A 72,089-nucleotide genomic window follows, 5' to 3' on the forward strand; every position below is an offset into this window, starting at 1 on the left:
GCGAGCTGGATGCTCCTGCATCAGGCTCCCGGGGAAAAAAGAGATCATGGCTCCGGCCCATGAGCTTCTCGACCGAAGTTCCTGTTTGAGCGATCTGCCTGGCATCAAGCCACGAACTGTCCTCGATTGGACGGTTTTTCCACTTGACCAGGTAGTGCATGTAGTCCTTCCGTCGAGTTCGTCTAACCACCTGAGTTTCGAGGATGCTTTCGATCTCGGGCGGTTGAACGTAAGGCATCTGTCTCTTCCAAGCTTCTCCATCTTCCTGGGTACTCCGTGTAGACTGTCTGGGTGCATCTTCCTCCTTTTCCTTTGGGTCAGCCATGTACGGGAACAGATCTGCTACGTTAAAGATAGGTGAGATGCCTATGCCGGGTGGCAATTGTATCTCGTAGGCATTAGCTGAAAACTTCCGCAGAACTTTGCAAGGCCCTATCTTTTTATACTTCAGTTTATTGTACGTACCCCTAGGGAAACGTTCCTTGCGTAAGTGTGCGAGGACTTCGTCCCCCACTTCAAACTGCACTTCCTTCCTCTTTAGATCTGCGTGTTGTTTGTACTTTAAGCTGTTGTCCTGTAACTTTATTTTCACCTGTTCGTGCAAGTCTCTCATCGCATTAGCGAAATCTTCTCCGTCCGCACTTCGTCGTTCCTGCAGTCCAAGATCCCGGAGTTCATGCACTCCACGAGGATGCATGCCATACAGAATCTGGAAGGGGCTGAAACCTGTGTTGCGGTTAGGCGAGTCATTGTAAGCGAACTCTGCCTGTGCTAGCACCCGGTCCCACATCCGTGAATTCTCTCCGACTAGGCTACGTAACAGGTTTCCCAGACTTCTGTTTACAACTTCAGTCTGCCCGTCGGTTTGCGGGTGATATGCAGAACTGTAGCTCAATTGTGTGTCCATCTTCTTCCATAAGGTACGCCAAAAGTGTCCCGTGAATTTCACGTCTCTGTCCGAAAGGATGGATTTGGGCAGTCCATGTAACCTGATAATCTCGTTGAAAAACAAGTGGGCCACGTGGGTGGCGTCACTGGTTTTCCGGCAAGGTATAAAATGTGCCATTTTTTAGAATCTGTCCACCACTACCATTACTGAGTCATATCCTCGCTGTGTCTTCGGCAGACCTAAGACAAAATCCAAACTAACAGAATCCCACGGCCTGCTTGGGACGGGTAACGGTGCATACAGTCCTGTGTTCTGGCTGTGTCCCTTTGCCAATTGGCACACCTTGCATTTGGTCACAAAACGTTGTACATCTCGTCGCATTTTTGGCCAAAAATAAAAGTGATTAAGCTGCTCGAGGGTCTTATCCATGCCGAAGTGTCCGGCCAATCCTCCACTATGTTTCTCGCGAATAATATTCTCCCTCATCGAACAGTCAGGTATGCACAGTTGTCCTCCTTTAAACAACAACTTTTCCTGTAAATTGTAGTCCAACCAAGGACTGTTGCTCCTCACCAAAGGGTTCTGGCACGCCTCATAGGCTTCTCTGAAATCTGTGTCTGTTTGGTATAGATCCCGTAGGTGATCAAAACCCAGCACCTGTATAGTGCTTTCCTGCAGAAGTAAAGCCTTCCTACTCAATGCGTCTGCCACCTTATTTGCCTGCCCACTAATGTGCTTCAGTACGAAGTTAAAACTCTGCAAATACTCTACCCATTTGGCATGTTTGTGGTTGAGTTTGTGCTACTGCATTACATATTGTAGTGCAGAATTATCCGAAAATAGCACGAATTCGTTCCCCAATAAATAATGCCTCCAGTGTTTTAATGCCTGTACAACAGCATAAAACTCTTTATCATATGATGAGTATTTCTGCCTACTCTCGTTTAGTTTCTCACTGAAGAATGCCACCGGCTTGTCCTCCTGACTGAGTACAGCCCCAATTGCTGTCCCACTGGCGTCACAACGTACCTGAAACAATTTCTGGAAGTCTGGTAGCCTCAGGATTGGCCTCTCAACAATCTTCTTCTTCAACAACTGGAAACTTTTCTCGGCTGCTTCTGTCCACCGAAAAGGCTGGCTGGCCTTTTTGATGGTATCTAACATGGGTGCACAAATTTCGCTGAAATTCTTAATGAACTTCCTATAAAAACTTGCCAATCCGTGAAAACTACGTACTTCAAATAGATTTTTCGGAGACGGCCAATTTACTATTGCCGCTATCTTCTCCGGATCCATCTTCAGTTCATTTTCTGCTACCACAAACCCCAAGTAAATTAATTCCTTCTGCAGAAAAGTACATTTCTTCAAGTTTATCAGCAGTTTGTTCTGCTGTAATTTCTCTAGTACCTTACGCACATGTCGAAGGTGTTCTTCTTTCGTTCTGCTGAAAATAAGAATGTCATCCAAATAAACTATCACAAACTTCCCAATATACTCCTTCAGCATCTCGTTCATGAGCCTCATAAATGTACTGGGCGCATTGCTCAGCCCAAACGGCATGACCAGCCACTCGTACAGCCCTTCATTTGTCTTAAAGGCCGTCTTCCACTCGTCCCCCTCTCGTATCCGAATCTGATGGTATCCGCTTTTCAAATCTATTTTTGAGAAATAAGCTGCCCCGCTTAAACAGTCCATCATATCATCCATTCGCGGTAACGGAAATCTGTACCGGATGGTAATTTTATTAATGGCCCTTGAGTCGGTGCACATCCGCCATTCCCCTCCTTTTTTGGGAGCGAGGACTGTTGGTACAGCACAAGGGCTTAAGCTCTCCCTTATCAAACCCTTGTCCAACAGATCCTGCACCTGTTTTCTGATTTCTTCATTATCCTTAGGGCTCATTCGGTATGCTGCTTTATTCGGCAAACTAGCTCCGGGTATGAAATCGATGTGGTGACTAATGCTCCGCTTGGGGGGAAACTTGTCTGGCAAGTCATCTACAACTATGTCTGCAAACTCTTCTAACATTTGTTGAATCTCTATGGGTAAGTCTGATATTTCTGTGTGCAACAGAACTGTCCTGGCTTTCTTGACCACTGCATAACCTACCTCACTGTCTTTTACCTGTTTTAAAAACTATTTTCCACCCACCAGCAATGCTCTGGTTTCACCTGTTTCAACTGCTCCTTTCTCTTCTCTGATAGGTACAAGCGTGTGCTTGATTCCGTCCTTCTCGAATTTATAACAATTCATCACTCCATCATGTGTTACCTTCCTATCGTATTGCCATGGTCTGCCTAATAAGATGTGACACACATCCATTGGCATGATGTCGCAGACAATTTTGTCCTTATATCTGCCTATCTGAAGTTCGACCTCGCTTTGTTCATCCACCAGCAATTGGTGGCCCTTTTGCAGCCACGAAACTCTATACGGATTGGGATGCTTTAAGCGTTTCAAGCCCAATTTTTCCACCATTTCCGTGGACACCAAATTATCGGTACTCCCGCTGTCAATTATTAATTTGCAACACTTACCTCGTGATTTGCAAATTGTCCTGAACAGAGCTTTCCGCTGTGTCTGTTCAGTGTCCTCATTGACTGGTTTCAATAGCACTTTATGCAGCACCAAAGCTTCTCCTGTCTCTGGAGCATTCTCCGCCTCCTGAGGGAGTGCTGCTGTTTCTTCCGGCTGTGCCACATACGCACCCCGCTGTCCAGCTGGATCTGCTTCTGGACACTCAAACGAGCAGTGGCCCCACTTATGACATCTATAACATTGATAACCAGCCCCTCTTCCTCGGCCATTCCCTCTGCCGCGCTGGGACGATCTGCCGCCCCTCGTACTGTCTCCTCTATCTGTTGTTCCTGATGTCTTCGAACTGCTGTTAGCAGTCCGGCCCCTGCCATAGGACTGGCCTTTCCCTCTGTTGGCCCCTCGTCCTCTCCGGGCATTCTGCCTTCTGGTAATTTTTTCCTCCGCTTTTATTGCGCTTTGATATGCCTCCTCGGTATTATTTGGGGATAAAATACTTATTTCATCTAGGATTTCCATCCTCAGCCCATTAACATACCTGGTTGTCCTTTCTGCTGTATCTTCGGTATATCCGGCTCGCAAATTCACTCTGTAGAACTCCTCCGTGTACTCCTTTACGGTCAATCCTTTCTGTCTCAAATTCTGTACCTGCCTGTGTAATGCAATCTGATAGTCCCTTGGTAGAAATCTGCCCTTCAGCTTGGCCACCATTCTTGACCAAGTTTTAATCGGCGTCTTATTCAATCTCTTCCTCTCATTCTGGACACTGTCCCACCATAGAGCTGCATGTCCCTTCAGTTTCGTCGCCGCGAATTTGACTCTACGGTCTTCGCCAACTTCTTCGCACTCAAAGTACTTGTCCATCTCGCTAATCCAATCCAACAAAATATCGATAGACAGGCTACCATCGTATGTCGGAAGTTCTGGCTTAGGTTTACTGCTTGCTAGTAAAACAGACCTCAGCAGTTTCACCTCTGCAGATTCTCCCTCTGGTCCATCTGCTGCTACTTCCGCTTCCTCTTCGCTGACATCGCCCATTTCTGGATCTCTCCTCCTACCTGCCTCTACTGCCTCCAAACGGGCAGCAAGGATTCTAATTTCCTCTCGCAACCCTTCATCTGCCAATCTGCGAGCACCTCGGCCTCGTCCTCGTCGCCCTACCTCCATATTCTCAATCAACCTAATGCTCTGATACCACTCTGGTGCAACCCAGCCACACTGGCCCGCTGGTCCACGTGATCGCACGGTATGACGTGCTCTATTACTAAATGGCTTCATCTACGTGGAGATTGTCCGTGGATATTTCGCTGTTGGTTGCAGTTGCGAGTTATTGTTGCATTAAATGTTCACCCTACGTCTCGGGCTTGGTTCCCGCCTCACTCTTAATCCTTATCGCTTGGTCTTTTCACTATTCTGGATGGTTCTGCCATTGAAAGGTTCAGTGAGGGTTTCTGTCAAGCAGTCACTATTCTGTTAGCTATGGTGTCTTCCGGTGTGTATGAACATTCCCTTCTCCCTTCAGCTCGGTTGTGGACTCATGGACGTTCCTGCCCGGTGTGTCAGTGTTACTCCGGCTCTGACGTGCTTATGTGACTTCGTTTTCTCTGGTAAGTTCCTGGCTACTATGATTTCAACTGTAACTGTATTGTTGAAAATTTACTTGCCCGTCAAGGAATGGCTTCAGGCTATTGCTCTATTGTTCTAGTATAACCCACTTGCATCTTTCACTGTTTGTCAATCTCTGTTTCACGAATTCACTGACTGTTATGGACTCAGGGAAAACTCCGGTGGTCGCTCGACGGCTCGAACAGGTAACAACACCCTTCCATGCTTCAATTTATCCTCCCACTGGAAACGTTACTTATCAACATTGCTCCTTTGGTCTGCAGTTTTACAAATCCATATGTGATGATTCTACTTCTCGAATTCGGCTCTGTCTGCTCAGGTAAGCTACAGTAGTTCTTTTCTCAGATTGTTTGGTATGATTGCCCCCGGCTTATTTCCTGTAACTCGCTTTGTATATTAACCTTCGGGTTTGTTTTCTCTACAGGTCTATGGTTTTGACTTGAGCGCGCGGGCTTCCGTCTCCTATTCCACAGGAAGAACCTTTCGGTAGGCCCTGAATCTTCCAGCTTTCGAGATACGAAAAGTCCTGTAGGATAGTGGCCTCGGCTTGTCGTAGTTTGTCTGTAATTATTGCTGTACTGTAGTTTGTCTCTGTTGGTAGCTGTACTGTGTTGTTTTCAACGCCGTCGGTAGAAAGAATGTTTGTGGTTATATATATAAACCCTCGTCGAGGGTTTCAACCCTAATGCCAGTCACAGTTATGTATTTGGTTTGGTTGTTCTATGGAGATGAGAACCAGCAATGTATGTGTTTCATTTGACAATATAAATGATAATAGTTTTCTTTTCAATGGATGATATTTGATTCACGATAATACAAAAAAATGCGTAACGGAAGTACCTCTGTGTTTGGTCATCTCCTGTGTAATGTTGTCTCTGTTATGTGGTCGTTTTGTCCTATTCTCAGGTCATCCTTTCCTTTCTGTAATTCCCTTTTCCGTAGGCGAATGTCCGTTCAGGTTGGACACCAACTGTGTGCCAAATAACAACAGGATCACGTTGTCCGTGATCTTCCCCTGTTTATCGTTTATCAAACTGTTGCATAAACATTAATTTAGTTACAGTAATGAACAATGAATAATACTTTTGGATGGACAATGGCAGAAAATCCTGTCTCTGTAATGTTATTTTTATTTCTTCAATTCGGATTCGTGGAACCCTCCCTTCGTATTACATCTATGTTTTTATATCCTTCTGTTATAGTTGATTTGCAGTTAATTAAAACTGCCACAGTTTTTAGTTAAATGAACTTATTATGGTTAATAACTACTACCTGTTTGATTCTACAGAACTTAACTAAGCAGTTTGTCATCTCTCCCCTAAATTAACGAAGCATTTCCTATTTACTGTTCAGTCCACAGTAATTCTAAATGTCTAACTAATTGCAACCTAACATGCCGACTCTCACAATAAACAAAAGTAATTAAAATAAACTACCTGATGACTCTAGAGAAAAAAAACAATCCTGATGATCAACAACTTTCAAGCCTAGCTGAGACTTCACCCTGTCATGGCGAGCTGGATGCTCCTGCATCAGGAAGCTATTCGTACTCCTCATAATCCTAATGAATTCCTAACAATAACATCAAAGGAGGTCGAATTAGTTCAGATCCTCAGTTTCAGCAAAATCCCAAAATAGCAAAGTTTGTTCACAAAATCTAGAATTTCGGCTAAAATGGTTGGGTTTGACCAGTGTTAATCGACCACCTAGAATCTTCAAATCTGAGAGTGGATAGGTATTCCACCATCCTTGTACATTTAGGATCAAACCCCAAGTCCTCGAATTTTCCAATATGTCCTGCAACATGTCAAACCATGGAGCCATTACAAGAAGTTACAACAACTTGTAATTTTCTAGAAACTTCCAATTTCAACACAAAAATTCCTAAGATTAATTTCAAGTTAAAAAAAAATGGAAATAACATTATATCAATCAGTTTCTAAGGAATGTGGAGGAAATTTAAAGGCTAAATAAAGAAAAATGATGAATACAAGAGGGTTTTTACATAAAATAATCAGTCATAAATTGGTACCAACAAAAGGCATCAACCCTCCAAGATGTATAATCAATGAAACACCAGACCGTTCAAATCCATGGGCTTATTTTGATGGGGCCTCTATAAACAATAGCACTAGGAGTGGTGGGGGTTTTGTACTTCACTGAGTAGACAATAATTCTCTACATGTTAAAATGGGTTTCGACCTGAGCAATAAAAACCAAGTAGAATTTATAGCTTGGAAATTCCTTCTGTCATTCGTAGTAGAAAAATGGTGGACATAAATTCAAGTATGTGGCAACTTAATTCTAGTCATCAATTAGGTCAAAAAAACCCATGCATGTAGAAATACCTTTCTAGTTCCCATTATGGAGGACTTGGGGAGGATCACGGAAGCTTTCACATATTTCTCCTATGTTCATATCTATCATGAACAAAATAAGACCGCTAATAGACTTTCTAAATCAGTCCTAGAGATGGACAAGGGGTTTTGGTATATACACTCTCTACAAGATGACTCTTCTTATGCATTCTTCACAAGTCATTCATGGACTACCAAGCTCCTGCTCCAAACACTTAAAACAATGCTGCTATTTATTTACAATTGTCTTTTTATTGTTGTCTATTATGGTTGCATGTCTTTACTTGGCTTACAGGATTGCTCCCCTTCTAAAGGAAGGCCGAAACTCTATATACACTTATTTTACACACTAAAACACATGGTTTTATTTATGATTTTACTGAGAAAATCTATGGACGCATTAAACGCTACATTGACAGTTTTCTTGGCACTTTAAAACTTTGTTCTTTGAGTACTAATATTACAGTTTTAGCTCGCTATGTTTTTTGGACAATTTAAGTGGACATAAGTGGACTTGTCATCAAAAGGAATATATTTTTTGGCAAATGCATCTTTATGGTGTATGTACAAAATGTAATTTTGGATCATAATCTCATGAATGAAAATTATGGATTTTTTCTAGTGGAAAAAAATAAAAAATTTCACTATTAGGGGCTAAATAATATTGAAACTCATTTAGAAATATTTAGAAAGCCAATTTAAATTTATTCTTAAATTAAAATAAAAATTTTGTTGCAACATTTCTTTGATGTTTTTAAATAACTCTTACCTATAGCAAAATATGTCATTTTTATCACCAAAATTGTAATGTTGAAGTTTCTAAGTTTCTAAGTGTTTTATACCTATTTAATTCAAAATTGTTTATTTATAAATATAATAAATCGTTATTTCAAAATATGTTAAAACAATAAATATTTAAAAGAAATGACACTAGGCCTACCTTGCCTAACTAGAACAAACTCTTAGACAAGTATAAAAATATAAATCCATCCATAATTCAAATTTTTAAATTATTAAAACATCAAAATAAATTTTGAATGGAAAATGTCTTATTATAAAAAAGATCTGAATTAAGATAAATATTTGTTTCTTTATTTATTATTTTTTTGGAACTATTCATAATGTAAATATATGTATTGATCTGATTTGATGTTTCTTCAAATTATACATAGAAGATTTTGAAATATGATTTCATAAGCTTCATAAAAATTGTAAAATTTTGAATAAAAATTTTACATAAAAAGATTTTATCGTTCTTAATACATATAAATTAAGAATTGAAATATATCCACTTTCTATTATTCCATAGGAGAGAAATATATAATATTATTCTTATTATTTTAAACATTATAAAAAATTCAAATAAAAAAATTTATAATATCAAAGTCATGTTAAAAACCTTCAGTTATAAATAAATTTAAAAACCTTAAATTATAAATAAATTTTTAACAACTATAGTGAAAAAAAACCTTAGACATATAATACATAACGATAAATATCGGGAATTAACTAAAAGCCTCACATAGAGAGCGTTAAGGTGTTGTTTCAATTCGGGAATTAACTAAAAGCCACACATAAAGAGCTTTAAGGTGTTGCTTCAATTCAAAATTCCATAAGATTTTAAACATTATGAAAGCTAGGTTAAGGTGGAAATCGAGTTAGGTGGTTAACCTAAAAATGAGATATTTGATATATTAATTATGGTTTACAATGAAAATATTAGAAAATAAAGTAACATATGTATTAATGGGTGTGTTTATAAAATTCAAAAGAAACATTTTCCTAAATGAAATATCAAGCATGAGTAGTATCCAATATGTTGATAGTTATAATGACAAATATAAGAACTACTTTGACAATTCGATGTAGTCCTATTCCTTTTTTTAAATTGACCATGATGCAGATAGAGCTATAAACAAAAAATGCACATAGAAATGGAGGAGATGAAGATTGATGATGTGTTTGTGTTCGTAAATAAGATAAGAATGAATTATCAAAGTATTGTTATATAAATAATTTGATTATGTTAAATTTCTTAAAAAGATAAGAATTATTAAAGTATTGTTACACATTAAGTAAGAGTAAATAATTTCATTATCATAAATCTCTTAAAAATAAAGTTTTTTTTTTTCATATTTTTAATGTATATTTATATTATCATAACACTTTTCAAAATAACTTTTTTTCATATTTTTTAATTTATATTTATATTATTTATAAATAATTTTAATTAATGTCACATACCTATTAGCAAAATATATATCATAAATAAAATAAAATAAATTATTGGGAATAAACAATACATGTATATGTATTAATAATGTTGACATACCTTGACAAAGTTCTCTACATTAGTTTTAAAACTCATTATTTATCTATATATAATTGTTGGTTAATTCAATGAGTTAGATTAATGATTTAATACAACTATCTCGCCTTATGACGTTGGTTCGAGGGACGGTGGTCTCATATATTAAAGCCCCACAGAGTTTACTTTTCGGGTGTCTGATTACCTTTGCATTCAATTTTATGGGTGACGTGACTGCCCAAGCCCGACAGTGGAATGAACCTGGAATCCTCCATTGTTCTCCAATTGACCCTCCTAGCCTCAATACTCATTCTTCATCTATGGTTGTTATTACTTCTTACCATCAGATGGAGGAGATTGCTTGTGTTTCCCAATGCCTCTGTTGTAGTCTATCTCCTCGGCATACATTGCTCCATGTTATTGCTTCTCCTTCGCATGTGAGAATGGTTATGCTGCTCTGTCTTTTTCCTCTGACATGGCTGTTCTGTGTATAGTTAGTTGGTTTACCTCTCAAGTTGATGCTTTTGTTTATCGTTGGGCCTGCCCTCTGCAGGTTTGTGGATTTCTACTCGATGCGTAGCCACACGGAGACAACCTTAGACCCGATTTGCATCTCAGGTAAGGGTTTCTTCTTAAGCTTAGGGTTTAATTTTTTATTTTAGTTTAAATTTCTTTCTTAAGAGTCGATGATAATTTTATGGTCCTTTGATCTTGCGAGGCAGAAAGTGTTGGTAGGGAAGAGGGGCAAAGGTTGGAGTTCGGGTTTCAAAAGTGGGTTACACATCTCGAAGGAAATTATCAAGTCTCTCTACTAGGAATTGTGCTTTAGTCGAAGGCGTTTCACCTATTTTGGTAGCTTCTATAGGGTTGCATGATAGCCATAACTTATTTAAGGTGATTCTTGTCTCCGAAGCGTTTTTTAATGTAATTATTCTAGGTTTTTATTACAAACTCGGTTTTACCCTAAAACCCTCGTTGGCTTAGCTCGGCCTATGCTAGTTACTAGGTAAGCAGTAGGCCCTTGCAGTGCAAGTTCAAGTTTTGTTTGATATCTCATCCTACCACTGGACTATGATTAAATGGAGACAGGTCTTTCCGTCTCGGATTTTAATATATTAATTATTTACTATCTCGGACATGTCATTCTCATCTTGTTCATATTATTTACTTTTGATTCAAACTTGTTTTGGGTTTGATTATCCTTTGCGTAATGATATGGTTAAGGAATTTTGCACCCTAATTGTTTTCATGGGTATTGTTCTTCGAACTCATTTATCTTCTCTGTAATAGTCTGTTTACGAAATCTCAAAGTCCAGTTGCTAGTTAATGGACGAGTGCGGCAAGTTCTTTCTCAGTAGAATAGCAACATATTCTTACCTATTTTTAATGGAAAATAACCCTTTATCGATTGTTTCATGTATATTAGAATGACTGCCATTTTTTAACTCTTCTCTGGTTGGAAACTATATCTAAATTCTATATTATTTGTTGGAATTCGTTAAGAGTTATTTCATAATAAATTCGGTTATGCCAACGGCATCTCTCAATTTTCTGGGTTTGGCATTTGTAACAAAACCATGCTTCTATTGTAATATTTTACATCTCTCGATATTCTGGGTTTGGCATTTGTAACAAAACCCTGTTACTATTGTAATATGTTTGTTGTGGTAAAGATAATCGAGGGAATCCTATCTTTTCCTATGGAAGGAATTTCAGGGTTAATGTAACTTTATTCAGTATATATTGTTGTTTATTGTTCCTTAGATGGCTAACATGATTTTAATTATGACAGTTACATATTTCCTCTCTTGAACATACAATAAGTAAATTGTTTTGTTATCAATTCTATGCTTTCTTTTACTGCACAGAATAACATGAGTTTTCTCACTTCTGTCTAAAGTAAATTGTTCCTTTTTTAAAGACCTTAAAACCTGAAAATTAACAATTATTGTACCTATACAATACAAGATTTTACTTATATGAATTATTGTCAAATTCCAGACAAGGGTCTGCTACCAGACTTTGGCTTTTGTTGCTCTTTTCCTCCCAACCATGAGACCGCCTTGATGAGTTGTCTCCCCCGGAGTTGTTCCTCACACACAAGAACTTTCTTTCTAAGACTTATAATCTCTCTTAGAAGAGCTATCTGGTCCTAACCAGACATAGCTCTAGAGAACTGCCTGACCCTTCACCACAGGGTTCTCTTTTTTTAATCTTTTCTCTTTTTCTTGATCTAAGATACCCCTATCCTCTTGATATTTCTTGAATAAATCTTCAAGAAATTAGTTAGGGACAGGTAACTGTCAATCCTAACTACTTAACATGTGAAAAAAATATTTACATATAATTGTTATTCCATTCCTACATAACTTAATTCAATAAATAGTTTTATAACTTAAAAATAATAATCAGTTTGTTTAGTTCTGCAGTAAATTAAATATTTACATTTGTTGGGGATATCACATCTCCCCCCCTAATATTAAACATCGTCTCGATATTTCTTTTCTGAAAATAGATTTGGAAAGGTCTCCCTCATAACCTGTTTATCTTCCCAGGTAGTCTCCTCCAACCCATAGTGCTACCAAAGCACTTTAACTTGGGTGATAACTCGTTTCCGCAACATTATTTCTCTCTAATCGAGTATACCTAGGGGTTTGACCAAGAACTCGCCTTCCGGTTCGACCTATACACAAGAAAGACAAAATTAGTCAGTCCTCTTCATTATTAATCAACCTGTTATAATATGTCTTATTCTTAAGTATTTTTTCTAAATTACCTATATGTCCTGCCAATTGATTATATGGTTAGGATCATATATGTATTTCTTAAGTATAGAAATGTGAAAGACATTATGCACACAAATATGGTTGGGTAGGGCAAGCTGGTAAGCCACTGGCCCAATTTGAGCCAAAGTTTGGAAAAGACTGTAGAATCGGGGTGCTAACTTAGCACATCCGGTCCATTGCAATGTACTCTTCTTGGTTCGTACTCATACATAAACATGAACTCCCGCCTAAAATTCCTGGAAACCTCTCTTTCAATCAGCAAAATTCTTTTGTTGGTCCCAGGTGGTTTTTAAATTGGAACATACCTTTTTAACCATATCGTCCATTTATTTTAACATGTTCGGTCCTAGAATCAATTTGTCTTCCATGCCACCCCAACTCAAGGGTTTCCTACACTTACGTCTATATAATACTTCAAATGGACTCATCTGTAAAGATGTATGGTAGCCATTATTGTAAGAAAACTCTACCAAATGTAGGTAGTCCTCCCATTAGATTGTTGCTCCTTTACGTAAGTCCACAACATATCTTCTACTACTTTATTTACTCACTTGGTATGTCCACCTGTTTGAGGGTGATAAATAGTGTTGAAGTGTAACTGTATGCCTAAACTTCAAATAAATATTTCTAGAATGTTGCGGTAAATTTCACATCATGGTCATAAATTATCATATTGGGTATTACATGTAATCTAAAAATGTTTTGCATAAATATGTTAGCAATTTGCATGGCCTTGTAGGTTGACTGTACTGGTATGAAATGATCAAATTTGCTCAATTTGTCTACTACCACCATTATTGAGTTGTTCTGCTCTTTTTACTTGTGAATTTCGTTAATAAAATCGATGGAAATGGTTTACCATTTCCATTCTGGAATAGGCAATGGGTGGAGTAATCTCACCCGCTAAATATTGCTACCTCCTTCTTCATAGTGGGCCAAAGAAATTCCTTTCTAAGTGTATTAATTAACCTCTAATACCTGGGATGGCTTGCACACATAATCTTATGATATTCATCAATTTTTTTATATTTTTTTGATTAGGCACATATATTCTCCTTCTATAAATTCGTAAATCTTATAGATTTACCTTATATCCCAGTTTTTGTTCAGGGTTGTTCAAAATTTTAGCTTGTTGCCATAAATATTTATATTTTGCATCCTGCATTGCTTCCTCTCTAATTTTCTCATAAAAAGTAGTTCATGACTCACTAAAAGTGACCTCATATAAACAGTTTACCTTTCGACTTAAGGCATCCATGACTCGGTTCTCCTTTCCTTTCAAGTGCTTGATTTCAAAATAAAATTCACTTAGGAGGTCAACCCAATGAGCCTGCTTAGCATTCAAGGTGGGCTATTTGAAATAGTTAGTTAAAATATGAAGATCAGTCATTAACAGAAATTTCTTACCCATCAAGTAATGTTGCCACATCTTTAAGGCATGAATGACTGTTGTCAACTCTAAGTCATAGGCTGAATATTTTTGCTCGTGCTCCTTAAGCTTCCTAGATTCATAGGAAACAACCTTGCCTTCCTGCATTAATACACCACCTACACCTTCCTTGCTGGCATTTGTACAAACCACATAATCTTTATTTGGATCAGCAATGCTCAAAATGGGTGTGGTGGTAAGTAAATGTTTAAGCTGATCAAAACTTCTTTGACAATCCATGGTCCACCTAAAGGTTTTCCCTTTCTTTTGCAAAGAGGTAATGGGGTATGCCACCCTAGAAAAACCTTCAACAAATCACCTATAGTATCTGGCTAGACCCATGAATGATCTTATATCAGCCACGTCCTTTGGTACCGACCACTCCATGATAGTTTTTATTTTCTCTGGGTCCATAGCAATTCCATCCTTGGTAATGACATGTCCTAAGTACTGGATTTGTTCTTTAAAGAAATCACATTTACTGTACTTAGTGTACAATTGATGTTCAACAATGTAAAATTTGAAATGGGAACTATAAACTTAAAATGGGAACTCTGGCCCAAAAAGCCCGAAAAAACATGAAAAACAGTGCTAAAAATGAAAAGTGTGTACACTAGAACGATGGTTTTTTCTTTGAGGATCAATTTTGTACATGTTTTAAAAATGGCAGTGAAAACGATTTTTTTTGTGGAAAAATTGTGCAAAAAACACCCTGAAAATGAAAGGTATTGATACTGGAATGATGGCTTTTTTCTTAGTGTCAATTTTCAACATTTTTAAAAAATGCCAGTAAAACCGAATTTAAAATTTAAAATTTAAAATTTCAATTTAATATCTTTTTTAAGATTGTTAAGAAAAAATAAAAAAATAAATAAAAATTATTCTAAAAACAAAAAAACAAAAAAATGACTCACACTACCCTATAAAAATATAAATATAATTTTGATTCAAACTAAAAAATTATTATTATTATTATTATAATATAACGCTCATAACATATTTCATGAAAAATACTTAAAAATATTAACATTATGTGTATATTTTTTTAAATTGAATGTCTTAGTTTATATCAATACATCATACCCCTATATATATATATATATATATATATATATATATATATATATATATATATATATATATAAAGTTTGTTGTTCTATGGTTGAAAATCATAATGGGTGACACTAGAATAAATTATACTTTGCTGGAATTTAGAGGAATTAAACTCAAATTAAAATTCCTAAATTTAAAATATATTGGTAGCTGGGTGATTCTAGGAAAATCCCAACGTAAAAGAGAAAAGCTTTGAACTTGTTATGTTGCAATTATTATAACTGTAACCACTCCAAAATGATGCATGTAGATTTATTCGATTCCCTATTAAAGTTTAAAAAGTGTCATGTTATTTGATTCCCTATTAATGTTACTGAAGTTACTATTTTATCATTTTAACTCTTGGATTTTTAAATGAGGAATTAATAAAGTGGATTAACAACTTTGGTATCACTTAAAATATAATTATAATAGTTTGGATATTAAGGGTTTTGTTTTAACCTAAAACATTAGGGATTGACATTAGCTGATTCTAGTTGGAAAATAAGATTTTTTTAAATTAATAGTAAAGTTTGTTGTTCTATGGTTGAAAATCATAATGGGTGACACTAGAATAAATGATACTTTGCCGAAATTTAGAGGAATTAGATTCAAATTAAAATTCCTAAATTTAAAATATATTGGCATCCGGACGATTCCAGGGATCACCCAACATAAACAAGAAAGTCTTTGATCTTTTTATGTTGCAATTATTAGAATTGTAACCACTCCAAAATTATTCAAATTAAAATTCCTAAATTTAAAATATATTGGCAGCCAGGCGATTCTGGGAATCGCCCAATGTAAATGAGAAAATATTTGATCTTGTCATGTTCCAATTATTATAACTATAACCACTCCAAAATGATGCATGTAGAATTATTTGATTCTCTATTAATGTTTAAAAAGTATGTTATTTGATTCCCTGTTAATGTTATTGAAGTTACTATTTTATCATTTTAACTCTTGGATTTTTAAATGAGGAATCAATAAAGTGGATTAACAACTTTGGTATCACTTAAAATATAATGATAATAGTTTGGACATTAAGGGTTTTGATTTAACCTAAAAAAAATAGGGATTGAGATTAGTTGATTCTGGTTGGAAAATAATATTTTTTTGAATTAATAAATAAAGTTTGTTTTTCTATGGTTGAAAATCATAATGGGTGACACTAGAATAAATGATACTTTGCCGAAATTTAGTGGAATTAGATTGAAATTAAAATTCCTAAATTTCAAATATATTGGCAACAGCTTGATTCCAGGAATCGCCCAACGTAAACGAGAAAAGCTTTGATTTTGTTATTTTGCAATTATTATAAATATAACCACTCCAAAATGATGCATGTAGATTTATTTGATTTCCTATTAATGTTAAAAAAAGTATCATGTTATTTGACTCCCTATTAATGTTACTGAAGTTACAATTTTATCATTTTAACTCTTGGATTTTTAAACTAGGAATTAATAAACTGGATTAACAACTTTGGTATCACTTAAAATATAATGATAATAGTTTGGACATTAAGGGTTTTGATTTAGCCTAAAACATTAGGGATTGAAATTAGTTGATTCTGTTTGGAAAATAATATTTTTTTGATTTAATAAATAAGTATTAATAAATAAAGTTTGTTGTTCTATGGTTGAGAATCATAATGGGTGACACTAGAATAAATGATACTTTGCCGGAATTTAGAAGAATTAGAATCAAATTAAAATTCCTAAATTTAAAATATATTGGCAGCAGGGCGATTCGGTGAATCACCCAACGTAAACGAGAAAAGATTTGATCTTGTGTGTTGCAATTATTATAACTGTAACCACTCCAAAATGATGCATGTAAATTTATTTGATTCCCTATTAATGTTAAAATAGTATCATCTTTTTTGATTCCCTGTTACTGAAGTTACTATTTTATCATTTTAACTCTTGGATTTTTAAATGAGGAATTAATAAAGTGGATTAACAACTTTGGTATCACTTAAACTATAATGATAATAGTTTGGACATTAAGGGTTTTGATTTAACATAAAACGTTAGGGATTGAGATTAGTTGATTCTGGTTGGAAAATAATATTTTTTGAGTTAATAAATAAGTATTAATAAATAAATATTGTTGTTCTATGGTTGAAAATCATAATGGGTGACACTATAATAAATGATACTTTGCCGAAATTTAGAGGAATTAGATTCAAATTTAAATTCCTAAATTTAAAATATATTGGCGGCCGGGGGATTCCAGGAATCGGCGAGAAAATATTTGATCTTGTTATATTGCAATTATTATAACTTTAACCACTCCAAAATGATGCATGTAGATTTATTTGATTCCCTATTAATGTTAAAAAAGTATCATGTTATTTGATTCCTGGTTAATGTTACTGAAGTTACTATTTTATCATTTTAACTCTTGGAATTTTAAATGAAGAATTACTAAAGTGAATTAACAACTTTGGTATCACTTAAAATATAATAATAATAGTTTGGACATTAAGGGTTTCGATTTAACCTAAAACATTAGGGATTGAGATTAGCTGATTTTGGTTGGAAAATAATATGTTTTTTGAATTAATAAATAAAACTTGGTGTTCTATGTTTGAAAATCATAATGGGTGAAAATAGAATAAATGATACTTTTTCGGAATTTAGAGGGATTAGATTCAAATTAAAATTCCTAAATTTAAAATATATTGGAAGTTGGGTGATTCTGGGAATCACCCAACATAAACGAGAAAATATTTGATTTCGTTATGTTGCAATTATTATAACTGTAACCACTCCAAAATGATGCATGTAGATTCATTTGATTCCATACTAATGTTAAAAAATTACCATGTTATTTGATTCCCTATTAATGTTATTGAAGTTACTATTTTATCATGTTAACTCCTGGATTTTTAAATGAGGAATTAATAAAGTGGATTAACAACTTTGGTATCACTTAAAATATAATGATAATAGTTTGGAGATTAAGGGTTTTGATTTAACCTAAAACATTAGGGATTGAGATTAGTTGATTTTGTTTGGAAGATAATATTTTTTGAATTAAGAAATAAGTATTAATAATTAAAGTTTGTTGTTCTATGGTTCAAAACCATAATGGGTGACACTAGAATAAATGATACTTTGCCGAAATTTAGAGGAATTATATTCAAATTAAAATTTCCTAAATTTAAAATATATTGGCAGCCAGGCGATTCTGGGAATCGCCCAACGTAAACGAGAAAAACTTTGATCTTGTTATGTTGCAATTATTATAACTGTAACCACTCCAAAATGATGCATGTAGATTTATTTGATTCCCTATTAATGTTAAAAAAGTATCATGTTATTTGTTTCCATGCTAATGTTACTGAAGTTACTATTTTATCATTTTAACTCTTGGATTTTAAATGAGGAATTAATAAAGTGGATTAATAACTTTGGTATCACTTAAAATATAATGATAATAATTTGAACATTAAGGGTTTTGATTTAACCTAAAACATTAGGGCTCGAAATTAGTTGATTCTGGTTGGAAAATAATATTTTTTTGAATTAATAAACAAGTATTAATAAATAAAGTTTGTTGTTCTATGGTTGAAAACCATAATGGGTGACACTAAAATAAATGATACTTTGCTAGAATTTAGAGGAATTAGATTCAAATTAAAATGCTTAAATTTAAAATATATTGGCAGCCGGGCGATTCTAGGAATTGCCCAAATTAAACAAGAAACACTTTGATCTTGTTATGTTGCAATTATTATAACCATAACCACTCCAAAATGATGCATGTAGATTTCTCTGATTCCCTATTAATGTTAAAAAGTATCATGTTATTTGATTCCCTATTAATGTTACTGAACTTACTATTTTAACATTTTAACTCTTGGATTTTTAAATGAGGAATTAATAAAGTGGATTAAAAATTTTGGTATCACTTAAAATATAATGTTAATAATTTGAACATTAAGGGTTTTGATTTAACCTAAAACATTAGGGATCGATATTAGTTGATTCTGGTTGGAAAGTAATATTTTTTTTGAATTAATAAATAAGTATTAATAAATAAAGTTTGTTGTTCTATGGTGGAAAATCATAATGGGTGACATTAAAATAAATGATACTTTGTCAGAATTTAGAGGAATTAGATTCAAATTAAAATTCCTAAATTTAAAATATATTGGTAGTTGGGCGATTCTGGGAATCGCCCAACGTAAACGAGAAAATATTTGATCTTGTTATGTTGCAATTATTATACTGCAGTTACAATTTTATCATTTTAACTGCTGGATTTTTAAATAAGGAATTAATAAAGTGGGTTAACAACTTTGGTTTAACCTAAAACATTAGGGATTGAGATTAGTTGATTCTCGTTGGAAAATAATATATTTCTGAATTAATAAATCAAGTTTGTTGTTCTGTGGTTGAAAATCATAATGGATGACACTAGAATAAATGATATTTTGAGGAATTAGATTCAAATTAAAATTCCTAAATTTAAAATATATTGGGAGCCGGGCGATGCTTGGAATCGCCCAAGGTAAACGAGAAAATATTTGATCTTGTTATATTGCAATTATTATAACTATGACCACTCCAAAATGATGCATGTAGATTTATTCGATTCCCTATTAATGTTAAAAAAATATCATGTTATTTGATTCCCTATTAATGTTAGGGAAGTTACTATTTTATCATTTTAACTCTTAGATTTTTAAATGAGGAATTAATAAAGTGGATTAACAACTTTGGTATCACTTAAAATATAATGATAATAGTTTGGACATTAAGGGTTTTGATTTAACCTAAAACATTAGGGGTTGAGATTAGTTGATTCTGGTTGGAAAATAATATTTTTTTGAATTAATAAATAAGGGTTGTTGTTCTATGGTTCAAAATCATAATGGGTGACACTAGAATAAATTATACTTTGCCAGAATTTAGAGGAATTAGATTCAAATTAAAATTCCTAAATTTAAAATATATTGGCAGTCGAGCGATTCCGGGAATCACCCAACGTAAACGAGAAAAGCTTTGATCTTGTTATGTTGCAATTATTATAACTATAACCACTCCAAAATGATGCATGTAGATTTATTTGATTCCCTATTAATGTTAAAAAAGTATCATGTTATTTGATTCCCTATTAATGTTACTGAAGTTACTATTTTATCATTTTAACTCTTGGATTTTTAAATGAGGAATTAATAAAGTGGATTAACAACTTTGGTATCACTTAAAATATAATGATAATAGTTTGGACATTAAGGGTTTTGATTTAACCTAAAACATTAGGGATTGAGATTAGTTGATTTTGGTTGGAAAATAATATTTTTTTGAATTAATGAGTAAGTGTTAATAAATAAGTTTTGTTGTTCTATGGTTGAAAATCATAATGGTGACACTAGAATAAATGATACTTTGCCAGAATTTAGAGGAATTAGATTCAAATTAAAATTCCTAAATTTAAAATATATTGGTAGCCGAGCAATTCCGGGAATCGCCCAATGTAAACGAGAAAAGCTTTGATCTTGTTATGTTGCAATTATTATAACTGTAACCACTCCAAAATGATGCATGTAGATTTATTTGATTCCCTATTAATGTTAAAAAAGTATCATGTTATTTGATTCCCTGTTAATGTTACTGAAGTTACTATTTTATCATTTTAACTCTTGGATTTTTAAATGAGGAATTAATAAAGTGGATTAACAACTTTGATATCACTTAAACTATAATGATAATAGTTTGGACATGAAGGGTTTTGATTTAACCTAAAACATTAGGGATTGAGATTAGTTGATTCTGGTTGGAAAATAATATTTTTTGAATTAATAAATAAGTGTTAATAAATAAAGTTTGTTGTTCTGTGGTTGAAAATCATAATGGGTGACACTAGAATAAATTTAAAATCAAAGCATAAGTCTTTTAAAAAAAATGACATGTTGCAGAATCATCACTTTTTTAAATCAATATGCAAATCACTAACATTTTAAAACGTAATGTACATAAAAAAAATTAAAGTGTCAAAAACTATGCTTTAAAAAAAATATGTGTGTTCTAGATCGCCCCTTTTCAAAATCGGGTCCCGCTTTCACTATCTCTACGAAACAGGTAAAAGTATCAGTTTGCATTTCAAAGTTTACATTGTTGTTCTCTTAAAACTTGCAGAACAATTCGGAGATGCTCCTTATGTTCTTCTATGTTCCGAGAATAAATTAATATGTCATCGATAGAAATTAACACAAATTTATCCAAATACTGATGAAATATATTGTTCATGAGGACATGAAGGTTGCAGGAGCATTAGTCAGCCCAAAGGGCAACACAACCAACCCATAATTTACATAATGAGTTCTAAAAGCATTTTTTGCTATATCCTCTTCCTTTATCCTAATCTAATGGTAACCTGAACGGAGGTTGATCTTTCAAAACACAGTCACTCCCTCACTTGGTTAAGTAACTCATCTGTACAAGGTAGGGTGTTATTTATTTTTGATATTCAGTTTATTTAATTGAAAGTAATCCATGCACATCCGCAAGGTACCATCCTTCTTCTTAACAAAAAGCATCGGAGCTCCCCAAGGTGATACGCTTGGACATATACTTTTTTTATTGAGTCCCTCTTATAGCTACATTTTTAATTTTGTTGCCTCCGGTATGCTCATTCGGTACCGGGCTCGGGAGACCAGGGCAGCTCCCGGAATCAACTCAATGGTGAAATCTATGTCTCTTTTTGGGGGAGTCCCAAAATTTCTTCAGGAAATACATATGGAAATTTTTTCACCACCGATATATTTTCTAAAGAAACAAATTTATCCTTTGAATTAGTATATCCTACTTGTATTGCATAAATCTAGCAGCCTTTTCTGATACATTTTTCTAATTGGGAGGCTGTCACTGGTCTTAATTTCAGAGGTCTTAGTATGCCTTGAATTTCCTGCCTCTTTCCCTCCTCATCCATGTAGTTAATAGTTTTGGTTTTACAGTTAATGAGGGACCAATGTTTTTCCAACCAGTCCATACCTATAAGGATATTGTATGATCCCAGAGGTAACACGTTCAAGTTTTCCATGATAGACTAACCTGCTAACTTGAGGGGGCAACTGCTGACCTTGGCCAACACCCTTCTTTTTTCTCCTGTGGCTAGTTGTACTAACCAAGGATTTTTAAATTTAACATCTTGCAAACAACATTGTTCTACTATATTGGGGCTAATATAACTCAAAGTAGCTCCCGGATCAATTAAAATAGATATAGTTCAGTCAAAGACTTTACCTTCAAATTCTATCATGGTTGGTTGGTATTCTCCCTGATGGTCTTCAAGAGCAGCATTAATTTTAGGTATACTCCTTGCCACTTCTCCCACAGTAGATGCTTCTTGAATCTGTGAAATCTGATCAGTTCCCTTGCAGTGTGGACAATTTTTGACATAATGTGGCCCTCCACATCCCCAACACTGTACAGGAGGTCTAGCTGTTAATTCCACTTCAGTTCTACCTGACTACTCATTCGTTTTAGTCTCCCTTGGGAGCTTGAATCTGGGCTGATTTCTGTTCATATTCCTGCTTGTTTGACCTTTATAGGGTCCTTTGTTGACTATGGCCTTATTTCCCTTGTGATTGGAGGTAAATTTAATCCCCTTTTTGTTAGCCCATCTCTTTCCCACATCTCCCTTTTGTTTGTTTTGCTGATAGCATATTCAAGCTTTCCGTATAACTTTGTCCATGGTTTTCGAGTTATCAAACTCGAGGTACTCTTTCATGAACAATGACAAACTGCTGATAAACCACTACACTTTTGCCTTTTCTTCTTGTATGTAAGGAACATACCAAAGCAAAGACGTGAATTTTTCTATGAACTCATCCATAGACAATTGACCCAATCGAAGATCATGAAACTCCTTTTCCTTTTTGTCATAAAATATTTCAGTTAAATATTTTTCTTTAAAATACCTTTGAAATTTTTCCCAGGTTATGCTTTGCTCATTTACTCCACGTACCATTTTTACTTCTTCCCACCACAGGGTGGCTTTCCCTTGCAGCTGAAAAATGGCCAAACGAGCCTTTAAATTATGGTCGTATTCATATAGCTGAAAATACTTGTTCATATTGATGAGCCAGGCTTCAACTGCCTCTTCTTGTTCACCATCAAAGAGGGGAGGTTTTATTTTTCAAAATTCCCCTTGAAGTTCTATTTTCTGTCTTTTTGTGTCTTGTGTCCTAATACATTATCGAATTCTTCTTCATGATTCTCTTCGCCACCTTCCATTTCCACGTTCTCAGTTCGAAATTCTTGTTCTCCAGTCATATTTCCATGCTCGGGACTGGGGATTAGTGGTCGATGATTCTGTCTATCAGACAAACTCTTCATAATCTTCTCCTGCTCCTGCATCAACCTTTTGTTATCTGCTCGTAACCAGGCCATCTCATCCTTCAGTTCTTGTACAGTTTCCATGATTGCAGTATTGGTATTGCACGGCTCTTCCCCCAACTGTACCCATACTTCAGGGTTGGTTTCTTGAAAGGATGTTGGCCTTGTTCCTATCACAGGTCTGTGTGGTGTAATTACAGTCCTCCTCATACTGACTGCTTTCCCTTCTTTCTCTATGCACATCACAAATGTTGTTATTCACTTATATTCCAGAGGTCTTAGTTTTGCAACCTGAGCACTCTGATACCACATGTCACATACCCATGTAAGCAAAATATATATGATAAATAAAAAAAATATTGGAAATAAACAATACACGTATATGTATTAATAGTGTTGACATAATTTGACAATGTTCTGTACATTAGTTTTAAAACTCCTGCTTTATCTATGTGTAACTTTTGGTTAATTCAATGAATCAGATTAATGATTTAATACAACTATCTCGCCTTATGATGCTAGTCTGAGGGACGATGGCCGCTTTTGTTAAAGCCCCACGGAGTTTACTTTTCCGGTGACAGATTATCTCTGCATTCAATTTTCTAGGTGACGTGACTGTCCAGGCTTAGTGGTGGAATGAACCTGGAATCCTCCATTGCTCTACAGCTGGCCCTCCTAGCCTCAATACTCTTTCTTCATCTATGGTTGCTATTACTTCTTACCATTGGATGGAGGAGGTTGGTTGCATTTCATGATGCCTCTGTTGTATTCAATCTCCTCAGCATACACTGCTCCGGGTTATTGCTTCTCCTTCGCAGGTGAGAATGGTTACATTGCTATGTCTTTCTCCTCCGACATGGTTGTTATGTGTATAGTTAGCTGGTTTACCTCTCAAGTTGATGTTTTTGTTTATTGTTGGGCCTGCCCTCTGCATGTTTGTAGATATCTACTCGATGCACAACCACGTGGAGACAACCTTAGACCCAATTTTCATCTCACGTAAGGGTTTCTCCTTAGGCATAGGGTTTAAGTTTTTATTTCAGTTTATATTTCTTATTTAATAGTTGATGATAATTTTATGGTCCTTTGATCTTGCAAGGTTGAAAGTGTTGGTCGCGAAGAGGGTAAAGGCTGGATTTCAGATTTCAAAAGTGGCTTACACATCTAGAAGGAAACTATCAAGTCTCTCTACCAGGTATTGTACTTTACCCGAAGGCATTTCATCTATTTTGGTAGCTTCTGTAGGGTTGCATGATAGCCATAACTTATTTCAGGCGATTCTTGTCTCTGGATCATTTTTAATGTAATTATTCTGGGTTTTTATTACAAACTGGGTTTTACCCTAAAACCCTCATTGGCTTAGCTTGACCTATGCTGGTTACTGGATAGGTGGCAGGTCCTTATAGTCCGAGTCCAAATTTTGTTTGATTTCTCGTCCTACCACCGGACTATGGTTAAATGGAGACAGGTTTTTTCAGTCTCAAATTTTAATATATGAATTATTTATTGTCTTAGACATGTCGTTCTCATCTTGTTCAGATTATTTACTTTTGATTCAAACTTGTTCTAGGTTTTCTTATCCTCTGCGTAATGATATGGTTAAGGATGTTTGCACCCTAATTGTTTTCATGGGTATTGTTCTCAGAACTCGTTTGTCTTCTGTGTAATAGTTTGTTTACGAAATCTCAAAGGTCAGCTGCTAGTTAATGAATGAGTGTGGCAAGTTCTTTATCAGTAGAATAGCAACAAATTATTACCTATTTTTAATGGAAAATAACCCTTTATCGATTGTTTCCTGTATATTAGAATGGCTGTCATTTTTTAAGTCTTCTTTGGTTGGAAACTGTATATAAATTCTATATTATTTGTTGGAATTCGTTTAAAGTTATTTCATAATATATTTCGTTATGCCAACAACATCTCTCAATATTTTGGGTTTGGCATTTGTAACAAAACCCTGTTTCAGTTGTAATATTTTACATCTCTAGATATTCTGGATTTGACATTTGTAACAAAACCCTGTTGTAATATGTTTACTGCGGTAAAGATAATTGAGGGAATCATGGAAGGAATTCGAGGGTTAATGTGACTTTATTTAGTATATACTGTTGTTTATTGTTTCTTAGATGACTACCATGATTTTAATTATGACAGTTACATATTTCCTCTCTTGAACATATAGTAAGTAAATTGTTTTGTTATCAACTATATGATTTCCTTTACTGCACAGAATAACATGGGTTTTGTTTTGTTATTAATTCTATGCTTTCTTTTACTGCACAGAATAACATGAGTTTTCTCACATCTTTCTAAAGTAAATTGTTCCATTTTTTAAGACACCTGCAAATGAAAAATTATTGTACCTATACAATATAAGAGTTTCTTATATGAATTATTGCTAAATTCTAGACAGGGTCTGCTACGAGACATTGGATTTTGTTGCTCTTTTCCTCCCAATCATGAGACTGCCTTAATGAGTTGTCTCCCCTCGAGTTGTTCCTCGCACACAGGAATTGTCTTTCTGAGACTTATAATCTCTCTTAGAAGAGCTATCTGCTCTGGAGAACTCCCTGACCCTTCAACACAGAGTTCCTTTTTTTTAATCTTCTCTCTTTTACTTGATCTTAAATACCCCTATTCTCTTGATATTTCTTGAATAAATCTTCAATAAAATAGTTAGGGATAGGTAACTCTCAATCCTAACTACTTAACATGTGAAAACAATATTTACATATAATTGTTATTCCATTTCTGCATAACTTAATTCAATAAATAGTTTTATAACTTAAAAATAATAATGATATTATGTTTATATTCATAAATAAGATAAAGATTATCAAAGTACTGTTGAAATTGAATTAAATTAAATAATTTAATTATCATAAATATTTCAAAAAATAAATCAATTTTTTTCATTTTTCTTTTAATTTAAAAACTATTATATTTATAAGATTAAAATTTAATTATTAATTTACATTATTTATAAATAATTTTAATTATTAAAATTTCTGTTATGCATTTTCAATAATTATAATTTCAATAGTAATAAATATTATAAATAATCATTTACCTTATTAAATGAAATAATAATTTTAATCTTAAATTATTAAACCATGTAACTAAAGTTTAGTATCATTGCAAACCAATACCATCTATCACTTTGATAAGCAAAAATCACTTCAATAAGGAGGTTGTGATTGATCCTTTTATGTTATTTTACTTTTATAAATTAATAACGAATTCTATATATCTCTTTGGATGGAGCATGGATAAATTTTGGTGGTATCATGGGAAAAAAATCGTTGAATCTTAAAATTATATGTGCTCATGACAACTCTACGTTAAACAAGATAAATCTTGCACATTTACACATGATAGATTTATATATTAAACATGATAGATTTATATTTGTTTAATAGATCATTTATTTATGATGATATTTTGTAATGGGAGGTTATATACATATAATTTACGAGGACAATTGTGTTTTAGAAATGTTTTTTTGTTATTTTTTATTTTTTAAATATTTTTTAATTTTGATAAATTAAAAATTCATAAAATTATGTAATCGTGTATACCAGTCAACTAAATATTAAAAATTCAACTTTTAAAAATAAAAAAAATAATTTTAAATTTCATACAATAAAAACTTAATATTTAATTTTCCAAAAACTTTAATAATTTTCAAAAAATTACAAAATAATTAAGAAGAAACAAAGTGATTAAAATTTACAAATTAATTAAGAGCAAACAAATTGATTACGATAGGAGTTGTCTATAATGCGACTTTTTGGAGATTCCGGTGACAGAATCCGGCGGATGAAATTGAGGTTAAATCTTGATTTGTTGCAGTTAAAATGGTTTTTTAACTGCATATTTGGATTCAGCACCCTCGAAAACCCCTGGGACGCTTTCATTGTGCAGAAACTAGCTATCAAACTTGCGATTCCAATAAATTCCTGTTGACCGGAAAAACCCGCCAAAAAGACTTTCAAAAAATCGCGTTATAGACAACTCCATTACGATATAACTGCGTTACACAAATAGATTACCAAAAGGTTCAATTTAATGCGGAATCACGAGGTTGGTGAAGTTAAAAGAGAATATGACATCCAAGTTTAACGCTTAGAAATCGATGCACAGTTGCATCTCAATAAAGGATTCAAATTAACGCTTCATAAGTGCATAAAAGAGATATGTCATCAAAGTCCTTCGATATGAATATAGTCTGCGCGGATAAGGCATTTACTGGGATTAAAGATTCCAGAATAGTATTAAGCATTTAGAAAATATCCAACATGCTGTATTCTAATTCTATTTCATAAATAGATCCTAGATATTGCGATGGAGCTCCATAACAAAATACACAGGGAAGAGCAGTATTTCCTATATACATTAATATAATTCTAATTCTTTATTTGAGCACAGATTAATAACCAGAACCAGGGAAAATGAAGCATTGCTGGGAGCTAGTAAGGTTACTTCAGGGAATAGAGGGCTCTCTCTCTAGAAACTTCTGCCCACCGTAGACTTTCATATAATCTTTTGAGACGAACTTTGGATAACTATAGTCACTTTCGGCATTAACATAATTAATGTCATTTTCATTGCTATTCTGCTGTACCACCTTCGTGATGACCTGTGGAGCTGGAAACACCTCTGGATTGGTCGATGGTTTATGAAACGCTGCGACCGACATTCGATTTGTGTCATTTTTAGAAAGCACGCGGTGCCACATGCTCTTGCATTTCCCATTGGCCATCACTTGAATGGTATGCACGCGCAAACCCCCCACATAATTAGTAATTAGATAAGTGATATATACACAGTAAAAGCATTTGATATTTGATTATATAATTTTATATACCCCTAGCTGATCGCCAATGTCGATAACAATTGCGTGTGGAATGGGTTCGACGTCGAACCAAGTGCCGTCCTTCACAACTTGAAGGCCACCGACTTTAACATGTTGCAGAAGCAGAATGACCCCGCCAGCGTCCAAGTGCGAGCGGCGGAAATCGACATGGTCTGGCCTTGGACATGACGGGTAGTGAGCCTTTTTTATGACCAAGAAAGGGGCATTGCCATTGCTAGTAGAACCCGCTGGGCCTTCCTTCAGATATCCTTTATACAGCCGCAGATTTTCGGACAATATATCTTATATTCTTTCCGCCAATTGCTTCACCTCAGTAAATTCTTTCATCTTCTCTCTACAATATCCAACACATCACTAATTAGCACATTTTCTTCAAAACCTTCTTTATTCATCCAACATTATATATAAAGCACATGATTATCATCTTCTATAAGAAATATCCACACGAAAAAAATTCCCCCTTTTTTTTTTTTAACCTTAGAGTTGTGTTGCCATTATATATTGTGACAACGAAAACCAAATTTATCCACAGAGGCACAATTTTCCCATATTGACCTAGAGGATAGAAATCTAAAGATTGATGTAGCTTTGAACCTCAACAACATTTAACACATCATGTCATCTACATTTCTAGAATGCAATAAGGATTTAGATACCATGTTTTACGAGTATGGTTGAACATACAATGTCTTTTTAAATTCATAGTCTGTAATTTAAAATACAACATGAGTTAGGCCTGTGTTGGACACCATTATTTTTAAGTTGATGACATTTTTTAAAATATTTTTACGTTCATGACACTTTTGAAGATATTTTTTCATACCCACACATGCTTAGAACCAATCAATCTTTTAGGTGTAGAGGAAGCACAATTATAAAGAATTTTCCCCAAATTTTAATCACAATTATTATTGATAGTATTGTATTTATTAAATATATTATGAAATAGGGTTAAAGGGTTTTTGGAATATATATATATATATATATATATATATATAATTTGTGAATTTTTAATTTAAATTATATTCTTATTAATAAAAAATAAAATAGGAAAAAGTTATTTTACATGATTATGTTTATGAGTAATTTAAATAATTATTACATAAAAATATATTGAATTTTAAGGAAAAATAGAGATAGAAATTTATTATAAAAATATAAGAAATAAAATTAATAATAAAAGCTTTGAACATGATATAAGAATTAAACATAAAAATAAAATTAAAAACTTTAACCATGATTTAAGAATAAAATATAAATAAATAAAAGTAATTAAAAATATAAATGATAAATAATCACAATACAAAAATTTAGAATAAAAAAATAAATTAAAAAATTTATCATAATCTAAAAATAAAAATAAAATAAAAAAATTTAAATTACCATAATTTAAGAATAAAAATAAAATAAAACAATTTTGATCGTATTTGTGAAATCAAACTTCTATGTCATAATTGAAAATAAATTGTTCCATAATAATCACATATGAGTTTAACATCACTACAAATATGGAGGAATAGATCTAATAAGGAAAATAAATAATGTAGATATGCGAGAGATTCCAAAATTCAATCTAAAAAGTGAAATATAAATATATATATATATATATATATATATATAAAGTTAGTAATAAGAAAAATTACCAAAAAGACTAAAAAATAAACTCAAAAAGTTAATCAAAGCTTTAAGGATTTATGATGAAAGTCACTTTGAAGAAGAAAAATCTCATCTCTTAAATAAACACCTAGGTCTCAAGGCTAGCCAAAAAGCTAGCTTGGTTAATTGTCTACATCTTCCTTTCTAATAAGATTGCTCATATCCTTAAGAATAATAAATTTTATTCCACCTTTAAGCCTCTTAACACCGTCTGTAACTCCTTGAGATCAGTAAAAGAGCATGTGTACCCTAAGGATTCTAAGGCTATTTACTTAACCCCATTCTAAGGGTATCTACTTAATCCCTTGTTCTTGTCGAATGCCCTACAAGGGGGAACGCAAACATGAAGCATAATCAAACATGAAGCATGATCAACCAAAGGATTCATGATAAGGCGCAGACATGAAGCATAATCGATCTTGGCCTTAGCGGAACATGTGGAAAAGATTTTTCATCAAAGATTTTTCATCACATTTGTATTGAAGAATCCCATGTCATTGCAAAGATTGAGTGCTTCCACATTAGGAAGTTAAGCAAAGCTATAGAAATTGAGAAACATGCTAGAAACATCAACAAGGATGAGGGATGGAAGATAATTAGTGCTTCCACGTTAGGAAGTTAAGCAAAGCTATAGAAATTGAGAAACATGCTAGAAATATCAACAAGGATGAGGGATGGAAGATAATCAATAGTCGTCTTTTTCTTTTCTTTTGTTAAATTTTTTATTTTTTTTATTCATCTTATAAATAACTTTCTCTTATTCTTTTATTTTATTATCAAATTTTGTTTTTTTAATATATATATAATTTTTCTTTTATTTTTCATTTTTACCATTAATGTGTATTGGAATGATGATTTTTGTTTATTTATTTATTTATTCATTTTCATTTTTATTTATATATATTTTTAATGATTTTTTAATAAGGTATTGATTTTTTTATTAATTATTTTATTTTATTTTTCAGTTTTTTTTTGGGTCATTTGTCTTTTTACTAGTTATTTTTTAGTTTATTAGATTTCTTATATTTAATTATATATATATATATATATATATATATATATATATATATATATATATATATATATATATATATATTTAACTTCTAGATCAAATTTTGACCGTTTAGATTGACTTTTTAACATTTAATTTTAAAATCACTAGGGCATCTCTATACTATTTATTTTCCTTATTACATCTATTCCTCCATATTTATGGTGATAATGAATTCTAGTAATGAAAGAACTTTTTAGATCATTTCTAACATTTAATTTTGGAATATCTAGAACATCTCTACACTATTTTTTTTTATTAAATCTATTCCTCCATATTTATCCTCATGATGAATTCTAGTAATAGGTTAAAAACGTTGCCATAGAATAACTAAAATGTGATTATTTGTTAGGCCCCTATACTACTAGTGTAACCCCTTATTGTTATTAGTATAACCCACTTATTATATTGATCTACCCATGTAGTGCCCATATTGTTACTATTGTGCCCCATAGAAGCCCACTATTGTTATTATTGTGCCTTTATATTATTATTGTTAGGTCGGCTGGATTATATTGTGACTCCTTAGACTCACAATATAATCCAGCCGACCTAACAATAATAATATAAAGGCACAATAATAATATCCAAGAACTGTTCATTTATGTAATGTAAAGGAGGTCGCCCCCTCGAAGAGGCTGAATTCTAAGGCGTTGATCTATCTTTTCTATCTTTTCTTGAGCTGGTTTCATAAAATTTGGTATCAGAGCTTTGGATTCTAGGGTTTCGCTGCTCTAAACAGGTCATCGTGGCATTTTCGCTATAACCTTTTTCTGTGATGTTTCAGAAGTCGCAAAAAAACCCATTTGAGAAGAAATCGCGCAGAATCTTGGGTCCGAATTTCAGAGCTTTTCATGCGATATTTGCAGATATATGATCTGAGGAAGTTGGTCTTTTTGCAGACTCCTGAATTACATTCAAAACAGGTGACCTGGGGAAAATCTTCGTAACTTTATTTCTGAGCATCGGATTGAAATTTCGCAAGAACGTACAGAAAGAGGACGGACTGTAGTTTTCTCTTATATATTTTTCAGAGTTAAAGCTTGAAACAGTGACACATGGCACTTCATACAAGTTCACCCTACTGAACTAGTCTACAATCAGGTCACTGCGGGAGATTGTGCATAACTCTTTCTTGGAGAATCCAATTTGGATCAGACTAATGGCATTGGAAAGAGGACATAGAAGGCTACTACAGGTTGCAATTTTAGAACTTAAAGATCCAAAAGTACAGAGTTACAGTGGTTTCAAGGTCGAGCTCCTAAAATCAAGAAAAATCAAGATGAGGAAGTTTGATGGCAAGGATCCGGTAAATTGGATACTTCAGATGGAGCAATATTTTGATCTACATGGAATACAACTGTTACAAAAGGTATGTATTGCATCTTCATATTTAGAACCAAATCAATTTTTATGGTACGAAGGGCTTTGTTCTCGTAAACAACTTGTTACGTGGTCAATTTTCACGGAGGAAATGATAGCACATTATGAGGATACAAAGAGCAATACCTTCTTTAGAGCAACACCACAACAATTGGAAAGAGTAAAAGGGCTTTATGACATAGTGGAAAGCAAAATTATGGAAACCAGGAAGCGTACCCCTCACAACTATAAAGATGGAAGTGTTGTTTGTCCTAGCCTTCCACAAACTACAAGGGTTACACCACAACAATTGGAAGAAAAAAGAGAAAAAGGGCTTTGTTACAATTGTGATAGCAAATGCACTAAAGGTCATAAGTGTGCTGAGAAGAAATTATTTTACATAGAATATGAAGAGGAGGAAGAAAGGGATCAAGAAACATCAAAAGAAGAAAATATATGCCAGGACCCAACCCCAGAGAAAGAATAAATGAATCAGACCATATCTTGTAAAGAATTGGCAAGAATTACAACTCCTCAAACTCTCAAGATAGAAGGACATATCAAGAAGAAAAATGTGCAAGAAGTGAAAGATCACATCGAGAAAGAAGATATGAATCCAACCATACCTTGTAATTCATTGTTTGAAATTACCACTCCTCAAACTATCAAGATAGAAGGACATATCAAGAAGAAAAATGTTCAAGAAGTGAAAGATCACATTGAGCATCAAGAAATGAATCCTACCATATCTTGTAAAGGATTGGAAGAAATTACCACTCCTCAAACTCTAGAGATAGAAGGACATATGAATAAGAAAAAGGTTCAAGCAGTGAAATATCACATCGAGCATCAACAACAAGTTCTCCAACTTTTAAAGGATAACGTCACTTCGGTGCAAAATCAAACGAAACAACAGGTAGATCAACATCGTAGTGAAAAATGTTTTGATGTAGGTGATTGGGTATTTTTACTGCTACATCTCAGGCAAGCTATTTATGAGAAGGAAATGTTGGCAATACTACATGCACTTAAAAAATGGCGACCTTACCGAATGGGAAGACTCTTCAAGGATGAGGAAGTGGAAGCATTTTTTTGTGCTATTTATATTATCCAACCAGATTGGATAAACAAAGCAAGGGAAGAATGGAAGAAGGACGAAGACGTATGGCCACTTATTCAAAAGTTGCAAAAGATCCCAATTCAAACAATATTGCCAGAAATTGAAGAGGAAGGAAAAATCATATTAGAACCTGGAGCAGTCACAGAAACAAGAACCGACAGCTACTAAATCGATCAATTTCAGAGTATCTCGTCAAGTGGAAGAACTTACCCGCTGAAGATTCCACATGGGAGGACAAGAATTTTATACAGAAGCATCAAGAACTACTCAAGCATAGAGGACAACACTTTTTGAAGGAGAGGGGCATGTTAGACCCCTATACTACTAGTGTAACCCCTTATTGTTATTAGTATAACCCACTTATTATATTGATCTACCCATGTAGTGCCCATATTGTTACTATTGTGCCCCATAGAAGCCCACTATAGTTATTATTGTGCCTTTATATTATTATTGTTAGTTTGGCTGGATTATATTGTGACTCCTTAGACTCCTATATATAGAAAGGAGGTTTTGTCATTTGAATCATCCAAGAATTGTTCATTTATGTAATGTAAAGGAGGTTGCCCCCTCGAAGAGGTTGAATTCTAAGGCGTTGATCTATCTTTTCTATCTTTTCTTGAGTTGGTTTCATAACATTATTTTAAAAAAAATCAATTTTAATCATAATTAAAGTCTAATAAAATAAGAATTAAATAAAATATAAATTTTAGCGTATGACTAGACTGAATTAAATTAAATAATATGAGTTGTTATTTTTTTTTCCCCTAAGAAAAAATTCGTAATTTTATTCATGTTGATAAAATTACATTTTGTAGATGCTTGAAGCATATGCAAATGGTTGTTCCTGTAATAACAGGCAGCATAACAGAAATAAGAACACAGAATAGTATAAGACTAGAAAGGAATGCAGCAAAATTTATGATATTTTGTCTACCGGCCTATATTTTCCTCCCTTTTTTCTTCTCCACTTTTCGCCATCCTCCAGTGTTGGCAGTGGGGACAATTATGGCTAGTTGGGTGTCCTCTATGTTCACAGGTTGTTCTTTGTCCGAATCTGATCCTTCGGTACTATGTGCTCGTTTGGCACCACTTATTTCCAGCTGTTGTTCTTGCTGCCGCACCATGCTGTTTGGTTCAAGTTTGTGCCCTTCGGTGTTCTCTTCCTCCATTTGTTTCTGGCTTCTGTATATGTCTGTGGGTTCTGTGTTTAGTGCCTCCTCCTCCACTGGTTCAGTGTGCTGCCAGCCTTTTGGCTTTTTCTGTTGTTTCTTATTCCCCTTTGGCTCCTTACAAGTCTGTGGACATGCATATTGTAGGTGCCCTGTCTGCAAGCAGCTGCGACATCTGAAAGCCGTGTTTTCGTAATCAAGTTGTTGCGTCCACAGTGAATTATTGAAATTCAATGTAATATGATCTGGGAGTCCTTGGCTTAGATCCACTTCTACACATATTCTAGCATATGTGAAAATTCCCCGGCATGCTCTGTCCTCGTCTATTTTGAGATATTTTCCTAAGGAGTTCCCAATGGCTGTTAAAGCTTTTCGGTGCCAGAAATGCAGTGGTAGGTTGTGTAGCCTAACCCAGACTGGCATTGTCGATACTACCATGGTATTGGCATCGAAATCTGGGAACCACGGTGTGAGAAAGAGACCAGCATTGCCCCAGAACCAGGGCCCCTGGTTAATGGCATTGTCTCGTTCCAGCTCTGTGCTAAATCTGACTATGAAGAATCCCTTAGGGCATAGATATATTTCACAATTGGGTGTCCATGATGTGTAGATCCAATGGTGTAGTGCATCAGCTTTGGGCCAATAACCGTTAAATCTGCATATAACAGCATTATGAGTTAGATCTGAGTGTAGATCTATTACCTCTGGCAATGATATAGTTAAAATAGGTGCTTCTGCCTTCTGTTCCACAATGTAGGGTCCTGGAATCTCTGGTGTGGATGTTGTTCTGTGTTGCATTGGTTCTTTTCCTTTAACTGCATCGCGGAAGGAGCCTGGATTTTTTGAGCTGGTTCCCTTGCATCCGCCTCGGAGCCTGAGGTTGAGGATGATGGTTGAATCTTTGACCACTCCGTAATGCTGGAGCGTGTGTTGGTCCTGCATACAGATCCCTGAGAATAAGAGACTTTGGAGTGCTGCCGGAATTCCCAATTTGTTCTGGATCTGTTTCTTTAACTCCTGGATGTCCATCCCTTCCTTGATTTGGGCACAACAGTGTTTGCCGTCTACAGATCTGATAAATATTTGTTTCAGATCTGATGGATCGGCCTTAATCGAGCCCTGATTCTCCAGATCTGGCGATCGTCCACCTCCTATCATCCGTTTTTTAGTTTCAAGAAACTTAGATTCTGGGCGTGCCTTGGTGGTTCGTGTTCTTTCCTCCCCCGGGCTCTCTGATATCAGATCTGAGCCGCACCTGTTCCTTCCATATGGAAATGAGCCAGTATTCTTTGTGACTCCCGCTCGCGCATCTGTCTCCGGCCAAAACTCTCCGTTCTTACCCTTAATTGCAGTTTGAGGTTGCGGATCGAGGTAGGGTTGTGCTATCGTTTGCAGATCTGAACGCTTTCGGTGTGAATCTCGCTGGCCGTAACCTATTACAGTAAGGGAGACAGGTTTATTATGAAAAGAACCTTTAATCAGATAACGGGAAACCAACCGTGTCCTGAGAGCAGGCCATTCATCATCTGAGGCTCGATTCGTTGCTGAGGGGTTGTGATCTCGTCCTCTACATTGCCGGATCCGTATCAGCGCACTCGGTTGGGTTAGTCCGGCGTTCGATCTCCCTGTGATCTTTGTCTTCTTTGCCTCTTCGCAGATCAGCGTGTTGTCGGCACCGCAGAACCTAGCCATTCTTTGTTTCAGACGCGAACCTCTCGTCTAGAGAAATCCAATATGAGTTGTTATTATTTTGATATATGAAAAATATATATTGAAAATGTTAAAAATAAAAAAAAAATCATTATAAAATAAATTATAATAAATAAAAGTTTGATTGGTTAGTTTGATAGATTCGATAGACCAATGTTTAGTCTAGTAGACGTTAACCACCACCACCATCATCATGATCATCAATAATTATGGAATTAGTAATTAAAAGCAAGCACATAATTCTAAGACAAAAATAAAATGTGTAATTAAATTACCATGAGGATAACTTAGGTTTGGTATAGAACAAATCATATACATGGTGTCATAGAAAATGCATTATTTTGTGAAAAGGGTGTAAAGTAACCCAGAAGTATGAGGGAAAGACACTTTCTTGGGTTATCAAAGATCAAACGATGGGCATTCGGAAAGCATACATAAGGAGTGTATAAGGAAAAGTTCACTAACCAGATATATAATATTTAAAAGATGTGTAAATGCCTAAATATGGATCTGGATTATATGAAGGCATAACTAAACTATAAATCTCACTGACCTTTACTCTATATATGATGGTTATGAAGTAAATACATTCATGTAATACGAAGATTAATATAACGAGGAGCTTAGTTGAGAGGAAAGCATGTATTAATAGTATTATAATATAAAAATTAAGGAGAAGTGTATGAAAAAGAAATACAAAAGATAAAATGTAAAGAGAAGGGAAAAATGATTTTAAAATACAAAGCGAAACGTTCATTAAAATGTTACAGAAAGAAAGCCAAAACGACAAAAGAAAAGATTATCTCAATAGTAACATTTGAAAATAATAACATAATGTGCGAAGAGAATGGTAAAGAGTAGATTTAAAGAGGAATAAGAGATCAGGGAGAGAGCCACCATGGCCTATAATATGGAAGGATAAGATTTAAGAAATTATAGACAATAAGGTATGATTTTGTATACGTAGGTAAAAGTGTAATATGAGAAATAAATGCACTAAATATTATGCATAAAGATGAAAATTTTAAAATTTTGTAATATTTTTATTGGTTGTTATTGAAAATTATAAATAATGTTGTGATATTCTTGCTAATAAGTAAATTAATATCGTTGGCTGATTGGTGCCGTACTTGAGGGTAAATGTTGAAGCTATAGTATCTCAATTATGTAGTATTTTTGTTACTGATGAATAAATTGTTTTGCGTTTCATGATTATATATATATATATATATAAAATTGAAGTTTGAGTATATACTATAAATTGAAGTTTGAGTTTATAATGTTAAGTAGAATTTCATTATGTAATTTTAGTTGTAAGAAGTTTTTTTTTTATCAGCTTATTTTATAGATAATTATATTTATGCTTTTTACTTTTGTTAACCTAAAATAATCTATAATATATATCATATTTGCAATTGTTATACTATGTGATACAATGATGGTTAATGGTTACATTTGTGTAAAATATATTACAATTTTATTAAGTTGTGAAAATTAAATTTTTATTCTACTTTGTCATAATTTAATGTATCATTCAAAAATCAAATACATTGGTGTTAACACTCATTATATTCCAGAGCTAGCAACTAACAATATTATTCATTTATAAGATTTTCCCATTGACCAACAAGTTGTTTACATTTTCACCAAGTTTTTCATGGAAGTAAAGTTTCTATGTCAGTGCAACTTAGTTACGATGCATGAAGTTGTCATCAAAGCGGAAATGTTAATCTAAGGACCCCCTTCCCTTAATTTTGTAGTTATTCCCTTAGTTATCATTCAAGGAAAATGGTAGAAATTGTGATGTAATCTTGACTAGAGGCTACATTTGCAAGTTTTTGATGTCAATATATTAGTGGCATTGTTTATTGAGCATGTTGTATGTATAAGGAAGCATCACTAGTCTATGTGAGGTTGTAAATACCTCATAAATAGGTGCATGTTATAACTATTTATTCACAAAACCTAAAGTGAGTAAATCCAATGTGCATCATGGGATTGAAATTCCAAGCTGTAGACTTATTAAATTAGAACTTGGACTTCTTTATAAGATTTAAAAGGTGTGTATGAATCCCATGTTAAATACAGAAAATTTAATATATGTACATATGTGTGTGAGTAGAATTTGCATGCATGCCTTTATAAATTATTGACAAATTTCGAGACTGTACTTTAATATCTCGTCAAACCACCAAGTTAATCAATCCAAATATGAAACCAATATGTAGAGGTAAATACATAACCTAAATTATTTTTAAATATTTTAGAGAATGTTTGTGTGTCAATAATTGAAGCTTATTTATCTTAAAATGGAATCCATGTAAAATGCCCTCATCTTGAAATTCTTCAAAAGGAAACCTCTAGTACTGAATCCTTTATTTAAGTAGAAGAGATATACTTTAAATATTTAAAAACCCATCAATATCAATGAAGACATCATAAGGTGCCCTCCAAAACCATTAATAGCCAAAATATCCCTAAGAGAAAGGATTTTTCTTATGGATTGTAGAAATTTTTCACATCGATTGAACTTGAAAGGTATCATTAGTGCACAATACCATTGTCATTTCCCCTTTACGTTGGTTATACCTCAAGAACCATTCTTAGTTAGAAGATCACCGAGTTATAAGAGTTATAACATTGTTTAAGAATATTCATAACCAATATAGGGTGGATTTGGTGGCTCAAGGACTCGTCTATGGAAATCTAGCTTGAGAAGAAATTCTTAAGGATAGATGCTCTAATTTGTATTTGTAGAATATGTTCAAGGACTATTGATCCAGGTGGATATCGATGACCACCCATGTATTCCACATGTCTCACAACACAATTTTCTATTACGTAGCACAATTTCTATTTTAGCAGTTTTCAGGTCCTTAACGTCTAGAGAGATTTTGAGGCCCTAAATGATCTTTTTAGGTAAAGAGGTCCATGTCAATCATAAATTTCCATCGAAAGTTGGAAATTTTACTCCTCGGATAGGCTTTTACAATGAGATATTGTGCACACTAATAGAGGTCATATGCCAAAGTCATGACCTCAAGAAGTTGAGGTTCCAACTTACCCAATCGGGGCCCATAAGCGTTTGGCACTTCATCTCCTAGGTTTAGGTTTTTGGGTATCTAGGGTTTTATTATTACTTCTTGATGATAAAAATAGGACTCAGAGTCTCATTGTAATACAATTTAGGAATGTTGGTAGCCATCACATCTCTTCTTAGAGATAAGCTACCACAGTTTGAGCTAGTTTTCTTTCATTCTACTTGTATATAATTTTTAAAATTTTCCATAATTTAATTGAAGTCAAGTTTTGTTGGATCTATGTGTTTTTAGTTAATAATATATATTTCATTTAGTTCCCTTCATCAACTCATATCAACTTGTGACCCATTTATGATTCTGGAGATGTTGTAAGGACACCCATATTAACTTAGATGTGAAGGACTCCCTAGAAAGGGTTAGTGCCACTGTCTCTAGGTGTTGATCATGGTGGATGAGTTTCATAAGTTTAAACTAATCTTTAAGTACATTTCCACCCACTTGGATATCCTTATTCATTGACACATAGTTCTAGTGTATAAAATCTACACATGGACCAAGTTTCTGAGTTATAGGCCAAATATCCCAGATAATGTTCTAATGTGTTAATTTAAGGAATTATTCAAGGATCTTGATCGTTAACATATTAAATTAGATCATAATTCTTATTCTTGAATGTTTATCAAGGCCTCGCAACCAATATATGGTTCTATGTGGTTGTTTATGGATGTGTTCATAGAATTTGATACCAACAACCTATGTTTAGGTCTTAAGGATATAAATTCTCTCTTCATACCATGATCGGGGATCTAAGTCTATTGTTTCCATACCACAACCATGATTAACACCTTGATATAGATTTGTAATGCACAAAACATGTTATGTTTAAGGCGTAAGAACCAAGTGTTTTCATCCCTAACAATTTCTCTAAGTTGAAAATATTCATTTACGAATTAATCAATTGTTTCCTTTTACTAACCGTGTCTAATTTTTGAGATCCATTTTCCACCCAAAACTTACTCATGGCACTCATATCTCACATGGATGGTAAATAAATCCAACCGTGGTCCTAAAATCAATTCCTACTATGGGATTGTGACACGTTCCTTTTCCAGGCATGTTTTGTGGATTAGTCAGGGTGCTTGTATCCCTTTAATAGGACAAAGATAGGTATGGATAAAGACACCTCCTATCTAGTCATCGTTGCTTAGGGCTTAGCACCAATTCGTTAATATTGTAAGGGGATCATTCTTTTTTAGGCTCAATACTCATTGATGACAAATTAAATGGTATAATCTCTAATTAGTTTTCAAACATCTTATCATCGTAAGAATGATTAGGTATTATTATCAAATAATAATTATTGGAGGGTGGAAAATCAAAGAAGTTGGCCATTAAATGAAAATAGTTGGAATTGCATTTTTCATTTATAAATTGGTTATTTGTAATTTATTAGGTGGTTGTGTTATTAGTAAATTTATGTGTATAGTTTCTTAAAATATAGTTGTAGGTTATGCTAATGTATATTGAACAATAGATTTTGCATGTGGTTTAATATTTGAGTAAAATGTTTTGGAATAGAGGATTTTATGAATATATATTAAATTTAATTAAAAAAATATTTAGGTGAAATGAGAATTATGGTAAACATCAAAAATTGAAAAGAAAGGAATTTTAAGTAAGTCTATGTAATTTGAAAATAGATGAAAAAATACAATAAATTAAAAATTATGTTGTTTAATGTGAAATGTAATGTTTAGTAAATTCTTGATGAAGAGTTATATAAACAATTTTACAAAATTCATGGTCTAGAGATAAAGTATATACAAAAATCATTTGTTTTCAAAATGGAAAACTAAAATATAATAATGCAAAAAATTAAGGATACTATTAAAAATTGTGAATACCTTCATTTCAATCATTTTCAAAAGATCTAGATATGACCCCGATGAGGGTGTTAATAGAACTAGAAAGGCTGCATAAATGAAGGTTCCATCAGCACATTTGGCTCCTCAGGTTGGCCTCGCAAGAAGTATCCAATGTCTATATGTTAGCATGTGTGTTTCCTTGAAGATTTAAAGCACTAATTTATGGAGATGGATGGGTGGAGGTTCAATCATATTGTGCAAGGAGGTGAGGACATTTCCTCGAACTCCTATATTTGCTTATTATTGTTGGAATTTTGCATTGGATGGTGTATTTTGTGGCTCATATTTCTTCTGGTATGCACTGAGCTTCACATTGTTTTGGGGAGTTTCATTTTGATTTCCTAGTTCTTCTTAGGGTATAAATTTGGTTCGCCTATTCTATGCATTCTTGTGACTGGGCCTTTGGCATTGGAATTTCACGTTCGATGGTGTCTTTTGTGGCTCGTACCTCTTATGGTATGTATCAAGATGCACTTTATTTTGGCGAGTTTTAGCTTCTGAGTCATGAATTTACACACTCCTTTGTTGTTCTTAGGGCATAAATTTCATTCACCCATTCTCTACATTTTTTTGTCTAGGTCTTTGGGGAAAATTTATCATTTTCTTTGTTTATGTTAGCCTTTGGAGATAAATTCTCAGTTGTTGTGTGTAATTGAGGTAATTTGGGCAAGGTGTTATTGGTCTTTGAAATTGTTAGTGTTAGTGATTTTAGCTTATGTTTTTATTTTTCTAAATCAATTGCAGTTGGTTCAAGGTGTCAAAATTTCCTTGTTTAATGGGACGTTTCAGGGGTCTAGGTTTCCTTATAATTTCTTAAAGTCATGTCTAAGTTGTAAAGAGTTTCTAATATTTTTTCTTCATTGTGTCATGAAAATGCGTTGTGACAAACTTAATAATCTTTTGGGTTTTGGTCGAGTGGTGTTGTCATTGGGTGATGACTTAATTGTATTCCGATCAAGCATTTATGTTCTTCCATATCTTTCTTGGTCATGTTTTATAATTAGAGGTTACAATAGTCATTGCACTCATTGTTTATTTTCAGCGGTGGTCATGCCTCCCAGGCAGAGAATGAGTAGTCGAAGAGGTGGTGGAGGTAAAATTGGGCACAAAAGGGTTTGACCTTTTTCCTATAATTCAGTTGTTACTGCATTTGATAATTTTCCTCTAGAGGTGAGGAAGGAGATCCTTGTGCAAGAAAATAAGGAGGAAGGGGATAATACTCACTACTCTTACTTTGAATTGTAGGGGGAGGGTGAAAAATGTCTTCCAACTAAAGGTAGATTAAGGAAAAGGAGGTTTCATTTCATGAGTTCTTTAGTGTTAAGTCAATAGATGATGATTCTACTATGTCTCATATTCAAGGAAAAACAAGTGGACAATTATAATGTTTTCTCTTCATTAGAGGACATTAAATGCATGCCTCCTAACAAGAGGTTCTTTTTAGACAATGTCGACTCTCATTTGGCATGGGTAGGAAGCTTCTTTGTGAGCGATTTGGACTTGGGTGATCTCATTGATCCTCTAACTAATAATGTTTATATGCCTCCTCTAGTTTCTTTAGATCATGAATAGAATGGTGTGTTCGATTAATTTTGTCATCCATTTTTGCACATGTTTCTCTGGTTTGGTTTATTTTCATCAGCCTCCTAGGGATACTTGGTTGTTGTCTTCTCTTCTAGGTTCTATGGGTCATGGGGTTTTAATGGTTTTCGGTATGCTGGTGCTTTCAGCTTTATTTCTAGATGCAATGGCTTTAATTTATTTTGAAGCGTTTTGCTATTTGTATGGAGGAGATTTTTGGAACATTGTTGAATTGTATTTGGACTCAATTCGGTGGGCATAGAAATAAATCTGGTGCCATAACATTGTCTTTGGAATGCATATTTACAATGTTTATTTCTTTGGAGGAAGTTTAATTATATCTTTTCCTCTTGGTTTTAGAAGTGTAATGTATGAAGCACTATTATGGCATGATGCCTTTGTTTTTGTCTTGGTGCTGCATATTGTTAGTTTTCTCTGCAGATGGGGGTACAATGTGAAGTTAATACCTTTTTCTATATAGTTCTTTTCCTTTTTCATTCTTAGCGGCTTATGTATTCCCTAATGTGCAAATATGGGATGGTTTTAGTTTGCCTGGACTTTTGGCTTTTTTGATTTAGTGTCTTATGGTTATTGTAATAGTCTTTTGTGTAATCTGAGCTCTTCTATCTATTTGATAAGGGGGATAGTATGGATAGGAGCAGGGAAATGATTATTTATTTGATAAGGGGGATAGTATGGATATCAACATGGCAATGATCATCATGTAATACTCAACATTTTTTTAATATGAAATACAAAGTACTTATATTTACAAAAGAAAATATCTAGATATGAGTGGTTGGATAGAAAGTACCTTGTGACCATCATTTCTAGTATTCAATCCACTTAGAAAATGACGTTCTTCTATTGATAACATATTAACTTAATACTTGTCAATTATTTTATTAATTTAAAAAATAAAAATTAAATTATAATATTAACATAAATTACCAATTTGAAATCATAAATAATATGAAACTAAGAATTATCTTCCAAAAATAATGTTAATATTAACGAAATCATATATCATAATTATAGGAACATTAATGACTTTCAATTGTTGGCACTTCATACCATTGGAACATTAATGACTTTCAATTGTTGACACTTCATACTATTTTGTTTATTCGATTTTTTCATCCAAAATCTACTATGCATATAAAAATTACAAGTATTTTTATGTATTTTCTATACCCATCATCTCAACATAGAAATTTGAACCATTGTCTTCTAACTTTTCCAACCATTCATTTCCACTCCCCGAATAATTACTATTTTTACAATAATACTAAGTTATTATGATAATAATAAATAAATATACCATTTAATCTAGTTTAAATGTCATGATACATTTTTCATGTTTATTAAAAAAAATTATTTAATAGATTGTTCTAAATAAAAAAAACCAATATATAACCATTTTTTATCCATCGTCAAATATTTTGGATATTTGTATTGATATTTTGGATAATTATTACTTTTTAAACATTATTGTAATAATAATATATTAAAAATTTAATAATTTTAAACATTATAATAATTTAATTAATTTTAAATATTATAATAAATAAATATTTTATTTATTTTTAATTATTCATATATATATGAGAGTTGATATTGTATAAAACATTTACATAATAAACCAATTTTCATGAGTATATTTTATTTAACAACTCATAATCATCTGATTTTAAAAATGAAAAATAAACAATAACTACTTTACAAGATTGATGGTTTAGTTAATTAATATAAACCAATATTTATATTAAAAATAAAAAATGGAAGTAGTTCAAAGGAAAGAAATAACTATAACAATAAACCAATTAAAAATTATATTAATTTTAATTACATTAATTTAAAAAATAATGTACCATCTCCGCTTTATGATACTGAAAGAGAGAGGTACTATCCGTGGTCTTCCTCGTGGATGAGAAATGTTAGAAGTGGACTATCGGTGAACTTATCTTTATACTAATAAAGAGTAAAACACTTCCATATAACTAAAAGCTTCAAATATGTAAAGGTGGACTTATCTTTATACTAATAAACAGTAAAGCACTTCCCTATAACTAAAAGGTTCAAATATGTAAACCAACTTTAATGGTTAGAAATGGAAGCTCTACTGGTATGTTTGGAGGCCTTATCGCCATGTGGGATCCCAAGTGGGAAAACTTGCGTACCTTTCGTCTCTTTGTTGGCATACTTTTGACTGGCCATTTTAGGGAGATTCCCATTCGTATTCATTTTCTTAATTTATATGCACCTTGTAGAGATCGTGTTGTTTTTTGGGACCATATAGCATCATGTGACATATTGAAGACTAGTGCCCTTATCATGGCAGGTGATTTTAATTCTACTTTATCGATGAAAGAATGTTGGGGCACTCATTGTCAATTGGACCCATTAGCTGGTCAATTGTATAATGTTTTTGCAGATCATCACTTGGTTGATATTTGTCCCTTTCCACTTTCTCCCATTTGGGATAATCGTAGGGCTCGTGATGATCATATTGGGAAGCATTTAGATCGTTTCCTTGTTCATGAGAACCTGGTAGATATTTTGGGCAATATGAAGTCCTTTGTACATAGGACATATCTTTCTGATCACCTTCCTGTTATTTTACAATGGAGGTCGGAAAATATTCACTGTGGGATCCCTTTCAAATTAACAGGGTTTGGTTGGATGATATAGATTTTAATGATATGGTCACCTCTACATGACCTGAGGTAGCATGGACACAGGGGACCTCTTCCATGTAGACCATTACTCAAAATCTCAATTTATTAAAAAGCGAGACTCAAATTTAGGAGAGAAAGAAAAAGAAGCAGACGATTATGGAATTGTAGCAGATGACAAGGGATATATCCTATTTTGGCCAGTCCATGGAAATGAAAAATCCATCACAATAGGAGTTGGAATTATTAAAATCCCTCGAAGATAGAAAGAATGAGATTCTTAAGATTCAGGACGCTACTTGGTGACTCAAAAGCAGGGCTATATGGTTGCGAGAGGGGGATCGTAACACTTGTTTTTTTCATCATTATGCAAACAACATAAAACACATAAATTATATCTTGCACATTGAAACTTTTTACGAGGAGATTAAATATACTACCCCACAGATCCAAAACGAGGCAATAACATATTTTGAGGATTTTTATAAGACCAGACTCGGAATGGACTATATGGACCAATTATGGGATTTGGATCTATACCCTAATATGTTCAATGAGACATCTAATGAAGCCCTTTATCGCCCTATACAATTGGAAGAAATTTTACAGGTTCTTAAATGATTTGCCAAGGAAAAATGCTCAGACCCTCACGTTTGGATTGTGGAGCTCTTTATTCTTATTTTTTAATTGATGGAACAAAGTCTATTGGAGATTGTCGAAGAGCTCGGAATTTTGGGAAATATCAATGGTGTTGTTAATTCAACCTTCTTAGCTCTTATTTGAAATCTTCTTCCCCTCACAATTTCAGGGATTTCAGGTCTATCTCCCTCTACAACATCACATACAAATTGATTTCAAAGGTGATCATGAGATGTGTCAATAATATCCTCTCTGCACACATATCCCAAGAGAACTTTGGATTTTTGAACAATCACCTTATTCATGACACCATTGCTACTGCACCTAAATGCATTCATACTATTCATACAAAAAAGAAAGAAGCTCTTGTTATGAAAGTGGATTTACATAAGGCCCACGATAGTGTAGACTGATCCTACATCCACCTCATTCTAAACTAGATTGGTTTACATCCACACAACGTAGAGTGTATTATGTCGTGTATATCCTCAAATTTTTATGATGTTTTGATCAACGTATTTCCCTGGAGCTTCTTCAGGGCAGGTAGAGGACTTCAACAGGGATGTTCTCTTTCCCCTTTACATTTTATTCTTGTCATGGATGGACTTAGCTTGAAGATCAAGGATGCTCAGTCTTGGGTTCTCTTTCAAGGTCTCTGTATATCTCCCCATGTGATTATCAAACATTTATTTTTTGTTGATGATATCCTTACTTTTGGTATTATTTCTAGTTCACAATGCTATGCTCTACACTATATCTTTTAACACTATGTTGCAGCCTCTGCGCTGATAACAAACAACAACAAATATATTCTACTCTTTTCTTATGGTGACAAGATGGATATAGAGATATTTTCTGGAATATTTGCCATGAGAGCTCCCCCCCTTGTTGCAGGTTTCACCTATCTGGGTTTTAAACGCAAGCCCAATAACTACAAGAATATAGACTGGTTTTGGATTTTGGACAAATACATAAAGAGACTGAACTCATGGTCCCACAAATCACTAAAATTGGGTGGCATATATTCTCTTATATAAGTTGTTCTACAACATATTATTATTTATTGGGAACATTTATTTGTGATGTCATCTCTTATCACATCCAAGATTAGAACTAACCTAACTAGGTCCCTTTGGTGTGACGCGAGAGAGGACACTAAGTTCCATCTGTGTAGATGGGAAGCTCTGACTAAACCAGAGAAATATGATGGATGGGGTATTTTGGACAATAAGGTATTTGTTAGAATTTATTGATCAACTTTTTCTAGAGAGCTTTGACTAGACATGGGATTGGGTAGGACATAATCAACAACAAATATCTGAAAGGTTTTGATATTGGCACATTATATAGAAATAAAAACCTCTCTAGAGTAAAGGGGTCTTCTATATGGAGGAGCTTCACTAAAGTGATGTACTGGTTGCGGATGCGAATGATATGGGATTTTGGTAATGGACACAAGTTTCAAATTGGGTATGACAATATCAAGGGAACCAATAAGGATGCACTGCTTAATGGGAACACATTGGAGATCAATCACTCCAGAGGCTACTTCTTTTTATATCAAGTCATCTAACAATGGCAAGCAAGTTGTCCAATATGGAAAGAGGCAGTGGAGCTGGGACTTGAAGGACATTGTGTCGACTATTGGGATGGTTATATCAATCTCCTCCATATGGTTGGTCTCTGTTATAACACACAAGGAGACCATCTCATCTGGAGTGGGCGATTTCACAAGCATTCAATATCGATTCTTCATGTCGTGGACATATGATTTGAAAATGCCATTATGGTTCCAGAAAATATGGAAATGGAATATCCCTCTTAAGATGACCTTGTTTACCTGGCTAGTATGGAAGAATAAGATACTAACATGGGATAATCTCCCGAAATGAGGAGACTTGGGTCCAAGGTGATGTATTCTCTCTCGAAATGATATGGAATCTTGCATACATATTTTCATTCTATGTCCCACTACTAGATTGATATGAAGGCGTATTACATAGGTATATCATATTATGGACAGGCGGGCACACAACATCGAACAATGTATCATACATTGGGCTATGGGAGATGGCAATTTTAAGGAAATTCCATTTTTACTTTTCTGGGAGTTCTGGTATGCTCAAAACTTTTGCTTATTCGAAGGAGTGCCAATAAATACAAACAGGATATGCCAGACAATCATATCTTGGAAGACATCAATTTCCAGACATACCTGCTCAATCAAATATTTATCCTATCGTCACTGTACACCTGTTCTTTGTTTCCCTGTAGGTCTATTTGATGGAGCGACACAATAGGGAATATGTGGATGCAACGCTTGGCTCAGAATAAATGAAAGGCCACATTACAAACTCTCCTGTAATGGCGGCCCAGGTACCAACACTAGGGTTGAAATATTAGCATTATGGGGATTACTTTGGTTTGCAAAAGAAAATAAGGTAAATAATCTACATGTCTATGGAGATTCGAGATCCCTCATTGAGGGAATAAAAGGACACACCACAATTGACCCCCCTCTCTTATCTGGATGGATCAACCACATCAAACATCTCATGGGGACTCTCCCAGGTATTTCTGCTTGCCACATATACCGTGAATCTAACATGGTGGCAGACACACTCTCTAAAGAGGGTCTCAGTGGTGTATTTGGGGTTATGAGGTACAGGTTCATAGATGACAATATCACTCTTTGGGAGGGTTTGCTCCATCTTCCATAGCTTATGATTGCATCATCGTTTTATAAATTTTGTTTCTTTACATTGTAGCTTTTCAGAATATCTGATATGAAGCATTGCATTATGTAGCTTATGACAGAAAAAAAATGGGATGTTTTTGTTCCAAAAATGAATTTTTGGTATGATTTTGATGAAATTTGCCAGAAATTTTATAAAAATTAAGATTATAATAGCTAAATTTCAGAATTTTGAGTGACTTAGAAATTTTTGATTATAATAAATTCATTTTCACTATTAAAAAAAAATCATTCAAACACTTTTGCCATCAATTTTTTATTTATTTTTTTAAATTACAAGAATCTGGTCCGAACAAAATGTTCCTCACTTAAAGTGAAGCACTTCCAAAGAAGTAAAGTGTTCAATTTAACGCGGAATAAAGAGGTTGGAGAAAGAAACAGTAAAGCACTTCTAAATAACCAAAGTGTTCAATTTAACGTGGAATCAAAAGGTTGGAGAAGTTAAAATAGAATATGTAATCCAACTTTAATGCTTAGAAATGGATGCACGTTTACATCTCAATATAGTATTCAAATTAAGTCTGCGTAACGGTTTACACAATTTAAAAGAGGATATGTCATCGAAGTACCTTCGATATGAATATAGCCTGCACGAATAAAGTTTAACGCGTTTACTGGGGAGTGGAGTTTCCAAGACACTGATAACCACTTGGAAAACATCCAACCTGCTGTATCCTATCCTAATTCTATTCCATGCATAGATCCTAAATATTGCGATGGAGCTCGATAAGAAAATACACAGGGAAGAGCTCTATTTCCTATATAGATTAATCTAATTCTAATTCTTTATTGAACATAAGTTTATAACCAGAACCAGTTGAAAGTGCAGAAAATACACAGGGAATAGCTCTATTTCCTATATAGATTAATCTAATTCTAATTCTTTATTGAACATAAGTTTATAACCAGAACCAGTTGAAAGTGCAGCATTGCTGGGAGCTAGTATCTCCTCAAGAAGATTACTTCAGGGAACAGAGTGCTCTCATAGCCTCGAATCGCGGCTCTCTCTCGAGAAACTTCTGCTCACCATAGACTTTCATATAATCTTTTGAGACGAACTTTGGATAACTATAGCCACTTTGGGCATTCATATTATTAATGTCATTTTCATTGCCATTCTGTTCTGTCGCCTTCATGATCAGCTGTGGAGCTGGAAACACCTCCGCATTGGTCGATGGGTTATAAAACGCTGCGACGGACATTCGATTGGCGTCCTTTTTAGAAAGCACGCGATGCCGCATGCTCTTGCATTTCCCATTGGTCATCACCTGAATTGTATTCACGCGCAAACCCCATCATTAGTAATTAGATAAGTCATATATACACCGAAAAAACATTTGATATTTGAATATATACAATTTATATACCTCCAGCTGATCGCCAATGTCGATAACGATTGCGTGTCGAATGGGTTCGACGTCGAACCAACTGCCGTCCTTCAGAACTTGAAGGCCACCCACTTCATCATCTTGCAGTAGCAGAATGACTCCGCCAGCGTCCAAGTGGGGGCGCAGCCCATCGACGAGTTCTGGCCTTGGGCATGGCGGGTAGTGAGCCATTTTTATGCCAAAGAAAGGGGCTTTGCCGTCGCCATTGCCCCCTGCTATGGCTTCTTTCAGATACCCTTTCTCCAGTCCCAGATTTTCGCAGATTATATCTAATATTCTTTCCGCGAGTATCTTTACTTCCTCACTAAATTCTTTCATCGTCTCTCTGCAATATCCAACACATCGCTGATGAGCACTATTCCTTCAAAACATTTTTACAATTTTCGAATATGTTCTACATTCATGAATAATAAAATAAACCCACAACTATCCATTATCACTGCTAGAAATAATAACCAGTGCGTCAGCAAATTCATTTATCTAAATCATCAAAATACAAAAATATTATACTTGAGATTGGTAGGCAGAGGAGGTGAGACTGTGTCATAAGTTTCATCCTGGAGGAAGAAGCCCGTTTCCCAGTCGGCATCTATTTTCGTAGTACCGAAATTCTTGCCTTGGGAGACAGCACTTTCAAGCATCCCTACAATCTCAGACTTCTGAAATTCTGCGTCCATGGAATTTTTGTAATGTTCCTTGAACAGCTCCTTCACTTGGTCGAGAAGAGCGTGAGGTATTCCGTGGTTCAGAAGCTGCATAATAACACATGACATACAATAAGAAGTGATAATATAGCAGAAAAATAAAGTTACAAACGATTGTACTTGAGTTAATGAAAATTATAGAATGGGAATTAATGGGGGAATCACCTGAAAGAAGCCCCATTCTTGGCAAGCATTTTGTATCTTGGCCATTGTCACTTCCCTCTCTTCTCCATTCAACATCTTCTTCATGTCAATCACGGGGACTGCCATCTTTGATAAATCACAAACAGAAAAGCAGAAAAACAGCGTATTGGCGAGCTGTGTATACTTCCAACAGCGGACTCTGAGGAATCGAAGAGCCAGGGCACCCTATATATAGGAGTTATTCGTTGTAGAAGCGTGAAGCTCATTGGCACTTTATCGGACAGTTGGTATTTTTGACGGAAGTGGACAATAGGGTGCCGTGTGTTGATCGGTATTTGGCGGAGAGTCAATCGTGCGAGCTGCATCGGATTCTCCTTCGATCACGTAAGGAACTGAGTGCATAGTTAATTATGATGCGAGTATCTGACTGCACTAGCTCTGCCGCCCACAGTTTTTAGTCGTAGTCTTTGATCCTTTTTATGGCATATTTTCAGGTCAGAGATATTCAAAATTCTTTAAGGGATTTTTTTTGAATTTTATTTTTTTAACCGGTGTGAAAATTTTATTAAATTAGGAGTGGGGATAGTTATTTTTAGCTACTAACTCCGAAAGCAGGCTGATTCATCATAAGGAAAACCATGCAATTTGGAATAACGGGGTCTTAGGCCCCCTGTTTCCTTATATCCTAGGAAGACAAACTTTTAAGAATTCTTTAGAATTGTAAGCTTAAGTTGTTAATTCTATATAGTTGAAATGTTTTAATTTGCTTTTTTAATTTATACATTTGAATATACATTAAAAATTTATAAGATAAAAATATAATATATCAGTTTTTTTAGATGGAGAATTAGCAATCTCTCACATACTAGATATTAGATGGCGAATTGGCAGGACAGTGATATCATAAACTCATAGCTCAGCCTAGGGCCTGAAATTAGAGCAGGGAATCTTAAGAATTCCATATTCTATCAAGACGCCTATACTTTCAGTTATACTATGACAGATAAACCAAAGACTTGAACATGAGTGAATGGGATCGCAAACTAAGATGTCAACCACTCAAACTAAAATCCATTAACTAAAATATACCACCCTTTTATACCTAAAAACTAAAAATGCAATCTCATGTAACACTCAATTCAAGAAAATTAAAAGAAAAATTAAGGCAGCAGCAAGTGAATAAAGCCTACACCAAGAAAGTTCAACAAAGAATGAAACAATTTAGAGGATATTAAATTTGGAAGAGAAAAATAAAATACAAAATCGTGAAAGTCTTGAGTCATTGTAAACCTAGGTGAGACATAGACCAACATACATATTTGAATGATAATTGATTCAAGTCAAGGGATGTTTGAGTTATGTTGAGTCATACGATCCTAATTAAGGAGAGTGTTAAATTAAAGAGTGAGTTAACTGAGTCTCTAATTTTAACCAACTTTAACATGCTAGAGTAATTAAAATTCCTAACCAAATATGCCACCCATTTATAAGTAAAAACTAAAAATGTAATCTGATATAACACTCAATTCCTTCCCGATTGTAATTCAGTCAGCTGTTTCGTCCGTTCCATGTTCTCTGTGATATCTTATTTTGAAATCGTTCTCTTCCGTTCCCCATTTTGACCCAATTGTAACTTCGTCTACTTTTCCGTTATCTATTTTCTCTCTAAGATGCAACTTTCTCTTCGAATTCCACACTCCCTTGGAATTCTACTGTCTCGACCTAAAATTATCTGTCGTTTCCTTATTTTCGTCTGTGTCGGTTCCATTTTCTCGACCTAAATATAATTTTCTTTGTGAAGTCCGTTCTCTAATTTCCACTAAAATACAATTCTGTGTGGGACGTCCATTTTGTCGACCTAGTGTAACTTCTCTCTGTGGGAAGTCCATTTTGTCGACCTAATATGACTTCTATCTCTCTGGGAAGTCCATTTTCTCAACCTAATATAACTTTTGTTGTTAAGTTAATTACGTTACTCGGGTGTTGCATATCCATCCAAATACAACTTCCTCTCATGTGTCTTATCGTATACGGTTTCGTAGGCTCAGTCAAAGTTTTTCTGCATCATCGTGGGTTATATAGAATTTTGAATTCATTTCAAATTTATTATATCATTCTGAAGTAAAGTATATATGTTTTTTAATTAGGGTGAATTGTTAATTTGGTGGAGTAATTTGAATTATAGTTTTAGTAGTTATTACTTAACAACCGCAAAGTCAAATATACCAATAATTCAAATATACCAATAATTTTAGGACTTAACAACAATAGCCTCAATATAATATAATAGGTGAGTAAGCTTAATTTAACAATTAAAAATCATTTAGTTGTTTAATGAAAAATAAAAAATGCTCAGTCGAAACTAGCGTGTATTGAATGTACAATTTCCGCTATATGATATTGAAAGAGAGGTAACATCCGTTGTCTTTACTGTACTCGTGGATGAGAAAGGTACTATCTGTGACTTTATCTCAAAGTATTATCTCAAAGTATCACTCCAATACTATTAAAAAGTCAAGCACTTCATATTCAAATATTCGATAACAATTGCGTGTCGATGGGTTGGACGTCGAAGACCAAGTGCCGTCCTTCAGAACTTGAAGGACTTGCCATTACCCCCTGCTAGGGCTTCTTTCACATACCCTTTCTCCAGTCCCAAATTTTCGCGTATTATATCTAATGGTTTTTCGGCCAATCTCTTCACCTCCTCACGAAATTCCTTCATCGTCTCTCTGCCATATCCAGCATATCTCTAATTAACATTTTTCTATCAAAACTTCCACTATAATTTTCGATTATTTTCCACATTTATGAACACATATTCAATAAATTTGTTGACATAAAATAAACTCACAACTATCCATAGCACTATATTAATAATAGCCAATGCAACAGCAAATTCATCCTTCAAAATCATCAATATACGTCGAGTTCAATATTATTATACTTGAGATTGGTAGGCAGAGATGGTGACCCTGTGTCATAAGTTTCATCTTGGAGGATGAATCGAATTTCCCAGTTGACGTATATTTTCGTAGTACTGAAATTCTTGCCTTGAGAGACAACACTTTCAAGCATTCTACAACTTCAGACTTCTGAAACTCTGCGTCCATGGAATTCTTGTAATGTTTTTTGAACAATTCCTTCACTTGGTCGAGCAGAACGTGAGGTATACCGTGGTTCGGAAGCTGCATAATTAACACATGACATACAGTAAGCAGTGACAATCTAGCAGAACAATAAAGTTATAAACGAGTGTGCATGAATTAATGAGAATTTTAGGATGGCAATTAATGGGGAATTACCTGAAATAAGTCCCATTCTTGGCAGACATTTTCTATCTTGGCCATAGTCAGTTCCCTCTATTCTCCATTCAGCGGCTTCTTCATGTCAATCGCGGAGACAGCCATCTTTGAAAAATCGAAAACAGAAAAGCACAAAGGCAGCGTGTTGAGCGAGCTGTATATACTCCCAACAGCGGATTCAGACCAACAAGCCGTGTTTACGTCTTGAAGATATCATGTCTCCCCATACTATGGTCAGGGACCTAAGGCTATGGTTTCCATACAACAGCCATGGTTAACACGTTGACATTCATTTGCAATGAACAAAACATCTTAAATGATTTCCATATCTATCTCCTCAGTTAAATACCCTCTAATGGTGGTGCATGTCATAATTTGTAGATCTTATCCATAGTGATTGAGCTTGAGAACGTTCAATTAGGCTTTAATTCCTTTGTTAATCTCCTATAGATCATGTTTTTGCATATTATTCATGGTGTTTGATGTTGAGAAGGTTGAATTAGGCATTATGGCTTTTGTTGGTTTCTCATCATGTTTTTCAACATCAAAACCCATTTTTGTTGCACAAAACCTACTAATATCCCTTCCCTCTACTCTATAACCTACAAAAATCCCCCGTAAGAACTCGTATGTTGCTTCAAAACTAATTCGTGGTTCTTGAGCCCAAAATAATTCAACAATAACCTAAGAAACTTATTTTCTTTCGTTGAACATAGTCACTGTCTTGAAACTCATGGTTGGTGTGTAAAATGACGTCATAGCATTTATACCAAATTTTAATACCGAAGACACTCTAGAGATTGCCTGTGCTACGGTGGTTTGCAGGTGTTGTTCCTAGAAATTAAATTCAATATGTTATGTTTAAGGCCTAAGAACCAAGTTTTTTCATCCCTAACAATTTCTCTAAGTTGAAAATCTTCATTTAGGAATTAATCTCTGGTTTTCTGGTTTCCTTTTACTAACCGTGTCTAATTTTTTAGATCCATTTCTTACCCAAAACCTACTCATGGCACTCATATCTCACATGGATGGTAAAGAAATCCAACCGTGTCCTCAAATCAATTCTTGCTATGGGATTGTGACACGTTCCGTTTCCGGGCATGTTTTGTGGATTAGTCATGGTGCTTGTATCCCTTTAATAGGCCAAAGATAGGTATGGATGAAGACACCTCCTATCTAGCCATCGTTGCTTATGGCTTAGCACCAATTCCTTGATATGGTAAGGGGATCATTCTTTTTTATGCTCAATACTCATTGATGACAAATTAAATGGTATAATCTCTAATTAGTTTTCAAACATTTTATCATCCTAACAATGATTAGGTATTATTATCAAATATTAATTATTGGAGGGTGGAAAATTAAAGAAGTTGGCCATTAAATGAAAATGGTTGGAATTGCATTTTCATTTGTAAATTGTTTATTTGTTATTTATTATGTGGTTGTGTTATTAGTAAATTTATGTGTATAGTTTCTTAAAATATAGTTGTAGGTTATGTTAATGTATATTGAAAAATAGATTTTGCATCTGATTCACTATTTGAGTAAAATGTTTTGGAAAAGAGGAGTGTATGAATATATATTAAATTCAATTAAAAAAAGATTTAGGTCAAATTAGAATTATGGTAAACATCAAAAATTGAAAATAAAGGAACTTTAAGCAAGTCTATGTAATTGGAAAATAGATGAAAAGATGCAATAAATTAAAAATTATGCTGTCTAATGTGAAATATAATGTTTAGTAAATTCTTGATGAAGAGTTATATAAACAATTTTACAAAATTCATGCTCCAAAGATAAAGTGTATACATGAATCATTTGTTTTCAAAATGGAAAAATAAAATACAATAATACAAAAAATTAACTATACTATTAAAAATTGTGAATTCCTTCATTTCAATTGTTTTGAAAAGATCTAGATATGACCATGATGACTGTGTTAATAGAACTAGCATGGTTGCATCAAGGAAGGTTCCATCAACACATTTGGCTCCTCCTTATGTTGGCGTGACAAGAAGTATCCAATGTCTATGTGTTAGCATGTTTGTTGCCTTGAATATTTAAAGCACTAATTTACGGAGATGGATGGGTGGAGGTTCAAGCATATTGTGCAAGGAGGCGAGGACATTTCCTCGAACTCCTATATTTTCTTCTTATTGTTGGAATTTTGCATTGAAGGGTGTATTTTGTGGCTCATATTTCTTTTGGTATGCATTGAGCTTCACATTGTTTTGGGGAGTTTCATTTTGATTTCCTGGTTGTTCTTAGGGTATAAATTTGGTTCGCCTATTCTATGCATTCTTGTGACTCAGCCTTTGGCATTGCAATTTCGTGTTCGATGGTGTCTTTTGTGGCTCATACCTCTTCTGGTATGTATCGAGATACACTTTATTTTGGCGAGTTTTAGTTTCTGAGTCATGAATTTACACATTCCTTTGTTGTTCTTAGGGCATAAATTTCATTCACCCATTCTCTGCCTCCCTTTGTCTAGGTCTTTGGGGAAAATTTATTAGTTTCTTTGTTTAAGTGAGCCTTTGGAGATAAATTCTGAGTTGTTGTGGGTAATTGAGGTAATTTGGGCAAGGTGTTATTGGTCTCCAAAATTGTTAGTGCTAGTTTTTTTAGCTTATGTTTTTCTTTTTCTAAATCAATTGCAGTTGGTTCAAGGTGTCCAAATTTAGTTGTTTAATGGGACGTTTCAGGGATCTAGGTTTCCTTAGAATTTCTTAAAGTCATTTCTAAGTTTTAAAAAGTTTCCAATACCTTTTCTTCATTATGTCATGAAACTGCATTGTGACAAACTTGATAATCTTTTGGGTTTTGGTCAAGTGGTGTGGTCATTGGGTGATGACTTAATTGTATTCCGATTGGGCATTTAGGGTCTTCCATATATTTCTTGCTCATGTTTTATAATTAGAGGTTACAATCGTCATTGTACTCATTGTTTATTTGCAGTGGTGTTCATGCCTCCCAGGCAGAGAATGAGTAGTCGAAGAGGTGGTGGAGGTAAAATTGGTCACAAAAGGGTTTGACCTTTTCCCTATAATTCAGTTTTTACCGTGATTGATAATTTTCCTCTAGAGGTGAGGAACGAGATCCTTGTGCATGAAAATAAGGAGGAAGGGGATAATACTTACTACTCTTACTTTGAATTGTTGAGGGAGGGTGCAAAATGATTTTCAGCTCAAGGTAGATGAAGGAAAAGGAGGTCTCATTTCATGAGCTCTTTGGTGTTAAATAAATAGATGATGACTCTACTATGTCTCATATTCAAGGAAAGACAAGTGGAAAATTATAATGTTTCTCTTCATTAGAGAAAATTAAATGCATGCCTCCCAACAACAAGTTTTGTTTAGACAATGTCAACTCTCGTTTGGCATGGGTAGGAAGTTTCGTTGTGAGCAATTCAGACTTGGGTGATCTCATTGATCCTCTAACTGATAATGTTTATATGCCTCCTCTGGTTTCTTCAGATCATGAATAGAATGGTGCGCTCGATTAATTTTGTCATCCATTTTTGCACATGTTTCTCTGGTTTGGTTTATTCTTAGCAGCCTCCTAGGGATACTTGGTTGTTGTCTTCTCTTCTAGGTTCTATGGGTCATGGGGTTTTAATGGTTTTCGTTATGCTGGTGCTTTTGGATTTATTTTTAGATGCAATGGCTTTAATTTATTTTGAAGTGTTTTGCAATTTGTATGGAGGAGCATTTTCGAACATCGTTTAATTGTATTTGGCCTCAATTCGGTGGGCATAGATATAAATATGGTGCCATAACATTGTCTTTGGAATGCATATTTACAATGTTTATTTCTTTGGAGTAAGTTAAATTGTATCTTTTCCTCTTGGTTTTACAAGTGTAATGAATGAAGCATTATTATGGCATGATGCCTCTGTTTTTATCTTGGTGCTGCATATTGTTAGTTTTCTTTGCAGATGCGAGTACAATGTGAAGTTAATACTTTTTTCTATATAGTTATCTACCTTTTTCATTCTCAACAGCTTATGTATTCTCTGATATGCAAATATGGGATGGTTTTAGTTTGCTTCGACTTCTGGATTTTTTGGTTTAGTGTCTTATGGTTATTGTAATAGTCTTCTGTGTAATCTGAGCTCTTCTATATATTTGATAAGGGGGATAGGATGGATATGAGCATGGAAATGATTATCTATTTGATAAGGGGGATAGTATGGATATCAACATGGAAGTGATCATCATGTAATACTCAGTATTTTTTTTAATATGAAATACAAAGTACTTATATTTACAAAAGAAAATATCTAGATATGAGTGGTTGGATAAAAAGTACCTTGTGACCATCCTTTTTAGTATTTATTGCACTTAGAAAATGATGTGATTATATTGATAACATATTAACTTAATACTTTTCAATTATTTTATTAATTAAAAAAAAATAAAGTATAATATTAACATAAATTACCAATTTGAAATCATGAATAATATGAAATTAAGAATTATCTTCCAAAAAAAATGTTAATACTAATGGAATCATATATCATAATTATAGGAACATTAATGACTTTCAATTGTTGGCACTTCAAACAGTTGGAAAGCAGCACCAGCACCAACACCAGCACCAGCACCAACACCAACACCAGCAACCGCAGCAGCAGCAGAAAGGAGCCAACTCTTTTCAAAAGAGATCATTCAGAGGTACGACTGATAATTATGTTAAGAGATGTTTTTATTGTGGGAAACCTGGTCATCAAATTAAAGAATGTTATAAGCGGCAGGCGGATGAAAGAAGAAGCAAACAGAGGAAACATCAGGGGTGTTTTGTTGGAGAAGAGGAGGACCACAACCATGATCTTCGACAATTCACAGTCGATTGTGCTCTTTCAGCATCAGAGGGAGATGAGGACGACATATGGTATGTCGACTCCGGCGCATCCTCACATATGACCCGTAAGAAGGACTGTTTTGAATTCCTTGAAGAATCTGCATGTGGATCAAAAATTTATCTAGGAGATGACAGTGGGTATGAGATCAAAGGATATGGAGATATTCCTGTGAAGCTACCTAATGGCGACATTAAACATATTAAAAATGTATTATATGCTCCAGGAACTAAGAAAAACTTGATCTCAGTCTCAATGATTATAGACCAGGACATGCAGGTGCAATTCTTTAAGAATGGTGGTGTCATTAAGGATAGCCAGATGGAAACAGATGCAACAGGAGTACGCGTGGGGAATTTGTACAGATTGGATGCAAAGATTATGCCACGACAAGCAATGGTTGCAGCATCTTTAGCATCAGAGATTTGGCCATCTCAATTTGCAAGACCTCATCTTACTTTAGAAGAAAGGTATGGTCGATGGACTCCCTGTTTTTCATAATGTCAAGCTGGAATGTGATGGATGTGCATTAGGGAAAATGGATAGAGAAGAGTTCCCTTTGCATGTCAACAGAAAGGAAAGAGACATTCTAGAACTAGTGCATACAGATATTTGTGGACCTATGAAAATAGGTCTTTAGGAGGAGCATATTACTTTATGTTGTTTATAGATGATTGCACTAGGTTTTTTCATGTGTGTACTTTCTAAGTAAAAAGAGTCAAGCCTTTCGGTACTTTAAAGAGTTGAAATCTATGATAGAGAACCAAACAGGAAAAAGGATAAAGATTCTCCGCTCGGATCAAGGGGGAGAATACAGGTTAGGAGAGTTCATGAACTTCTGCAAGCAGCATGGGATTATGTAGCAATTCACAGTGCCACACACTCCACAGCAGAATGGAATAGCAGAACGGAAGAATAGAACCCTTGTGGAGTGAACCAGAAGTATGCTTCAAGGTAAGGGTCTATCAAATGGTCTTTCAGCAGAAGCTATTAATACTGTTGTTTATTTAAAGAATAGGAGTCCTACTAAATGTATAGGCTTAAAAACCCCCTTTGAAGCATTGTTTGGACTCAAGCCAGTAGTTATTCGTTTAAGAATATTTGGATCAAAAGCTTATGTGCATATACCGAAAGCAGATAGGAAGAAGTTAGACCCCAAAGCTCTGAAATGTATATTTTTTGGATATGGCACTGAGTATAAGGCATACAAGTTATATAATCCTGTGACTCATAAAGTTTTTGCAAGCAAAGATGTTATTTTTCATGAACAGGCTGAAGATGGAAAGGAAGATTCTAACAGTGATAGCCACATTCCCCTGTTAATAGAAGTAAACAGTGAAGAATATGAAGAGCAGGAGCAGTAGCAGAAAAAGGAAGAAGAAGCAACAGATAGTATAATAAGTGATGATGCAAGCTTGGAAAGCATTGAAACAGATAGAGTTGAGGTAAGTCCTCTACCTAGAAGATCAGGTAGGAAGACTAGACTACCTACAAGATTGAAAGGCTATGCTTTAATGTCCAAAATTTTAAACATTGTAGAACCTTCAAACTATGAAGAAGCAAGTAAATCAGATGAATGGAGGGTTGCAATGCATGAGGAAATTGAATCAATATATAGAAACCGTACTTGGGATTTAGTTGAGTTGCCTGAAGGAAAAACCCCCATAGGATGTAAGTGGTTGTATAAACCAAAGATAAATGCAGATGGGAGCGTAGAAAAATTCAAAGCTAGACTGGTAGCAAAGGGTTACTCACAACAAGAAGGAATAGATTTCGATGACACCTTTGCCCCTGTAGCTAAATTAAATACAATTAGAATGCTAATTTCTTTAGAAACAAAACATAAATGGAAGCTACACCAGCTAGACGTTAAGTCTGCATTTCTGAATGGTGAATTAAAGGAAGAAATCTATTTAGTATAGCCTCCTGGTTTTGTGAAAAAGGGGCAGGAGCATCTAGTGTGTAAATTTCATAAGGCACTTTATGGTCTGAAACAAGCACCCAGGTCATGGTATGAGAAAATTGATTCATTTTTTATACAGCATGGTTTTCATAGGAGCCTCAATGATCCAAACCTATATACCAAGATAAATAAACAGAGGCAAATCATTTTGATTTCTTTGTATGTGGATGACATGATCATAACAGGAAATGCAAATAATTTGATCAAAGAAATCAAGCAGCAAATGTCACAGGTATTTGAAATGAAAGACCTTGGAGATCTTCATTATTGCCTAGGTTTGGAGGTATGGAAAGATTCTGGTCAAACTTTTCTAACTCAAGGAAAGTATGCCAGAACCCTATTGGAAAGATTTAGAATGGAACAGTGCAAAACAGCAGCAACACCATTGCAGCAGAATCTCAAGTTAAGCAGTGACGATGGCACAAAACAAGTGGATGCCGCTTTGTATAGACAGCTAGTGGGAAGTTTGATATATCTCATGACAACTAGACCTGATCTGGCATATTTTATTAGTGTGTTAAGCCAGTTTATGTCCAAACCACTTGAAAGTCACTAGATTGCAGCAAAATGTGTGTTGAGGTACGTTAGTGGTACTTGTAATTATCGTATTTTATACACTAACATTTCTGATGTTACTTTAGCAGGTTATTCAGATTCTAATTAGGTAAGTAACCTGGATGATCGAAGATCCATCACAGGTTACGCATTTAGTATTGGATCCAGGGTTAGTTCGTGGAGTAGGAGAAAGCAAAGTACTGTAGCACTATCATCATGTGAAGCTGAGTACAAAGCATTGTGTGCAGCCGCATGTGAAGCTATCTGGTTGAGGAGATTGCTCAGCAATGCAGGTGAAGGACAGAAAGAAGCAACCAGCATCAAAACTGACAACCAGATTACAATAAAGCTTGCATACAATCCAGTTTTCCATAAAAATACTAAACATATTGACACTCAGTTTCATTTTGTTCGAGAAAAGATACAGTCAAAAGAAATATGTGTGGAGTATTGTAGCACTTGTGATAATTTAGCTGATATTTTTACTAAGCCTCTAGGGCGAGTAAAGTTTGAGTTATTTAGAGGGATGTTAGGAGTGCAAAATAACCCTTTCTCCATTAAGAGGGTGAGTTAGAAATAATCAATATTATTTTGTATTAATGGAGAAATGGTTACATAGTTGTAACGTATCTCCTTGGTTTAGAATTTGTTCCTAGAGTTTACGAGCTTGTTTACAACTACCTAATTTCTAGTGATGTATTTAATATTGTAATATTCATTTGATGTAATAGGGATTTGTTCCTAGAGTTTAGGAGCTTGTTTACAACTACCTAATTTCTAGTGATGTATTTAATATTGTAATATTCATTTGATGTAATAGAGAGTGAACCAGAGAGAGAGTCTCCTCTTTGTTTGAGTGCAGTCTCCTGTGAGCTGCAACTCCTTCATTTAATTCAAAGTCTGATTTTTATCTCCATCTCCACTTTATCTCCCCTTTATGATATTGAAAGAGAGAGACACTATCCATGGTCTTCCTCGTGGATGAGAAATGTGAAAGGTGGACTACCGGTGAACTTATCTTTATACTAATAAAGCGTAAAACAATTCCATATAACTAAAAGCTTCAAATATGTAAAGGTGGACTTATCTTTATACTATAAACAATAAAGCACTTCCATATAACTAAAAGGTTCAAATATGTAAACCAACTTTAAGGCTTAGAAATGGATACACATTTTTCATATTAGTAAAGGATTCAAATTAACTATCGGTAGACTTATCTTTATACTAATAAACAGTAAAGCACCATATAACTAAAAGATCCAAATATATAACCCAACTTTAATAATTAGAAATGGATGCACAGTTGCATATTAATAAAGTACTCAAATTAAAGCTACATAACTGTTTACAGAATTTAAAAGAGGACATGTCATCAAAGTTCGTCGATATGAGTATAGTCTGCACGAATAAAGTTTAATGCGTTTGATGGGGAGTGGAGATTCCAGAATAGTAATAACCATTTTGAACTTGATGTATCCTAATTCTATTTTATATAGATCCTAAATAATGGGATGGAGATCCATAACAAAATACACAGCGAAGAGCAGTATTTGCTATATAGATTAATCTAATTATAATTCTTTATTGAGCACAAGTTTATAACCAGAAGCAGGGGAAATTGAAGCATTGCTGAGAACTAGTATCTCATGAAGAACGTTAATTCAGGGAATAGAGTGCTCTCACGGCCTCGTATCGCGGCTCTTTCTCTAGACACTTCTGTTCAGCATAGACTTTCATATAATCTTTTGAGACGAACTTTGGATAAGTATAGCCACTTTCGGCATTAATATAGTTAATGTCATTTTCATTGCCATTCTGCTCTACCACCTTCATGATCAGCTGTGGAGCTGGAAACACCTCTGCATTGGTCGATGGCTTATAAAACGCTGCGACCGACATTCGGTTCGCGTCTTTTTTAGAAAGCACGCGGTGCCACATACTCTTGCATTTCCCACTGGTCATCACCTCAATTGTATTCACGCGCAAACCCCATCATTAGTAATTAGGTAAGTCATATATACACAGAAAAAGCATTTGACATTTGATAATATACATTTTATAGCAGTTCTCTATAATGTGATTTTTTGGAAGCTTTTTCGGTGGGTTTTTCCGGTCAAAATCCGGCAGCAATTTATTGGAATCGCAAATTTGATAGCTAGTTTCTGCACAATCAAAGCATCCCAGGGGTTTTTCAGGGTGTTGAATCCAAATATGCAATGAAAAAACCATTTTAACTGCAACAAATCAAGATTTAAACTCAATTTCTTCCACCGGATTCCGTCACCAAAATTTCCAAAAAATCGCATTATAAACAACTCCCATTTTATATACCTCCCGCTGACCGCCAATGTCGATAACAATTGCGTGTCGGATGGGTTCGACGTCGAACCCAGTGCCGTCCTTCAGAACTATTTAATGACTCTCCATTGTTGGTATGGCTATAGGGATGTTCTTGAATTTAATGACTCTCAATTGTCTCAATACTTTATTGCAATTTTTTTATCCAAATGTGCAGATAAACCTAACAAATATTTTTCTCCATTTTCCATAGCCATCCACTCAGAGTAGGAAACAAAAATGCAATCATTTTCTTCTAACTTTTCCAAGTATTTCTTTGCACTCTTCATTGACTATTATTTTCACAATAATGTTAAGCTATTGTCATAATAATATGTTAAAAAACCAAATCAGAAAATATACCATTTAAGCTATTATATATATATATATATATATATATATATATATATAATTCCTACCTACGCAGAACATTTATTATTTTAATACGCAGTTTTAAATAGAAAATTAACTTATAAATTATAAATATGATTATTATTACTATTAAAATAGTGTAATAATAATATATTTTAAAAAAATTGCATAATAAATCAAATTTAAATCAATTTATTTTTTAATTATTAAAAATTCTAATAAATAAATATTTTGTTAACAAATCAATTTATTTTTTAATTGTTAAAAATTCTAATAAATAAATATTTTGTTAACAAATTTCTATTTACAATTGATTTTATTTAACAACTCATAATCATCTAATTGTAGAATGAAAAATAGAAAATAATTATTTTACCAAATTGTTGGTTCATTTAATTAATGTAGACCATTAATATTTCAAAAAATAATAATAAAACATTTAAAAAGATGGAGGTATTTAAAAAACAAGAAATATTAATAAAATGAAAACAACAATAATCACATCAATACTTCTATTTTTTATTAAAAGATTATATAAATATTAATTACTTTATTTTAAAAAATAATGTAATATGGTATGATTCAAAACTAGAGTGTATTGAATGTACCATCTTTGTTTTATAATATTGAAAGAGGGGTAATATTTTTGGTCGTTCATCTTTATATCACATTATTCACTCCAATAAAATGTCCCTATTTTAATTACATCTGATTCTCAGGATCCTAGTGAATATGTCCCCATTAATGATGCCTCATGATGAACATTCTTTCTCTAAATCTCTCGCTTGGGGACCACTTGAAACAATTGGGTCTTCTTCACCTCATTCAAAGTATTCATCCTTTCATCATTCTCATACCAAAACACCCTTGCAAAAAATTCAGGATCTATATCATACTTTCACTCTATTTGCCTTGGCTAGTACATTGTGGGTGTGAGCTCTACTGGTATGTCTCGAGGCCTTATCGCCATGTGGGATCCCAAGTGGGAAAACTTGTGTACCTTCCGTATCTTTGCTGGCATACTTTTGACTGGCCATTTTAGGGGGATTCCCATTCGTATTCATTTTCTTAACTTATATGCACCTTGTAGAGATCGTGTTGTTTTTTGGGACCATATAGCATCATGTGACATACTGAAGACTAGTGGCATTATCATGGCGAGTGATTTTAATGCTACTTTATCGATGAAAGAATGTTGGGGCACTCATTGTCAACTAGACCCATTAGCTGGTCGGTTGTATAATGTTTTTGCAGATCATCACTTGGTTGATATTTGTCCCTTTCCACTTTCTCCCATTTGGGATAATCGCAGGGCTGGTGATGATCATATTGGGAAGCATTTAGATCGTTTCCTTGTTCATGAGAACTTGGTAGATATTTTGGGCAATATGAAGTCCTTTGTACATAGGACATATCTTTCTGATCACCTTCCTGTTATTTTACAATGGAGGTTGGAAAATATTCACTGTGGGATCCCTTTCAAATTAACAGGGTTTGGTTGGATGATATAGATTTTAACAATATCCTGAGCTAGCATGGACACAGGGGAACTTTGCCATGCAGACCATTACTCAAAATCTCAATTTATTAAAAAGCGGGACTCAAATTTAGGAGAGAAAGAAAAAGAAGCAAACGATTATGGAATTGTAGTAGATAAAAAGGGATATATCCTATTTTGGCCGGTCCATGGAAATGAAAAATCCATCACAATAGGAGTTGGAATTATTAAAATCCCTCGAAGATAGAAAGAATGAGATGCTTAAGATTCAGGATGCTACTTGGCGACTCAAAAGCAGGGCTATATGGTTGCGAGAGGGGGATCGTAACACCTGTTTTTTCATCATTATGCAAACAACATAAAACACATAAATTATATCTCGCAGATTGAAACTTTTTACGAGGAGATTAAATATACTACCCCACGGTCCAAAACGAGGCAATAACATATTTTGAGGATTTTTATAAGACCAGACTCGGAATGGACTATATGGACCAATTATGGGATTTGGATCTATACCCTACTATGTTCAATGAGAAATCTAATGAAGCCCTTTATCACCTTGTACAATTGGAAGAAATTTTACAGGTTCTTAAATAATTTGACAAAGACAAATGCTCAGACCCTCACAATTGGAATGTGGAGCTCTTTATTTTTATTTTTGAATTGATGGAACAAAGTCTTTTGGAGATTGTGGAAGAGCTCGGAATTTTGGGAAATATCAATGGTGTTGTTAATTCAACCTTCTTAGCTATTATTCTAAAATCTTATTCCCCTCACAATTTTAGGGATTTCAGGTCTATCTCCCTCTACAACATCACATACAAATTAATTTCAAAGGTGATCATGAGATGTGTCAATAATATCCTCTCTGCACACATGTCCCAAGAGAAATTTGGATTTTTGAACAATCACCTTATTCATGACATCATTGCTACTGCACATGAATGCATTCATACCATTCATACAAAAAAGAAAGAAGCTCTTGTTATGAAAGTGGATTTACATAAGGCCCATGACAATGTAGACTGATCCTACATCCACCTCATTCTAAACTAGATTGGTTTACATCCACACAATGTAGAGTGTATTATGTCATGTATATCCTCAAATTGTTATGATGTTTTGATCAATGTATTTCCCTGGAGCTTCTTTAGGGCGGGTAGAGGACTTCAACAGGGATGTTCTCTTTCCCCTTTATGTTTTATTCTTGTCATGGATGGACTTAGCTTGAAGATCAACGATGCTCAGTCTTGGATTCTCTTTCAAGGTCTCTGTATATCTCCCCATGTGGTTATCAATCATTTATTTTTGTTGATGATATCCTTACTTTTGGTATTATTTCTAGGTCACAATGCTCTGCTCTACACTATATCTTTTAACACTATGTTGCAACCTCTGGGCTGATAACAAACAACAACAAATCTATTCTACTCTTTTCTTATGGTGACACGATGGATATAGAGATATTTTCTGGCATATTTGTCATGAGAGCTCCTCCCCTTGTTGCAGGTTTCACCTATCTGGGCTTTAAACTCAAGCCCAATAACTACGAGAATACAGACTAGTTTTGGATTTTGGACAAATACATAAAGAGACTGAACTCATGGTCCCACAAATGACTAAAAATGGGTGGCATATATATATTCTTATACAAGTTGTTCTACAACATATTATTATTTATTGGGCACATATATTTGTGATGTCATCTGCTATCACATCTAAGATCATAACTAACCTAACTAGGTTCCTTTGGTCTAGCGCGGGAGAGGACACTAAGTCCCATCCGTGTAGATGGGAAGCTCTGACTAAACCGGAGAAATATGATGGATGAGGTATTTTGGACAATAAGGTATTTTGTTAGAATTTATTGATCAAATATTTCTAGAGATATTTGACTAGACATGGGATTGGGCAGGACATAATCAACAACAAATATGTGAAAGGTTTTGATATTGGCACATTGTATAGAGATAACAACCTCTCTATAGTAAAGGGGTCTTCTACGTGGAGGAGCTTCACTAAAGTGATGTACTAGTTCCGGATGTGAATGATATGAGATTTTGGTAATGGACACAAGTTTCAGATTGGGTATGACAATATCAAGGGAGCCAATCAGGATGCACTGCTTAACGGAACACATTGGAGATCATTCACTCTAGTGGTTACTTCTTTTTATATCAAGTCATCTAACAATGGCAAGCAAGCTGTCCAATATGGAAAGAGGCAGTGGAGCTGGGACTTGAAGGAAATTGTGTCGATGATTGGGATGGTTATATCAATCTCCTCCATATGGTTGGTCTCTGTTACAACACACAAGGTGACCATCTCACCTGGAGTGGGCGACTTCACAAGCATTCAATAGTGGTGGCAAAATCATATCGATTCTACATGTCATGGACATATGATTTGCAGATGCCATTATGGTTCCGGAAAATATGGAAATGGAATATCGCTCTCAAGATGATCCTGTTTACCTGGCTAGTATGGAAGAATAAGATACTAACATGGGATAATCTCCTGAAATGAGGAGACTTGGGTCCAAGGTGATGTATTCTCTCTAGAAATGATATGGAATCTTGCATACATATTTTCATTCTATGTCCCACTACTAGATTGATATGAAGGTGTATTACATAGGCATATCATATTATGAACAGGTGGGCACACAACATCGAACAATGTATCACACACTGGGCTACGGGAGATGGCAATTTTAAGGAAATTCCATTTTTACTTTTCTGGGAGATTTGGTATGCTAAAAACTTTTGCTTATTCGAAGGAGTGCCAATAAATACAAACAGGATATGCGAGACAATCATATCTTGGAAGAAATCAATTTCCAGACATGCCTGCTCAATCAAAGATTTATCCTACCGTCACAGTTCACCAGATCTTTGTTTCCCTCCAAGTCTATTTGATGGAGCAACTCAACAAGGAATATGTGGATGCAATGTGTGGCGCAGAATAAATGAAAGGCAACATTACAAACTCTCCTCGAATGGTGGCTCGGGTACCAACACAAGCGTTGGAATATTGGCATTATGGGGATAACTCTGGTTTGCTCAAAAAATGCAAGTACATAATCTACATGTCTATGGTGATTCAAGATCCCTCATTGAGGGAATAAAAGGACACACCACAATTGACCCTACTCTCTTATATGGATGGATCCACCACATCAAAAAGTTCATGGGGACTCTTCCAAGCATTTCTGCTCGCTGCATATACCATGAATCTAACATGGTGGCAAACACACTCTCTAAAGAGGGTCTAAGTGGTGTTTTTGGGGTTATAAGGTACAGGTTCATAGATGACAATATCACTCTCTCAGAGGGTTTGCTCCATCTTCCATAGCTTATGATTGTATCATCGTTTTATAATTTTTGTTTCTTTACATTGTAGCTTTTCAAAATATCTGATATGAAGCATTGCATTATGTAGCTTATGACAAAAAAAAAGGGACATTTTTGTTCCAAAAATAAATTTTTGGTATGATTTTGATGAAATTTGCCAAAAATTTTATAAAAATTAAAATTATAGTAAGTAAATTTCAGAATTTTAATTACCCTCGAAAATTTTGATTATAATAAATTCATTTTCACTATTAAAAAAAATCATTCAAACACTTTTACCATATTTTTTTTTAATGACAAGAATCTGGTCCGAACAAAATGTTCCTCGCTATAAAAAGACACTAATAAAAAGTGAAGCACTTCCAAAGAACTAAAGTGTTCAATTTAACGCGGAATAAAGAGGTTGGAGAAAGAAACAGTAAAGCACTTCTAAATAACCAAAGTGTTCAATTTAACGCGGAATCAAGAGGTTGGAGATAGAAACAGTAAAGCACTTCCAAATAACTAAAGTGTTCAATTTAACGCGGAATCAAGAGGTTGGAGAAGTTAAAATAGAATATGTAATCCAACTTTAATGCTTAGAAATGGATGCACAGTTACATCTCAATAAAGTATTCAAATTAAGTCTGCGTAACGGTTTACACAATTTAAAAGAGGATATGTCATCAAAGTACCTTCGATATGAATATAGCCTGCACGAATAAAGTTTAACGCGTTTACTGGGGAGTGGAGATTCCAAAAGAGTGATAACCACTTGGAAAACATCCAACCTGCTGTATCCTATCCTAATTCTATTCCATGCATAGATCCTAAATATTGCGATGGAGCTCGATAAGAAAATACACAGGGAAGAGCTCTATTTCCTATATAGATTAATCTAATTCTAATTCTTTATTGATCATAAGTTTATAACCAGAACCAGTTGAAAGTGAAGCATCGCTGGGAGCTAGTATCTCCTCAAGAAGATTACTTCAGGGAACAGAGTGCTCTCATAGCCTCGAATCGCGGCTCTCTCTCGAGAAACTTCTGCTCAACATCGACTTTCATATAATCTTTTGAGACGAACTTTGGATAACTATAGCCACTTTGGGCATTCATATTATTAATGTCATTTTGATTGCCATTCTGGTCTGTCGCCTTGATCAGCTGTGGAGCTGGAAACACCTCCGCATTGGTCGATGGGTTATAAAACGCTGCGACCGACATTCGATTCGTGTCCTTCTTAGAAAGCACGCGATGCCACATGCTCTTGCATTTCCCATTGGTCATCACCTGAATTGTATTGACGCGCAAACCCCATCATTCGTAATTAGATAAGTCATATATACACCGAAAAAACATTTGATATTTCAATATATACAATTTATATACCTCCAGCTGATCGCCAATGTCGATAACGATTGCGTGTCGAATGGGTTCGACGTCGAACCAAGTGCCGTCCTTCAGAACTTGAAGGCCACCCACTTCATCATCTTGCAGTAGCAGAATGACTCCGCCAGCGTCCAAGTGGGGGCGCAGCCCATCGACGAGTTTTGGCCTTGGGCATGGCGGGTAGTGAGCCATTTTTATGCCAAAGAAAGGGGCTTTGCCGTCGCCATTGCCCCCTACTATGGCTTCTTTCAGATATCCTTTCTCCAGTCCCAGATTTTCGCAGATTATATCTAATATTCTTTCCGCGAGTATCTTTACTTCCTCACTAAATTCTTTCATCGTCTCTCTGTAATATCCAACACATCGCTGATGAGCACTATTCCTTCAAAACATTTTTACAATTTTCAAATATGTTCTATATTCATGAATAATAAAATAAACCCACAACTATCCATTATCACTGGTAGAAATAATAACCAGTGCATCAGCAAATTCATTTATCTAAATCATCAAAATACAAAAATATTATACTTGAGAGTGGTAGGCAGAGGAGGTGAGACTGTGTCATAAGTTTCATCCTGGAGGAAGAAACCCGTTTCCCAGTCGGCATCTATTTTCGTAGTACCGAAATTCTTGCATTGGGAGACAGCACTTTCAAGCATCCCTACAATCTCAGACTTCTGAAATTCTGCGTCCATGGAATTTTTGTAATGTTCCTTGAACAGCTCCTTCACTCGGTCGAGAAGAGTGTGAGGTATTCCGTGGTTCAGAAGCTGCATAATAACACATGACATACAATAAGAAGTGATAATATAGCAGAAAAATAAAGTTACAAACGATTGTACTTGAGTTAATGAAAATTATAGAATGGGAATTAATGGGGGAATCACCTGAAAGAAACCCCATTCTTGGCAGGCATTTTGTATCTTGGCCATCGTCACTTCCCTCTCTTCTCCTTTCAACATCTTCTTCATGTCAATCACGGGGACTGCCATCTTTGATAAATCACAAACAAAAAAGCAGAAAAACAGCGTATTGGCGAGCTGTGTATACTTCCAACAGCGGACTCAATGATGAATCGAAGAGCTAGGGCACCCTATATATAGGAGTTATTCTTTGTAGAAGCGTGAAGGTCATTGGCGCTTTATCGGACGGTATTTTTGTGAGAATAATGTAGAAATAGAATTAGTTATGAATTGGTTGAACAGAATTAGTTATGAATTAGTTAGGAATTGGTTGCCAGAATTAGTTGAGAGGTTCATGTATAAATGTGATGTAATTGAGCAAATG

General features: G+C 34.4%; 3 protein-coding genes and 1 pseudogene across 4 annotated transcripts; all 4 read right to left on the bottom strand.

Moving 5' to 3' along the window:
* Positions 1-27,865: 27,865 nt before the first annotated feature.
* LOC149224731 (1-aminocyclopropane-1-carboxylate oxidase pseudogene) lies at positions 27,866-29,089 on the bottom strand (annotated as a pseudogene).
* Positions 29,090-49,451: 20,362 nt separating this feature from the next.
* LOC149224732 (1-aminocyclopropane-1-carboxylate oxidase-like) lies at positions 49,452-51,378 on the bottom strand. Its single transcript, XM_089383601.1, has 4 exons — positions 51,203-51,378; positions 50,844-51,085; positions 50,313-50,658; positions 49,452-50,213 (listed from the first exon to the last, which is right to left on the bottom strand). The coding sequence occupies exons 1-4, from the start codon at positions 51,305-51,307 to the stop codon at positions 49,905-49,907; spliced, it is 1,002 nt and encodes a 333-aa protein (XP_089239727.1). The 5' UTR covers positions 51,308-51,378; the 3' UTR covers positions 49,452-49,904.
* Positions 51,379-53,771: 2,393 nt separating this feature from the next.
* On the bottom strand, positions 53,772-54,531 carry LOC149224733 (1-aminocyclopropane-1-carboxylate oxidase-like). Its single transcript, XM_089388270.1, has 4 exons — positions 54,487-54,531; positions 54,235-54,369; positions 54,036-54,086; positions 53,772-53,933 (listed from the first exon to the last, which is right to left on the bottom strand). Exons 1-4 carry the CDS (start codon positions 54,529-54,531, stop codon positions 53,772-53,774), a joined length of 393 nt encoding a protein of 130 aa, XP_089244396.1.
* Positions 54,532-69,905: 15,374 nt separating this feature from the next.
* On the bottom strand, positions 69,906-71,857 carry LOC149224734 (1-aminocyclopropane-1-carboxylate oxidase-like). Of its 2 annotated transcripts, none has more exons than XM_089383603.1 (4): positions 71,690-71,857; positions 71,331-71,572; positions 70,800-71,145; positions 69,906-70,649 (listed from the first exon to the last, which is right to left on the bottom strand). In XM_089383603.1, the coding sequence occupies exons 1-4, from the start codon at positions 71,792-71,794 to the stop codon at positions 70,395-70,397; spliced, it is 948 nt and encodes a 315-aa protein (XP_089239729.1). In that variant the 5' UTR covers positions 71,795-71,857; the 3' UTR covers positions 69,906-70,394. The 2 variants fall into 2 exon arrangements, with proteins under 2 accessions (XP_089239729.1, XP_089239728.1); XM_089383602.1 differs by having other exon boundaries at positions 69,906-70,700.
* Positions 71,858-72,089: the final 232 nt, after the last annotated feature.

This window comes from Pinus tabuliformis, chromosome Q, assembly GCF_031772625.1.
Source record: "Pinus tabuliformis cultivar Carrire ecotype Pingquan chromosome Q, CPIR1, whole genome shotgun sequence".
NCBI lineage: Eukaryota > Viridiplantae > Streptophyta > Pinopsida > Pinales > Pinaceae > Pinus > Pinus tabuliformis.

Bases quoted from the DNA above. Each gene is read 5' to 3' on its own strand.
- LOC149224732 (XM_089383601.1), bottom strand. From the start codon at position 51,307: ATGGCAGTCCCCGTGATTGACATGAAGAAGATGTTGAATGGAGAAGAG. The intron at 50,659-50,843 runs GTATAATATTTT...TGGATATTGCAG, and splicing joins CCTCTGCCTACCAATCTCAA to AGAGACGATGAAAGAATTTA. The intron at 50,214-50,312 runs GTATATAAATTG...AATACAATTCAG, and splicing joins ACATTGGCGATCAGCTGGAG to GTGATGACCAATGGGAAATG.
- LOC149224733 (XM_089388270.1), bottom strand. From the start codon at position 54,531: ATGGCCAAGATAGAAAATGTCTGCCAAGAATGGGACTTATTTCAG. The intron at 54,370-54,486 runs GTAATTCCCCAT...TTAATTATGCAG, and splicing joins AAGAATGGGACTTATTTCAG to CTTCCGAACCACGGTATACC. The intron at 54,087-54,234 runs GCAAGAATTTCA...ATGATTTTGAAG, and splicing joins TGAAAGTGTTGTCTCTCAAG to GATGAATTTGCTGTTGCATT.
- LOC149224734 (XM_089383602.1), bottom strand. From the start codon at position 71,794: ATGGCAGTCCCCGTGATTGACATGAAGAAGATGTTGAAAGGAGAAGAG. The intron at 71,146-71,330 runs GTATAATATTTT...TGGATATTACAG, and splicing joins CCTCTGCCTACCACTCTCAA to AGAGACGATGAAAGAATTTA. The intron at 70,701-70,799 runs GTATATAAATTG...AATACAATTCAG, and splicing joins ACATTGGCGATCAGCTGGAG to GTGATGACCAATGGGAAATG.